The sequence below is a fragment of the Arachis hypogaea genome, chromosome 15 (assembly GCF_003086295.3).
Source record: "Arachis hypogaea cultivar Tifrunner chromosome 15, arahy.Tifrunner.gnm2.J5K5, whole genome shotgun sequence".
NCBI classification, from domain to species: Eukaryota; Viridiplantae; Streptophyta; class Magnoliopsida; order Fabales; family Fabaceae; genus Arachis; species Arachis hypogaea.
Genome location: NC_092050.1, coordinates 44,198,204 through 44,270,292, shown reverse-complemented (window position 1 = coordinate 44,270,292; position 72,089 = coordinate 44,198,204). Strand labels below are relative to the sequence as shown.

Sequence of the window (72,089 nt, the reverse complement as noted above, 5' to 3'; positions counted from 1 at the left end):
GTGAAGAACTCCATCAAAGCTTGAAGATATTAAAATTGAAGAATGGAGCTTATTGGAGACTCAAGCATTGGTGGATGTTCAAGGATAGCTTCAAGCACAAGCCACCTTGAGAGGAGCTCTCCATAAGTCCAACTTAAGGACAATAAACAAAAGTGCTAGGTGGGAGATAACCCACCATGGTAATATCTTTTCATTTTCTCTTTTGTAAATATTGATATAATTAGTCTAATTTCATGTTTTGTTGAGTTTGTTGAGTATATTTGGTATTTTAGTATGTCAAACAAGGTCTCATGGTGTTTTGGTAGTTGTTTGGAGGTTTGGAATGCTTGGTTTGGTGTACAAACTTGGAAAAATTTTGAGAAATAGAGCACCAACCCGCGCGTGTGCGCACCTGGCGCGTATGCGCGCCTCAACTATTTTCAACCATCCACGCGGACGCGCCATGTACGCGCACGCGTGGATGCAAAAATTCCACTCCCAGCCAAAAACCAGAGAGTTATGCCCAGTTTGTGCCTATTTTGTGCCTGCAACCCACGCGTGCGCGCACCTGGCGCGTTGATGCCAGGGCATTTCGGCCAGTTTCATTGACCTTTTCTTTACTGTTTTAGGGTAGTTTCATGCATTCTCTTAGGAAATAAGCATCTTTTGGGTAGAATTTCACTAACATCTTGATTCAAGCAAACATTGTGAATTTTATAGGATTTCATGAGAATTATGCATGAATTTAATGACAAATTGGATGATGCATGACTCATAACTTGAATTAGAGCTTTGATGCACTTTATTTGCTTGATTTCAGGACAAAGAAAGCAAGGAAAAGCCACGTTAGTAGCCACGTTAGTCTAACTAACGTGACCACTAACGTGGAATGGGAGCTAGCTTGTAATGTTAATGAGAAAAGTGATCGCCAATAATGTCTTCGAAGCCATCATAGCCTACGTTAATTACCATGTTAACTACATTAACGTGGTAGTTAACGTGGAGGAAAAGGAAGCTCCAAGCGTTAGTGGTAAAAGTGAGTGCCACTAATGCTCCAAAAGGGCAATTGGCCACGTTAAGAGCCACGTTAACTCAGTTAACGTGAACTCTAACGTGGAAGAGGAAGACAATGCCAACGTTAGTGATACTCACCTTTGTCACTAACGTTGGACTAAACCCATATTGGCTATGTTAAGAGCCACGTTAACTTTGTTAACGTGAACTCTAACGTGGAAGGAGCAAGGAATCGCCAACGTTAGTGACACTCACCTTTGTCACAAATGTTGGACTAAGCCACTATGAGCCACGTTAGTTACCACGTTAATTACATTAACGTGGAAGCTAACATGGAGGAAAGGGATGATGAGCCAACGTTAGTGACACTCACCTTTGTCACTAACGTTGGAGATGGCAATCAACACCACGTTAGTGGTCACGTTAATGTAATTAAAGTGAGGCACTAACGTGGGAAAGGGGCATTTTGGAGCGTTAGTGAAAAACGTAGGTATTACTAACGCTCTCGAAGATTTGGCAAGCCTACGTTAAAGGTCACGTTAACTATACTAACGTGAACTCTAACGTAGGGAGAAAGGGGTACTCTCAACGTTATTCAGAAAGGTAAACCCCAGTAACATTTGTGAAGGGCCAAGAGGCAACGTTAGTGGTCACGTTAGTTCCACTAACGTTGAAGTTAACGTGGTCCTTTTTGGGTTAGGAACGTTAGTGAAAAAGGTGATTGTCACTAACGTTCTCGACCCCACATTTTCACTTAACGTTAACACCACTAACGCCCTAAGCTAAAGTCCATGCCTACTGCACACTTTCTCTGTAAGTGAAGCTGAGCCCACTAAAGATGATAACTGCTTCAACTCAAGATCCAAAGGCCCATATCCAAGATTTGAAGAGCCAACTAGAAGATCAGAAGAGTAGTATAAATAGGAGTAGTTTTGAACTAGAGAGGAGCTTTTGGGATTGGGAGAAATACTCTCTGTATAATTTTACTTTCTCTGCAACTTCTAGTTTTACTTTTTTTACAATGCATTCTCCATCTTTGTTTTCCATTCCTAGAGCCATGAACAACTAAACCCCTTTCATTGGGTTGGGGAGCTCTGTTGTAATTTGATGGATCAATAATAGTTTTCATTATTCTTCCTCTTTCTTTTCTCTTGATTTTACTAGAAAGCTTTCAATCTTCATCCAATTGGGTAGTTATATTGGAAAAGAAGTTATTCATACTTGGATCTCTTCGGAACCTTGGAAGAGGAATGAAGAGATCATGCTAGAAATGCTTTCTCATGTTGGACCAAATTGGGGTTTGGATGGATATAGTGACATATAATCCTATCAATATTTTGAGTTGGAAATACATGTGGTATAATCAGTGACCATACTTCATCTCTTCTCATGAGCAATTAGACCAAGAAATTAGCTATTGATCAAGATTTAAGAGATTGAATTACCAAGGAATTGGAATTCAATCACTTAAGATTGCCAAGGAGATCAATGAATGCATTGATTGAGGAAGAGATGAAAATGAACTTGATCCGGAGAATGCAACATCTCCTAAACCAAATGACTTCCCCATTTCTGATCTTACCCATTCTCTTTAATTTATACAATTTACTTTCATGCTAAATTCCCCATTCCCCATTTAAGATTCTGCAATTTACTTTCCGTCATTTATATTCAGCTCTTTATTCCCAGCATTTACATTTTCTGCTATTTACTTTCCGCCATTTAATTTCCTGCAACTCTCACATCAAATTCTGCTTACCTCAACTAGAACATTCCTCTAATTAAAGTTGATTGACCAGTCAATCCCTGTGGGATTCGACCTCACTCTATTGTGAGCTTTTACTTGACGACAATTTGGTATACTTGCCGAGGGAGATTTGTTAAGAGACAAGTTTCCGTGCATCATGCGTACGCGTCCTTTGGCCAACTGCGCATCGGCGCGAAAGCGTGCATGACGCGTTCGCGCCGGTAAAAAAAAAAAACACACACACACACACACAAGTTTTCTTTTCTTCTATTTTCCTTTATTGCATTTGCTTGTTTTCATTCCGTGCATTTTAATTTTGTTTTCATAACTTGTTCTTATTTTCTTTTCTAAGCTTCTTATTTTAATAATAGTGTTAAATATTCTTACTCAATTGTTGAGAATTTCTTGATTAATCTTGGTGCTTCTTGACTTGTTTGATATTGTTGGGTGATGAAACTTTTAAATCAATGCTTAATCTTGTATGACTCTTATATTCTTTGTGCATTGATATGAACTTGCATGTCTTTCATGACCCACTTTTTCTATTTGAACTTGATGCTTTTGAGTGCTCTTCATGCTTTCACTTTACTCTTGCATCAAGTGTTAGTTAATATGCCTTGGCTTATATTGCCTTCTCACTCATATGTTGTAGCTACCATATAGTTGAGAACCTTACTCTTAGTTGGCATTAGCCCCCGCCTATGTTTTAATTGCTTTAATGTTTTTGTTATAGGCTTAATTTTCTTTCTCTTTCTCTCCTTTGAGGTTGGCCACCAAGAGGGAAAGGATTGGAAAGGCTTCAAATGTGGCAACAAACAAGTTCACCCGCATAACCTTTTGAAGGAACTCATCAATTGTAGAAACCCATCCACATTGCTCTTCTTCGCATGCACCGAGGATGGTGCAAATTTCTAAGTGTGGGGAGGTCGTCCGACCGATCTCCATGGGTAACCATTTTCTTTTCCAACACCAATTTTTCAAATTTTGTCCTTGTTAGTTAGTTGTTGCATTTCATGATAGGTTGCATGCTAGTTAGAATTTATATATATTTTACCACTTCTTTTTATGTTAAGACTACTTGGTTAGGGTGATGATTTCTTTTCCAAGAAACTGTTTTTAGCGCACCCTACCAATTTGAAAATTTTCTTGTTGAACTTGCTTGAAGAATTTATTTTGGAACATGGCTTTTGAGCTAAGAACACAAGCATGTGAGTTTTGAGCCCAATTGTGTGGTTACCTCATATAACCACTTATTTTCATTCTTGTGTGTATTATTCTCTTTCTATGATTGTAATCTTTGATTTCTTTGATTCTATATGTCCATTATTCCATGTATATATGCATTTATATGATTGAGACCATCATTTCATTTAGCTCACTTACCCAAATAGCCTACCTTTCATCAACCATTGTTAGCCACATTTGAGCCTATTTAATCCCTTTTATTCTTAATTTTAGTAATCACTACCCCTAAGTGAAAAACAATAAATATCCCTTAATTTGGATCTTTGATTAGCTTAGGCTAGTGAGGGTGTGTATCATTTGGGTATGGGAACCTTGGGACATTGGTTAAGGTTAAAGTGTAATTTTTATTTTTGTTAAAAATATTGGGAATTGGGTACATATTCATGCACTATATGTAAAACCATATGCATTGATACATTTGTATATACTTTAGAAAAAAAAGAAAATGATAAAGAAAAAAAAAATATATATATATATACAAAAAAATAGAAAAAGAAAAAAAGAGAAAAAGAAATAAAAAGGGGACAAAAATTCCCCAAAGTAAAGTTCAATAAAAATCAATGCATATGGAATGTGAATTTCAATGAATGCATGATTATGTGAAAAAGTGGGAATCATGGGTAGCTAGGTTGTGTATTAGAATTGTATAGGTTGTTATATGTGTTTGGTGAGAGCTTAGGCTAATCAAAGATACAAATTTCAAACTCACTTGACCATATGCTTCCCTACCTTTACCCTAGCCCCATTACAACCAATGAATAAGTCCTCATGATGGATGTATGCATGCATTGAATAATTGTTGATTGTTACAAGAACAACAAATCTTGAAAAGCATGATTAGAGGAGAATTGAGTGAATCGACCCTATACACTAGAGCGACTAGAGCGGATACACTTCCGGTGAGGGTTCGATGCTCAATTCCTTGTTCCCGGCTTTCATGAGCTTTTCTTCTTACAAGTCTATTTGAACTTCATTTTGATATTTGAATTGGTAGAATTTGTGAGTTGTCATATGACCTTTTCCCTAATTGCTTATATATGTTCTTGGAGATTGAGTTACTTTTAACCAAGTAGGTAGAATCATTTTTCATTTAGTTGCATTCATATAGATAGGTGCATATAGTTTATTTGCATTGAATAAATGTTCATACCCCTTTTCTTGTCCTTCTTTATTCTTAGCATGAGGACATGCTTGGTTTAAGTGTGGGGAGATTTGATAAACTCCGATTTTGTGGTTTGTCTTGTGCTTAATTTGGGGGATTTTATCAACTTTTCTCACATTTATTCAATGAAATAGCATGGTTTTGCAATTCTCCCTTGATTTGTGCTTAAAAGTGAAAACATGCTTTTTAGGCCCTAAAATTAGTGATTTTAATTCACTTTAATTCCATTCGATGCCTTGGTATGTTTGTTGAGTAATTTCAGGTTCATAAGGCAAGTATTGGATGGAAGAAGTGAGGAGAAAAGCATGCAAAGTGGGAGAACTCATGAAGAAATGAAGGAACCGTAAAGCTGTCAAGCCTGACCTCTTCGCACTCAAACGACCATAACTTGAGCTACAGAGGTCTAAATGAGGCGGTTCCAGTTGCGTTAGAAAGCTAACATCCGGGGCTTCGAAATGATATAAAATTTGCCAAATGTTGCCTGACGCATAGGGGCGCGCACGCGCCATGTACGCGCGCGCGCCGATGGAGCATGTGGGTCCACTAAAGAGAAATTGTGGCCAGCGATTTCTAGCTCATTTTGGGCCCAATCCAACTCATTTCTGATGCTATTGAACCCAAGGATTGAAGGGAGAATGAACCAAGTAGTCATAGTTTAGTTTCCATCATGTTTTAGGCTAGAATTCTAGAGAGAGAAGCTCTCCCTTCTCTCTAGAATTTAGGGTAGTTTAGGTCTAATTTTCTTAGATCCAACTTTCAATTCTTGTTTTGATTTAGTTTTCCTTCTTAATTTCTTGTATTACATCTTTGCTCTTTTAGTTTTACTTGTTCATTTCCTTCATTTTGTTACTTTTATGCTTATGAACTCTTGTTGGATCTTAATTTTCTTTAATGAAAAATTATGTTTTCATGTCTCTTTTATGTTGATTTTGATTGTTATTATTGATTTCTTGTTCATAATAGTTATGGATTTTTTTAATTCTTGCATTTTATGATGTTTAATTTTCTTGCACACTAGGTATTTGTTAAAATGTTTCTTCTAGTTTTTGAGTAGTTTTCTTGAATCTTGGCCTAGGCTAAGGGAATTGAGTGACCTTGAGTCATTGGGTCTCATTGAATTGGTGATTTGAGAACCCTTGGTGATCAATTTGATACTCATTGACGCCAACCCACTACTAATCTAATTAGTAGGTAGGTTGGGACTTATGGGTTGATGTGATCAAGCCTATTTGATGTACTTCAAGCCTAGGAGTAGATATTACGTACTTAAGGCTTTTGGAAGTAGACTTAATAGGTTGGCCTCTCATAATTATCAATATATGGTTTGTAGACAAGGATGGTGATCTCAATTACCTATGTCTAGCCAAGAGTTCTTTTCCTTTATTTTACTAGTTCTTATTATTTTCTTTAATTGCTTTTATATTTTCTTGTCAATCATCAAAATCAAACCTCCCCTTTTTGCACCTTCATAGCCAATAATTGAGCACTTCATTGCAATTCCTTGTGAGACGACCCAGAGTTCAAATACTTTGGTTAATTCTTATTTGGAATTTGTTATTGGTGACAAAACCATATTTTAATTTGATGTGAGAGTTGTTTGTTAGTTTGGAGCTATGCTTACAACGAAGTAAATCCCTTTCTTTAGGAAGAAAATCTAGACCGACGACAGTTTTTGTATCAAAGATGCTGAAACTGGAAGATGAACCGAGGTTGAGTTGCTCTGCATGAAACTCTACCATATACAGAAGATACATGGCATAAGGAAGAAGAAGATGAAGAGTGCAATTGGCAGTGTTGCAGTGGCCATTGTAAGATAAAATATTTGCAAGAAAATTATCTAAGAAGAAAGGTCACATTGTATCTTAGACTCAAGAGGTAAAAAATTATTCTCCGTATTGTATTTTTTTATTATTGTTTAATAATAGTTCTTTGTATACTTATGAATCCATTTCCATTTGAATATTGTCTTATGCTTGGTTAAGTGAGTTTTAGAAAGATGATATACTGAGAGTACAGATTGGTATCCATAGAACTGAAAAGTACTAATTCTTCCTCTCCTGGGTTTATCTAGTGAATTTACAAGATTTTCATGCTAGCTAAGATTTTCCATGTGTGAAAATATTGAGTGTTGAATTTGTTGTTAATTTACAGCCGAACTGTATCAACTTTATTCTGAATATTTCCTTCTTGCAGTTGTTGATTCATTAGAGAGAATAAGGGAGGAAAGCAAAAAAGCATACTAATTTTTGATGTAGTGCCTTTGAAAGAGGCTCAAATTATACCGGAGTGTACAAGCTGAAATAGATACAATTGCTTGGTCTAAGTAGATATTAAACAGAGCATAGTTATGTTATTCATGAATTATTTTTACCATGTTTAGTCTAGATTGTGGATCATAAATCTGATGTATTTAGAAATTTTCAATATTTTAAATTCTATATTTCTATGTAGACATTGTGAATGTTTTGGTATTTGTTTGAAAAATTAATATATGCTTGATTCTTTTTAAATTTTGTGGAAATATAATTATTTAAGAAAATTAAGTTCTAATAGTGGTAAATGTGAAATTAGTAAAAATTTATAATTAAAAAATCAGGAACAACGACTGATTTAGTGACCAATTGATATTTTTAGTTCAGGAATTAGCGACCAATTTAGCGACCGATTTTAGATGTTCAAATCAGGCCTTGGCGACTGATTTCTTGGGACTGATTTAGCAACTTAATATTTGGTCGCCATTTAGCGACTGATACTCTTTGGTGAAGGTTTGGTGGCCTTGTTAAAAAATCGGTCGCTAATGGTTAGTGACCGAAGTTAGTCGCTATTTTCTAATTAGTGACCAAGGTTTTAGCGACCACCAAAATCGGTCGCTAAATCGGTCACTATTCCGGTAATTTCCTGTAGTGCCAGTCTTATGTTCAAATTTTGCATCTAAATCTGGATAATGAACTTCTAATGGTTGCAAAGTGATGTTGGAAGCTCCCACTTCCTTAAGAGTGATCCTCTGTGGTGCCTCTATGTTTCCGTCACCTAAGTCACTCACAGAAACTTCAGAACTTCCAACAGAAGAATATTAAGGTTCCCTCGTCAAATGAAGAATGAGAATCACGGTTAGAGGGCGATGGTGAACCGGGTTGCTCATCAAGAGAATCTGATTCACTATGGGAAAATGCTAACCGGCGCCAAGCTTGCCTAATATAAGTTAAAGTTCTTTCTATATCAGGGTCAAGCGGGGCTAAGCTCAGGTTTGGAAGCGACCGTGTCATTCAACTGAGGAATCCTGAAAATCATGCAATTATTAAAAGTTAAAATAAGAGTAATTAAAGAAATGAATTAACAACTAGAAACTAACAATAACTACCAAAACAATAATGCTAACTACCAACAAGTGTTAAATAAATAAGCAAGAAGTAACTATTCACAATATTCACATATTTACAACAACTAAAATTATGACACACAATTGTATAATCCCTGGCAACGGTGCCAAAAACTTGATGTGTGTTGGATGTCAATTAGGAATTTTGCCTGTTTGAAAGGATGGATCATTATAAATATAGTTCTAAACCAATAAACGACACGAATCGCAGTTTAAAAAAATATGTCACAAAGTTACAAAATAATTAATTGGAAGTGTTAATCCAGGGTCGTTCTCCGTTGGGTTAGCAACTAAATGTACATCATTGGTTGTGAACTCAGGGATTTTCACGCATAAAAATGGAAATTAAAGATATTATAAGTTAAATGAACTAAGAACAATTAGATGACCAAGATTATACTTAATAAACAAGCAAAACAATTACCTAAGCAAGCATGAATGGAAAGTAATGACTAAACTACCACTATATTAAAAAACAATTAAATCAAACTATGGAAGATTGAAGCAATGAGATAATGAGAAATGTAATTCAAATGCATAAAAAGGGCCTTGACTAGGGATTGAGAGTTAAGTAATCTTATCCTTGTCATAACCACAACCATGACAATTACAATGAGTTAATTCCACTTAGTTAACCCTTAAACAATGGAAAAAGTCAAGTAGGCATAATTGGTCTTAATCTACAAATCCTAGCTAACTTACTAATTAGACATAGTAAAAAGCTAGCATTAGTGGAAACAAGATCAACTAACAACCTGGACATTAATAACTCTAAGATCCTAGTTCCTCAATCCCCAAGCCAAGGGATGAAAATCTACTCCATATTCAACATGAGCATTTCAACAAACACTTGGTAGGCACGGAGATAAAACATAGTAAATTGCAAAATTAAATAAAAACTATAGCCAAACAATGCTAACAATTCAATCAAGCATATATAATCCTCAAAACATCAAATTCATTAACATGAAATTCAAGAATTCACAATTGCATATACTAACAAAGTAACCTTAATTAGAAGAAAATCTAAGTAAGTATAGTGTAAAGGATGAGAAAATTAAGAACAACTTACAACAGAGACAAGCTAAATTCCAAAATTAAAGTGTAAATTGCATAAACCCTGATAAATCCTGGAAAGAAGTGAGAGTTTCTCTCTCTAGAAAAAACTATGAAAACCTAGCCTAAAATTTGAAAAATGATGATTTGATAATGTATGGTATGTGGTCACGGTGAATGGCAAATAATAACTCACGGTGAGTGAATGTCGATCCCACGAGGAATAACGGATTAAGCAAACAATAGTCAGTTGATTATTCTAGTCAGACAATCAAAATTAAGTGTTTCAATAGCAAATAACATAAAAGTAGAGAATTAAACAAGATCAAACTAAAATTGATTAAGAAGATAATATGATAAAGATAGTTGAGGTGTGAAAGATATTTAAATTTCTATATTAACATTCAATGTCAACTACCTTGATCATGCAAAGATTTAGTTTATGGCAAACCCTAGGTGATTAAATTCCTATTCCTAGGTAATTCAATTTTCTCTAACCCAACCAACTGTCAATTCCTTGATCAATCAATTGTGATAGAAGGTTAAGTTCAAAATCTGATTTATAAGTCACACAAACCCTAAGAACCCAAAAATGATGCGGTTATATATTACGTACCACATTAAACCCAGATAATTAAAGAGTTGTGAGAAAGTGGTTTCAAGATGTAATTCTAATGATATAACTTTTCCAATATTCAATAGAATTCAAGTAGATTAGAGTTATTTTCCAATAATCACAAATCCATAGGATGAAGAATGAAACTAATTCTTAAACACAAATAAATGCATTAATCAAGAGTAGAAGAACAAATAATATTAATCTGTCAAAATAAATAGAGCTCCTAACCTTAACAATGGAGGTTTGGTTGCCCATAGTGCAGAAAATTGAAATCCTAATCTAATGTGTAAAACCTAAAACTAATGAATGAGAGAACGGAAGGGACAGAGTTGTCCCTCATGTCCGTGGACTAGGATTCCTTAAAAACCTCTAAAACTAAACCTAGAATTCAAATTCAAACTAAATCAGAACAAAATCAGATCTAATTAAATCAAATCTTTTCTTAATGACTCTTTGACTAACTAGTGATCTTCCTTGTAATTTAAGCTTGGTGTCTTTGAATCTTCATTAATTACGAAGATTTCTCGGGTCCAGGGCTGTTGTTGGCGTTCAGTGCCACTTTGGTGGTGTTTGGCACCACTTTTTATGCAACTCTGCACTCCTTGCTGCCTGTCTGAGCTAAATGCTGGAGGAGTGGCGTTTAGTGCCGGGAGTCCAGAGAAGAATTGATGCTGGGTGCAGTTTAGCGCTAAATGTCAATGTCGCGGCATTTAGCACCATGATGCCAGAGAAAACGTATAAAGTATTATATATCATTGAAAAGCTCTGGAAGTGGGCTTTCTAGTGCCACTAAAACCGTATAATTTGGACTTCTATAGCTCATGTTATGTACATTGCAGTGTGAGGAGGTCAGGGTTGACAACATCCACAAATTCTCTTTGTATTTTTCTTCAATTCTTGGTTCCTCCTTGTTCTTTTGCTTATCTTTTCCTACCATTTTCCTACAAGAATCATGAAACAAAGAAAATCAAAGTACTAATAGAATAGCCTTAAAAATCATATAACTACCAAGCAAGAGTCATAACTTGCCTATAAGAATTGCCCAAGAAAAGTGCTTAAGATGCTCATGCATCAATATCTTTCCCCTTGAGTGAGCTTCTTCTTTTGGCTTCAGAACATCCAAAGTTGGGCCAAAGAGCCCCCGAAATACGTACACTTGCCACTTTTCCCACTTGTGCATACGCACAAGCGTGTGCATGCGCATGCTAGCTGATTGTTCACACATGTGCGTATGTGCCATTGTGTGCGTATGCATGCTTCCAAATATTCTCTTCCTTTGTTTCTTCATAAATTCTCCCACTTTGCATGCTTTTCCTCTACTTCTTCAAAGCCATCCTTGCCTATTGATCCTGAAATCACTCATAAATATATCAAGGCATGAAATGGAATAAAAATAGAGTTAATTTGATCATTTAGAGCATAAAAAGCATTTTTTTAACAATTAGGTACAACTGAGAGAGAATTCACAAAAGCATTCTATTTAAATGAATAAATGTAAGTTTACGTGATGAAATTCACTTATTTCAAGACAAAAATCATCATTAAATGTGGATTCATCATGCGTCCATTGAATATTTGTTGATTTATAGAAAAAGAACAAGTTTTAGAGAGCAAAGTTGCAAGAGAATTGAGTGATTAAACTTATAACTAGAGAGATAAGAAAGTAAACACATCCGGTGAGGGTTCAATCGCTGAACTCTATGTTCCAACTATCATATGACCTTGCAAGCTTGTAATTCTCTTTTAGAACTCAATTGAATAATAAGATTGAATTGCTTGATGTTGCATCTTTGCCATTGTGCGTTATTGCATCTTAGAAAATGATTTAATTCGGTGCGGAATTTCTAACCACAACTTATCGGCAAGTGCACTAGTGCACTTCTACGTAAAACCCACACTATTTTGTACAATAGCAGTAGTACCAGTAAGTGCACTAGGTCGTCCAAGTAATACCTGAGCGAGTCAAGGTTGATCCCATGAAGATTGTGGCTTAAAGCAAGCTTATGGTTGTCTTGCAGATATTAGTCATGCGGAAACAGAAGGAGTTGGATACATAAATATTTATGGGATTATTTGGAATAACGATAGGAATAAGTGATAGGATTAGATTGAGAGTTGGAGTTGCTTTGTCATTCTGAATTAACTCTGGTACTACCATCTTCTTTGCTTGTGAATGATTTTCTTCTATGGCAGGCTGTAAGTGATGAAAGCCACGCCAATGGTCTTTGATCTCCTCTGCTACAGAATGAAAGCCAGGGCCCTTGCTATTCAATCTAATGGAGGATGAAGCCCATAGCAATCCATTCTCTTGGTGATCCTACTCAAAGCTCCACAGACAAGGTAGAATCTTTTGGATCAAAGAATACTGCTTCTGGCATCTAGCCTATACCACGGAGACCTTAATCTTCCCAGAGATCGGCTGAACTGGTGTCTTAAGAAGTCCCCAACGAAATCGTAGATTAACCATCTAAGAGATGTAAATCCATAGCTATTGGCTCGTGCTTTTCGGCCAAGTATTCACACGAACCCAAGTAGACGCGGGTGTTTGTCAAGCACGTTCATCTTAATGTGATGAACAGAGCCAATTTGTCAGATCGTCCTATTCATCACGATGAATATCAGGATATACATCTTAGAGATAGATTAGACACGGATCGAAGAAGAAGAAATAGTACTTTTATTAATTCATAGGACTCAGCTGGGCTCCTCCCCTCAACCTAGGAGGTTTAGAAACTCATACTGAAATAAAAACACAAAGATGAAGATAATGGCAGACCTCCCTCCAAGAGGTGGAGGAAGGTTGAAGAAGGTCCGAAGACCCCCGGAGATGGTTGTTCTTAAATTACATAAGTTTAATCCCTTAAATAGATGACTAGTAGGGTAAAATAGTCTAATTAGTGGTAAAATCTACTTCTGGGGCCCACTTGGTGAGTATTTGGGCTGAGCTTTGATGAGGTCCATGTGCATTGAGGTCTCTTGGGCGTGGATTGCCAGCTAGGGGGTCCTTTCTGGGCCTTTGGATGCTAGGCTCTGCTATTTGGGCGTTGGATGCTTGGAAGGGTGCAAGAAGCTAATGTTAAACGCCAGTTTTGTGCCTTCTAATCCGAAGAAAAGTATGGATTATTATATATTGCTGGAAAGATATGAAAGTCAGCTTTCCATAGCCGTTGATAGTGCTCCATTTAGACTTCTGTAGCTCCAAAAAAGCGCTTCCGAATGCAAGTAGGTCAGATGTGGACAGCATTTGCAGTACTTCCTCTGTCTCTAGATCAGACTTCTGCTCCAGCTCCTCAATTTCAGCTAGAAAATACTTGAAATTTTCCAAAAACACAAAAACTCATAGTAGAATCCAAAAATGTGATTTTAACACTAAAACCTATAAAAACTTAAAAAAAATAAATAAAACACACTAAAAACTATATGAAAGTGATGCCAAAAAGTGTATAAAATATCCGCTCATCACAACACCAAACTTAAACCGTTGCTTGTCCCCAAGCAACTAAAAACATAGTAGGATAAAAAGAAAATTAAGATACAATAAATTTCTAAGTTTCAAATGAAGCTTAGTTAAAATCAGATGAGCGGGACTTAGTAGCTTTTGGCTTCTGAAAAGTTTTGGCATCTCACTATCCATTGAAACTCAAAGATGTTGGCATCCTTGGGAACTTAGAATCCAGATGATATTATTGACACTCTTAGTATTTTTATTCTTGAACACAGCTTTTTGAGTCTTGGCCGTGACCCTAAGCACTCTGTTTTCCAATATTATCACCGGATACATTCATGCCATAGACACTTTAACTGGGTGAACCTTTTCAGATTATGACTCAGCTTTGCTAGAGTCCCCATATAGAGGTGTCCAAAGTTCTTAAGCACACTCTTTTGCTTTGGACCATGACTTTAACCGCTCAGTCTCAAGCTTTTTACTTGACACCTTCACGCCATAAGCACATGGTTAGGGACAGCTTGGTTTAGCCACTTAGGCCAGGATTTTATTCCTTTGGGCCCTCCTATCCACTGATGCTCAAAGCCTTTTGGTTTAAAGGGTTACTGGCATTTTCAATCTGCCCTCCTTTTCCTACATTTTTGGGTAGTAATGGATTTTTCTGCTTTTTTTTTTGCCATTTTTCTTTCTTTTTTCCATGCATATAATTTTTTTTTCTTTTTCCACATGCTTTTTCTTTTGCTTTTTGCTGCTTTTTCTTGGTTCAAGAATCAATTTTTAGATTTTTCAGATTATCAATAATATTTTTCCTTTTTCCTTATTCTTTTAAGAGCCAACATTCATAAAATTTTAACTTCAAATATGCACTGTTTATTTCATACATTCAGAAAACAAAAGCAAATGACACCACATCAAACTAATTAAACTAATCTTATTTTAACTTAAAATTCATGCGTCTCTCAATTCTTTTCAAAAAAAATTTATTTAAGCAAGGTGAGAGATATATGGAACATTTTACAACCTTTTAAGACATCAAATGTAAATGATCATGCAACTAGGACAAGAAAACAAATAAACAGACAGACAAAAAATAGAAAAATAACAGGAAAGGAGTAAAAGAGAACGAATCCACCTGGATGATGGTGGCTAATGCTCCTCCTAGAGGATCCCATGTAGTGCTTGATCTCTTCTATGTCACTCCTTTGTCTCTGTTGAGGCGGCTTCACAAGTTCTTGTGCATGCTTCCTAGTTTGCTCCATCCTCTTCTTCTATACTTAAGAGTGGTAGAAGTCACAAAGCAAAGCTTTGGCAACACCAAACTTAAGAGTTTCGCTCGTCCTCGAGCAAATATGATCAATGGGGAAGAAGGTGGGGTAGGTGGAGCTTCTGTGGGACCTCTTGGTCCTAAGAGGCTAGGGAATTCCAAATTCCTTGCTTCTCTGCATTGGCGTTTGAATGCCCAGGGGCTGCTCCCTGGTGTTCAACTTTAACACTCCACTTCGAGTGTTCTATTTTCACTGCTGTGAAATCTGTCTCTTGACTGATGCACATGATCATGAATCTGACAACTGAAAGTAAAAACAAAAAGAAACTAAATGGTTGAGTATAGTTGGGTTGCCTCCTAACATGCGCTCTTTTAAAGTCACTAGCTTGACTTTTAGCTCCTTATGGAGGTGTAAGGGCTCTGATTTTTGCCCCTGACAGTGAATTTTCTTCCTGTCCTCTCATGAATGAGCTCTACATGCTCTAGAGATAGGACACGGTTCACTGTATGTGGTAGGATTGGATTTTTAGTGAAGACAACTCTCATGCTAGGTGAATGGCCTTCAGTTGGGACTTTCTTGTCCTTCCAGCCTTTAGGTACTTTCTCTTTAGTACCATTGTGCTTAAAGCTTGTTGAGGGCTGCCCAACACCAAATTTAGAATTGATATCTGGGGGCTCTGCAGAGCTCTGCACAGAAAGAGAGAGTTGGCACACTAGGTGTTGCACTGTTATCTCTCTTTTAGAGGGAGAATTGGGGTGAGGCATCTTAAATAAGATGTGGTCCTCCCCTAACTTGAGGGTTAGTGATGCACAAAAACTTGTCTCTCAACAATTTCCCTCGGCAAGTATACCGAATTGTCGTCAAGTAAAAACTCACAATAGAGTGAGGTCGAATCCCACAGGGATTGATTGGTCAATCAACTTTAATTAGAGGAATGTTTTAGTTGAGCTAAGCAAAATTTGATGTGAGAATCGCAAGAAATTAAATGGCGGAAAGTAAATAACAGAAAATGTAAATATTGGAAATAAAGAGCTGAATGTAAATGGCGGAAGGTAAATTGCAGAATCTTAAATGGGGAATGGGGAATTTAGCATGAAAGTAAATTGCAGAAATTAAAGAGAATGGGTAAGATCAGAAATAGGGGATTCATTGGGCTTAGGAGATGTTGCATTCTCCGGATCTAGTTCATTTTTATCTCTTCCTCAATCAATGCATTCATTGATCTCCTTGGCAATCTTAAGTGATTGAATTCCAATTCCTTGGTAATTCAATCTCTCAAATCTTGATCAATAGCCAATTCCTAGGTCTAATTGCTCATGAGAAGAGATGAAGTATGGTCACTGATTGTACCACATGTATTTCCAAATCAAAGTATTGGGAGAATTATATGTCACCATATCCGCCCAACCCCCAATTTGCTCCAACATGAGAAAGCATTTCTAGCATGATCTCTTCATTTCTCTTCCAAGGTTCCGAAGAGATCCAAGTATGAATAGCTTCTTTTCCAAGACAACTACCCAATTGGATGAAGATTGAAAGCTTTCTAGTAAAATCAAGAGAAAAGAAAGAAGAAGAATGATGAAAACTATTATTGATCCATCAAATTACAACAGAGCTCCCTAACCCAATGAAAGGATTTAGTTGTTTATGGCTCTGGGAATGGAAAACAAAGATGGAGAATATATTCTGAAAGTAAAACTAGAAGTTACAGAGAAAGTAAAATTATACAGAGAGTAGTCCTCTCAATCCCAAAAGCTTCTCTCTAGTTCAAACTACTCCTATATATACTACTCTTCTGATCTTCCAGTTGGCTCTTCAAGTCTTGGATATGGGCCTTTGGATCTTGAGTTGAAGCAGTTTGGAATCTTCAGTGGGCTAAGCTTTTCTTGCAGAAAAAGTGTGAAGTAGGCATGGACTTTGGCTAGGACGTTAGTGGCGTTAACGTTAAGTAAAAATGTGGGTTCGAGAACGTTAGTGACGATCACCTTTTGCACTAACGTTCCTAGCCGAAGATGAGTTACGTTAACTTCAACGTTAGTGGCACTAACGTGACCACTAACATTGCCTCTTGGTCCATCGTGAGCGTTATTGGCGTTTACCTTTGCCAATAACGTTGCCCTTAGCCCCTTTTTCTCACGTTAGAGTCCACGCTAGTATAACTAACGTGGCTCTTAACGTGGACATGCCTTAGTGTTGAGAGCGTTAGTGACACTTACCTTTGTCACTAACGTTCCAAACGCCCCTTCCCACGTTAGTGCCCCACGTTAATTGTCTTAACGTGGCCACTAACGTGGTGGTGATTGCCAACTCCAACGTTAGTGACAAAGGTGAGTGTTACTAACGTTGGCTCATCAATTCTTTCCTCCACGTTAGCTTCCACGTTAATGCACTTAACGTGGTAACTAACGTGGCTCAAAGTGGCTTAGTCCAATGTTAGTGACAAAGGTGAGTGTCACTAACATTGGCGATTCCTTGCTCCTTCCATGTTAGAGTTCACGTTAACCAAGTTAACGTGGCTCTTAACGTAGCCAATATGGGCTTAGTCCAACGTTAGTGACAAAGGTGAGTGTCACTAACGTTGGCATTATCTTTCTCTTCCGCGTTAGAGTTCACGTTAATTGAGTTAACGTGACTCTTAATGTGGCCAATTGCCCTCTTGGAGCGTTAGTGGCACTTACTTTTACCACTAACGCTTGGAGCTTCTTTTTCTTCCACGTTAACTACCACGTTAATGTAGCTAACGTGGTAATTAACGTGGGCTATGACGGCTTCGAGGACGTTATTGGCGATCACTTTTCTCATTAACGTTGCAAGCTAGCTCCCATTCCACGTTAGTGGTCACGTTAGTTAGACTAACGTGGCTACTAACGTGGCTTTTCCTTGCTTCCTTTGTCCTGAAATCAAGCAAATAGAGTACATCAAAGCTCTAATCCAAGTTATGAGTCATGCATCATCCAATTTGTCATTAAATTCATGCATAATTCTCATTAAATCATATCAAATTCACAATATTTGCTTGAATCAAGATGTAAGTGTAATTCTACCCAAAACTTGCTTATTTCCTAAGAAAATGCATGAAACTACCCCAAAGCAGTAAAGAAAAGGTCAGTGAAACTGGCCAAAATGCCCTGGCATCACAACACCAAACTTAAAGCTTGCTTGTCCCTAAGCAAGTACTGGAACAAGAGAATGATGAATGAAATGACAAGAGAAATGAATCATTATTATGGAAGTCATGTCCTTGGTTTTATGGGGTTTCATGCATAGCAACTTAGGTTCATTCCTTTACTGGCTTTCAGACCTTTATCATGCCCGGGAATACTCACTTGATTGCACCCTTTGAGTCTTTTATTTATTGATCCCTTTGTCTTTTCAAGGTTTATTGCATCCTTAGGCTAAGTGCTCTGTGAGGGTGCGACTCTTTAAAATAAGCTTTCAGCCAACACTCCCGAACTAGTTGGTTCAAGGTGCTAGGTGTTGAGACACCCCTAAGGACTTACTCCCTCAAGTCTCTCTCCCCCATACATGCACACCACAGGCACATGGTTTGTTATTTTCTTTCCTTGAGGCCTTGGTGTCCAGCACCTCTTTGGGTTACTAAATGTTCTGTAGCAAGGTTGCTCTTGATAGTGGATTTTTAGTTGATAATCCCGGGTTAGTTAACCCAAGTTACCAAGTGATGAAGTAATCCTAAGAACTTATTCATCCAAGCAGATCCTTGGTACAAGAGCACCACAGACACATCCCTCAAGATTCAAGCCCTTGGTTCCTAGCCTTATTCTTTATTACTTTTCTTTCTTTTTCAACTCTTATTGTTCTTTTCCTTTTTCTTATTAGGATCTTATTATTTAGCTAGTCTCATGGGGTGTGTTTCAAGCATATGATTCAGGACAGATAGTTGCCTTCCTACCTTGTTAGTGAACCAACTTAGCTAAGTGATTACTACACCACAAATTTAAGGACCCACTTCACAACTTGAACATCACTCTGGTCTTTTCATAACATCTCTTTTTATTTGGCTTAAAAGACAAGCATACAAGTGAGCAAGGTGAAAATGAAGACAGGTTACTTAGAACAGCACACATATGACCTAAGCAATGAAAATACTAAAGACAGCATTGAAAATTCCTAAGCTACTATGGAAGCATGTTCTATCTCATACATGATTTTCCTTATTTAAAACTTGAAAAAGATGGGATAATGAGGGAACTCCACCACTTTTTACTCATGGGATTGCTCATGCTCTCCCTCTTGTTTGTCCTCTTTGTGTTTTTCTTGAGTGCTTGAACTCCCACTTCCCTTTCCTTTTCCAATCAACTTTTTCCAGAAGCCAGCATCTTCCATCTTCTTTTTCAATGTTTCCTTCTGCTGTTTCACCTTCCTTTCCTCTTGTTCTGTTAGCTCTTTTTGGACTTCATCATACCTAGGGATTGCAGAGTGTAGATTATGCATATGACCAGACATATAGTTCAACTTGGCTTGAGTGTTTATGTTGAACTCCTCCCTATGTAGTTGCCGTCCTTCATTCAGTACGCTGAACTCATTGAATTCCTTCGTCTGAGCTAGCTGTCGTTGGTTGAGTTCTTGAAGGCATTTGTCTTGACGCTCTTGCCTTTCAGTCACTTGATTGATGGCTTGAGTGAGCTGGGAGTAGTGTTTCATTTGCTGTTTCTGCCACTCCCCTTGTTGATTCATCCAATTAGAAAGCAGTTCTTCTTGACGATCGATCCTTTGGGCTTGAATGTGCAGTTGTTGTTCTTGTCCCTCCATATAACTCCTTGCTAGCTCCTCAATGGCTCCGTGAATGTGATTCAAGTTGATGTTGGTTGGACCATAGTACTCTTCTTACTGGTATTCTTCTTGATGAGATTCTTCTCGGTGAGGTCCCTCTTGTGCTATTCTTTTCCCTATTTGAGGTCTTCTTTGTTGTTGGGCGGGTGCCACATAAGTTATTCGCTGTAGCGTGACTGACCTTCCAGGGTTCACCTAACTTGGATTGCTGTCCTCGAAGACTACCTTGGCTTTCGTGAATAGTCTAAGGATGGTGCTGGGGTACCAAAGTCTAGCACCTGGATCATTCAGCTATAATCTCGTACACATTGATGCCTCCACCCTTTATTAAGCAATGTACCATAGTAGCTCGAGTAGTGTTAACCTCAGAATTGTTCGTGGCTGGGAGGATAGATCTCCTCACGAGCTCAAACCATCCTTTGGCTTCCGGGATGAGGTCTCCTCTCCTGATGAATCGGGGTCTCCTATCCGAATACCTTTCCCAGTCAGATCCTATAACACACATGTCGTTCACAATTTCTTGAAGTTCATCATTGTTGGGGCCATTACTTATTCTCACATGATAACTGGGCTCATCAAAATGTGGCGATTTCAGCTGAAGAGTCCTTGTTATGGCATTGGGGCTGAAGTCCACCTCTGTTCCTCTCACGTAACTTTTGAAGGTGGGGGCCTTGGTTTTGTCTTCTCTGACCACATTTGCATAGAACTCTTTGATGAGGTTTGCATTTATCCTTGCTTCTGGGTTCGTGAGCCTTAGCCAACCCCTTTGTTCAATCTTCTCTCGAATCTGTGGGCACTCATCCTCATTAAACTGGAATGTTAACTCAGGCAATATCTTTTTTAGCTTTATCTGTTCAAATTCGAGTTCATGGAATGCAGTTTTGAATCTCCCTTCATCGAAAGGGGTGCTCTCTACCGGTTCCTTCCTCTTTTGCCTCTTGGAGCTTGATGATGCCATAAGTGACTTTTGAGATGTGAAGGTGTAAAGGGTGTGGATAATGAACTTCGGCTGGTTAAGATGGGTTAAAAGGAGTTGGGTGCTGAAAATGGGATGTGTAAGGGATGGAAATTGGAATGTGAAAGGAGTATGGAATAAGAGTCTCTTATATAGAGAAATGGTGGGTAGATGAAAGGTGTGGATTGATGGAGTGGGTGTGTGATGAACGGATGGGGTTTATCATGGGATGAGCACAAGGATCATCAACTTTATGAAGGGGGGTTGGTTCAGTTTCCAAGTGTGTTCTTCTTCCAATGTTGCATGGCAACATTTCCCAATGCATCCCCCTTGAAAATACGTGTATAGTACTCTCCTTTTGTGGTGGCCAAATCCTCCTTCTTCAATTGTCCCATCAATTCTCCTACAAATAAAGGGATGTGATTAATGAATTTCTCGAAAGTGGTGGCAAAATTTAAAAGAAAAGAAGAGTAACTACTTTTTTTTTGTTAACTGACTAAGTGCTATTCATAAGTACAAACCAACTGACTAATTGATTGTCCATGTATGCAACATTGATGACACCAAACTTAGTTTGTGGCCATGTGGAGTAAAAGGAATTGTTCAAGGTTCTAAGAGTGACATGATATGAATTGCATTCATGTTCTCTTAGTGTGCCTTGAACACCAAACTTGTTCTTCACTATGTGTTGCAAACAGGAAAGATTCGGTCAAGTGTACATCAAAGTTGATTTGGACTTCATGAACTTTGAATTATTAACTACTTTTAAAAGCATATAAAACGTGGGTTGCCTCCCATGAAGCACTTCTTTAGCGTCGCTAGCTTGACGTTCTGCCCTTTGTCAGGGTGGTTGGTAATGCTTCAGATCTTCCCCTCTTGCAGTAAACCTATCTCCATTGGCTTCATCAAGGAGCTCTACATGTTCTAGGGAGAGAATTTTGTTGATGGTGAAAACCTTAGATAGCTGAGATGGGATGGTGGGGAGATGAGGTGGGATATCCATGAAGTAAGCTGAGATCACTTTATCCCCTGGAGAGAAATCCTCTGTAGGGATCTTCTTGTTCCTCCATCTCCTTGGTGCCTTCTTCTTTGTTTCTTTTGTTGTTGCCCTGCTCTTTGTGGTCTTTTTTCCTAGGGAGATTTTGTTGCTGGTCTCATATGATTCTGGTGGTTTAAGTTCCTCCTGATCTTCCTTGGGCTGTGACAGCTGCTGATTATCTTGTTCATCAACCAAAGGAATTCCATGTGCTTCAATACTTGTTTCTTCCACTAGTGCTTTGTCGTGCTCTTTCCTTGGTTCCTTGCTTTCCTGATCTATTTCTTGTGAGGGTTTGAAGACATTGAATGCGAGTTGTTCGTCATGTATCCTCAATATTAGCTCTCCTCACTCCACATCTATGAGCGCTCTGGCTGTAGCTAGGAATGGTCTTCCCAATATGATTGGGTGAAGGTGATTCTCTTCCATTTCCAATATGACAAAGTCTGTAGGAAAGAAGTAGTTCCCAACCTTTACCAACACGTTTTCTACCACTCCTACTGCTTGTTTTTGAGTTTTGTCAGCCAGCCTAATGACTACGTCTGTGGGCATTAGCTCATTGATCTGCAGCTTCTTCATAAGGGATAAAGGCATTAAGTTGATGCTTGCTCCCAGATCACAGAGTCCTTTGTCAAACATTGTTTCTCCTATGGCACAGGGGATGTGAAAACTCCCTGGGTCCTTCCTTTTTGTAGGCAACTCTGGTTGAATGAGAGCAGTACACTCCTTATTCATCATTATTGTTTGCCCTCTTTTGAGTGAGCTTTTCCTTGTCAGCAACTCTTTCATATACTTAATGTATGAGGGCATTTGTTGGAGGGCCTTGATGAATAGTATGTTTACATGGAAAGATGCAAACATGTCAAGAAACCTTGAGTATATTCTCTTTTCTACACCACCTTTGAGTTTTTGGGAAAAAGGTGCATAGAGTCTCAGCAGCTCCTTCTGTGAAATTTTGGTTTCTTGGTGATCCTCTTCCTGTTTCTCTACTGATGTATCTTCAGGTTGTTCTAATGGTTTGTTCGGCTCTTCCTCAGTCCCCTCATCACTTATAGTAACCATCTTGCAATCTTCCCATCTGACTTTCTTTGCTTCACCTCTCGGGTTTTTCTCTGTGTCACTTGGGAAGCTATCAGTAGGTTTGGAAATCTTTTCAGAGAGGTATCCCACTTGAAATTCTAGCCTCTGAATGGTGTCTCCCTGGTTTTTGAGATTAGCTCGCACCTCCTCTTTGAACACCTTGTTATCTTGAATTTCCTTACATATGCCTTCAAGTAGAGTTTCAATCCTTGATAGTCTTTCTTCCGATGATGGTGAGTTGAGATTGGAGGGATGAGAAGGGCCATTTTGCCTTTGGTATGGATGTTGAGGTGTGTTGTTAAGTGGGTGTTGATATGATCTCTGTGTGGAATGTTGGTGAGCCGCATGGTTGTTGGGGTCGTAACGTCTCTGATCTTTGCCTTGGTCTTGTTGGTTTCCCCACCCAAAGTTTGGGTGGTTCCTCCAACCAGGATTATACATTTTGGAGTATGGGTCATGGTTCTGCCTAGGTGAATTTCCAATGTAGTTGGCTTGCTCCTGACTACCCTCTGCCTCTTCATTCACTCCTTCTTGAGTTGCTGCTGAAGTGGTGATTGCTGCTACTTGATTCCTCTCCATCTTCTTGGTAAGGTCAGCCAACTGCTTGGTAATCATCTTGTTTTGAGCTAGCAGTGCATCCACATTGTTCAGCTCCATCACTCCTCTAGTGTTGCCTCTTTCAGAAGCGTAGAAGTAGTCATTCTCAGCTACAGTCTCAATGACATCTATGGCTTCTTCAATGGTCTTCTTCTTGTTCATAGATCCCCCGGATGAGTGGTCTACTGCCTTCTTTGATTCATAAGAAATACCTTCATAGAAAATGTGTAACTGCACCCATTCATTGAACATATCTGGCGGGCACCTTCTTGTCAGATCCTTAAAGCTCTCCCATGCTTCGTAGAGAGTCTCTGGTACGCGGAATCGTGATTACACTTTAATTATGTAAAATTCATTGCTCTTTCTTTCCCTGGAAATGGCGCCAAAAATATGATGCCAAGACCATGGTTCACAACTCCGTGTAACTAACCAGCAAGTGCACTGGGTCGTCCAAGTAATACCTTACGTGAGTAAGGGTCGAATCCCATGGAGATTGTTGGTATGAAGCAAGCTATGGTCACCTTGCAAATCTCAGTTAGGCAGATATAAATTGATAATGGTGTTTTCGAATAATAATTAATAGAATAGGGATAGAAATACTTATGTAATTCATTGGTGAGAATTTCAGATAAGCGAATGGAGATGCTTTCGTTCCTCTAAACCTCTGCTTTTCTGCTATCTTCATCCAATCAGTCTTACTCCTTTCCATGGCTAGCTTTATGTGATACATCACCACTGTCAATGGCTACTATCGGTCATCTCTCGGGAAAATGATCCAATGCCCTATCACGGCACGGCTAATCGTCTGGAGGCATCACCCTTGTCAATGGCTTCATCTTATCCTCTCAGTGAAAATGGTCAACGCACCCTATCACGGCACGGCTATTCATCTGTCAGTTCTCGATCATGCTGGAATAGGATTTACTATCCTTTTGCGTCTGTCACTAACGCCCCGCAATCGTGAGTTTGGAGCTCGTCACAGTCATTCATTCATTGAATCCTACTCGGAATACCACAGACAAGGTTTAGACCTTCCGGATTCTCTTGAATGCCACCATCATTCTAGCTTACACCACGAAGATTCTGGTTAGGAGATCTAAGAGATACTCATTCAGTCTAAGGTAGAACGGAAGTGGTTGTCAGGCACGCGTTCATAGGGAATGATGATGATTGTCACGTTCATCACATTCAGATTGATGTACGAATGAATATCTTAGAAGAGAAACAAGATGAATTGAATAGAAAACAGTAGTACTTTGCATTAATCCTTGAGAAACAGCAGAGCTCCACACCTTAATCTATGGAGTGTAGAAACTCTACCGTTAAAATTACATAAGTGAAAGGTCCAGGCATGGCCGAGATGGCCAGCCCCCAAAACGTGATCAATAGATCAAAAGATAATCCAAAGATGTCAAATACAATAGTGAAATGTCCTATTTATAATAAACTAGCTACTAGGGTTTACAGAAGTAAGTAATTGATGCATAAATCCACTTCCGGGGCCCACTTGGTGTGTGCTTGGGCTGAGCTTGAGTGTTGCACGTCTAGAGGTCCTTTCTGGAGTTGAACGCCAGCTTTTGTGCCAGTTTGGGCGTTCAACTCTGGTTTTGGCTCCTTTTCTGGCGCTGGACGCCAGATTTGGGCAGAAAGCTGGCGTTGAACGCCAGTTTACGTCGTCTATTCTTGGCCAAAGTATGGACTATTATATATTGATGGAAAGCCCTGGATGTCTACTTTCCAACTCAATTGGAAGCGCGCCATTTCGAGTTCTGTAGCTCCAGAAAATCTACTTTGAGTGCAGGGAGGTCAGAATCCAACAGCATCAGCAGTCCTTCTTCAACCTCTGAATCTGATTTTTGCTCAAGTCTCTCAATTTCAGCCAGAAAATACCTGAAATCACAGAAAAACACACAAACTCATAGTAAAGTCCAGAAATGTGAATTTAACATAAAAACTAATGAAAACATCCCTAAAAGTAACTAGATCCTACTAAAAACATACTAAAAACAATGCCAAAAAGCGTATAAATTATCCGCTCATCACAACACCAAACTTAAATTGTTGCTTGTCCCCAAGCAACTGAAAATCAAATAGGATAAAAAGAAGAGAATATACTATAAATTCCAAACTATCAATGAAACATAGCTTTAATCATATGAGCGGGACTTGTAGCTTTTTGCCTCTTGAATAGTTTTGGCATCTCACTTTATCCATTGAGGTTCAGAATGATTGGCATCTATAGGAACTCAGAGTTCAGATAGTGTTATTGACTCTCCTAGTTCAGTATGATGATTCTTGAACACAGCTATTTTATGAGTATAGGCCGTGGCCCTAAGCACTTTGTTTTCCAGTATTACCACCGGATACATAAATGTCACAGACACATAATTGGGTGAACCTTTTCAGATTGTGACTCAGCTTTGCTAAAGTCCCCAATTAGAGGTGTCCAGGGTTCTTAAGCACACTCTTCTTTTGCTTTGGACCTTGACTTTAACCGCTCAGTCTCAAGTTTTCACTTGACACCTACACGCCACAAGCACATGGTTAGGGACAGCTTGGTTTAGCCGCTTAGACCAGGATTTTATTCCTTTAGGCCCTCCTATCCACTGATGCTCAAAGCCTTGGGATCCTTTTTATTTTCCCTTGCCTTTTGGTTTTAAGGGTTATTGGCTTTTTCTGCTTGCTTTTTCTTTTTTTTTCTATTATTTTCGCCTATTATATTTTTTTTTTCTGCAAGCTTTGTTCTTTGCTGCTTTTTCTTGCTTCAAGAATCATTTTTATGATTTTCAGATTATCAAATAACATGTCTCCTAGTCATCATTCTTTCAAGAGCCAACATATTTAACATTCTTAAACAACAACTTCAAAAGACATATGCACTGTTTAAGCATACATTTGAAACTCATGTACTTCTTGTTCTTTTGAATTAAAACATTTTTCATTTAAGAGAGGTGATGGATTCATAGGACATTCATAACTTTAAGACATAGTTACTAACTACTAATGATCATGTAATGAAGACACAAACATAGATAAGCACATAACATAGAAAACGAAAAACAGAAGAAACAAGAACAAGGAATGAATCCACCTTAGTGATGGTGGCGTTTCCTTCTTGAGGAACCAATGATGTCCTTGAGCTCTTCTATGTCTCTTTCTTGTCTTTGTTGCTCCTCCCTCATTGCTTTTTGATCTTCTCTTATTTCATGAAGGATGATGGAGTGCTCTTGATGTTCCACCCTTAGTTGTCCCATATTGGAACTCAATTCTCCTAGGGAGGTGTTGATTTGCTCCCAATAGTTTTGTGGAGGAAAATGCATTTGAGGCATTTCCGGGATCTCATGGTGATGAGCTTCATACGCCTCTTGAGCTCCATGAATGGGCTCTCTTGCTTGCTCCATCTTTTTCTTAGTGATGGGCTTGTCCTCTTTGATGAGGATATCTCCCTCTATGTCAATCCCAGCCGAATTGCATAGGTGGCAGATGAGGTGAGGAAAGGCTAACCTTGCCATAGTGGAGGACTTGTCAGCCACCTTGTAGAGTTCTTGAGGTATAATCTCATGAACTTCCACCTCTTCTCCAATCATGATGCTATGGATCATGATGGCCCGGTCTATAGTAACTTCAGACCGGTTGCTAGTGGGAATGATTGAGCATTGAATGAACTCCAACCATCCTCTAGCCACAGGCTTGAGGTCCAATCTTCTTAGTTGAACCGATTTGCCTCTGGAGTCAATCTTCCATTGAGCTCCTTCTACACATATGTCCATAAGGACTTGGTCCAACTGTTGATTAAAGTTAACCCTTCTAGTGTAGGGGCGTTCATCTCCTTGCATCATGGGCAAGTTAAATGCCAACCTCACATTTTCCGGACTAAAATCCAAGTATTTCCCCCGAACCATTGTAACATAGTTCTTTGGATCCGGGTTCTTACTTTGATCATGGTTCTTGGTGATCCATGCATTGGCATAGAACTCTTGAACCATTAGGATGCCGACTTGTTGGATGGGATTTGTTAGAACTTCCCAACCTCTTCTTTGAATTTCATGTCGGATCTCCGGATACTCATTTCTTTTGAGTTTGAAAGGGACCTCGGGGATCACCTTCTTCTTGGCCATAACATCATAGAAGTGGTCTTGATGGGCTTTGGAGATGAACCTTTCCATCTCCCATGACTCGGAGGTGGAAGCTTTTGTCTTCCCCTTCCCCTTTCTAGAGGATTCTCAGGTCTTAGGTGCCATCAATGGTAATGGAAAAACAAAAAGCTTATGCTTTTACCACACCAAACTTAGAATATTGCTCGTCCTCGAGCAAAAAAAAGAAGAATAGAAGAAGAAGAAGAAGAAATGGAGGAGAGGGAGAGTGGGAAGTGTTTCGGCCAAGAGGGGTGTAGAGGGGTGTGTTATGTGAATTTGATGAAGAATGGAGGGCTTTATATAGGGAAGGGAGGGGGGTTAAGGTTCGGCCATATGGGTGGGTTTGGGTGGGAAATTGGTTTTGAATTTTGACGGTAGGTGGAGTTTATGAGGTAGGTTTACGGGGAAGAGTGGATGGATGTGAGTGGTGAAGAGGTGATGGGGAAGAGAGTTTGAGGTGATTGGTGAAAGGTTTTTTTTTTTTTTAGGGAAGAGTGTTTATGGGGTTGTGTGAAAGAGAGTGGTGAGAAGAAGTGAGTGGAGGTAGGTGGGGATCCTGTGGTGTTCAAGGATTTACATCCCTGCACCCATTAGGCATGTAAAAATGCCTTTGCACACAACTCTGGGCGTTCAGCGCCAGGTTGGTGGCCATTTTGGGCGTTCAACGCCCATTTGTGTGCCAATTCTGGCGTTGAACGCCAGAACCATGCCTGTTCTGGCGTTCAGCGCCCAGAAGCTGCCCATTTTGGGCGTTCAGCGCCAGAACCATGCTCTGTTCTGGCGCTGAACGCCAGACAGATGCTCCTCCAGGGTGTGATTTTTCTTCTGCTGTTTTTGATTCTGTTTTCAATTTTTCTTTTTATTTTGTGACTCCACATGATCATGAACCTATAAAGACATGAAAAACAATGAAAATAAAAATTAGATAAATAAACATTGGGTTGCCTCCCAACAAGCGCTTCTTTAATGTCAATAGCTTGACAGTGGGCTCTCATGGTGCCTTACAGATGTTCAGAGCATTGTTGAAACTCTCCAACACCAAACTTAGAGTTTGGATATGGGAGTTCAACACCAAACTTAGAGTTTGGTTGTGGCCTCCCAACACCAAACTTAGAGTTTGACTGTGGGGGCTTGGGTTGACTCTGCTTTGAGAGAAGCTTTTCATGCTTCTTCTCCATGGTTGCAGAGGGAGATCCTTGAGTTTTAAACACAAGGGAGTCCTCATTCCTTTGGAGGACTAATTCTCCTCTGTCAACATCAATCACAGCTCTTGCTGTGGCCAGGAAAGGTCTTCCTAGGATAATGGATTCATCCTCTTCCTTTCCAGTATCCAGGACTATGAAATCAGCAGGGATGTAAAGGCCCTCAACCTTTACTAACACGTCCTTTACTTGTCCATAAGCCTGTTTTCTTGAATTGTCTGCCATCTCTAATGAGATTTTAGCAGCTTGCACCCCATAGATTCCCAGTTTCTCTATTACAGAGAGGGGCATGAGGTTTATTCCTGAACCAAGGTCACACAGAGCGTTAAAAATCATGGTGCCTATGGTACAAGATATTATGAACTTTCCAGGATCCTGTTTCTTCTGAGGTAATGTCAGTTGATCCAGATCACTTAGTTCATTGATGAACAAGGGAGGTTCAACTTCCCAAGTATCAATGCCAAATAATTTGGCATTCAGCTTCATGATTGCACCAAGAAACTTGGCAGTTTGCTCTTCAGTAACATCCTCATTCTCTTCAGAAGAGGAATACTCATCAGAGCTCATGAAGGGCATAAGGAGGTTCAATGGAATCTCTATGGTCTCTAGATGAGCCTCAGAGTCCTTTGGTTCCTCAGAGGGAAGCGCCTTATTGATCACTGGATGTCCCAGGAGGTCTTCCTCCTTGGGATTCATGTCCTCTCCTTCCCTTACAGGTTCGGCCATTTTGGTTATGTCAATGGCCTTGTACTCTCCTTTTGGATTCTTTTCTGTATTGCTTGGGAGAGTACTAGGAGGGATTTCAGTGATCCTTTTACTCAGCTGGCCCACTTGTGCTTCCAGATTTCTAATGGAAGATCTTGTTTCATTCATGAAACTTACAGTGGCCTTAGATAGATCAGAGACTAGGTTTGTTAAATTAGGAGTATTTTATTCGGAGTTCTCTGTCTGTTGCTGAGTGGATGATGGAAAAGGTTTATTATTGTTAAACCTGTTTCTTCCACCATTATTAAAGCCTTGTTGAGACTTTTGATCCTTCCATGAGAAATTGGGGTGATTTCTCCATGATGAGTTATAGGTGTTTCCATAAGGTTCACCAAAGTAATTTACCTCTGCTATTGCAGGGTTCTCAGGATCATAAGCTTCTTCTGCATAAGAAGCCTCTTGAGTACTATTGGATGCAGCTTGCATTCCATGCAGACTCTGAGAGATCATATTGACTTGCTGAATCAATATTTTATTCTGAGCCAATATGGCATTCAGAGTATCAACTTCAAGAACTCCCTTCTTCATAGGCGTCCCATTACTCACAGGATTCCTTTCAGAAGTGTACATGAACTGGTTATTAGCAACCATGTCAATGAGTTCTTGAGCTTCTGCAGGCGTTTTCTTTAGGTGAATGGATCCACCTGCAGAAGTGTCCAGTGACATTTTTGATAGCTCAGATAAACCATCATAGAATATATCCAGGATGGTCCATTCTGAAAGCATGTCAGAAGGACACTTTTTGGTCAACTGTTTGTATCTTTCCCAAGCTTCATAGAGGGATTCACCTTCTTTCTGTCTGAAGGTTTGAACATCAGCTCTAAGCTTGCTCAGCTTTTGAAGAGGAAAGTACTTGGCTAAGAAAGCCGTGACCAGCTTATCCCAAGAGTTCAGGCTGTCTTTGGGTTGAGAATCCAACCATAATCTAGCTCTGTCTCTTACAGCAAAAGGGAAAAGCATGAGCCTGTAGACTTCAGGATCTACTCCATTAGTCTTAACAGTATCACATATCTACAAGAATTCAGTTAAGAACTGAAAAGGATCTTCAGATGGAAGTCTATGAAACTTGCAGTTCTGCTGCATCAGAGAAACTAATTGAGGTTTCAGCTCAAAGTTGTTTGCTCCAATGGCGGGAATGGAGATCCTTCTTCCATGTAAATTGGAATTAGGTGCAGTAAAGTCACCAAACATCTTCCTTACATTATTATTATTTTCGGTTGCCATCTCCTCTTCCTGTTCAAAAATTTCTGAAAGGTTATCTCTGGATTGTTGTATTTTAGCTTCTCTTAGTTTCCTTTTCAGAGTCCTTTCAGGTTCTGGATCTACTTCCACAAGAATGTTCTTATCCTTGCTCCTGCTCATATGACAAAGAAGAGGGCACAGAAAAATAATAATAATAATAGAGATCCTTTATACCACAGTATATGGATCCCTGTGTGAGTGGAAGAAAAGAGGGAGATAAAGAATGTAATGTAATGGAAGAAACACAACTGTGAGGAGGGTAGAGATGTGAGATGAGATGTTAGTAGATGAATAAATAAATAGAATAAGATGGGAGAGGGAGAATTTTCGAAAATAATTTTTGAAAAAGGGTTAGTGATTTTCGAGAATGGTTTTTGAAAAATGTTAATATTTTTCGAAAATTTTTAAAATCAAAAATAAAAATAAGAATAATTAGTTAATTAAAAAGAAATTTTTGAAAAAGAGGGAAGATATTTTCGAAAATTAGAGAGAGAGTTAGTTAGGTAGTTGAAACAAATTTTGAAAAGATAAGAAGTTAGGAGGTTACAAAAGATATTTTGAAACCAACTTTTTGAAAAAGGTAAGATAAGAAGATATTTTAGAAATTAGTTTTGAAAAAGACTTGATTTTTAAAATCTCAATTAATGACTTGATTCATAAGAAATCACAAGATATGATTCTAGAACTTAAAGTTTGAATCTTTCTTAACAAGCAAGTAACAAACTTCAAATTTTTGAATCAAAACATTAATTGATTATGTTATTTTCGAAAATTTGATATAAAAATAAGAAAAAGATTTTTGAAAAATTATTTTTGGAATTTTCGAAAATAACTAAGAATTTTGAAAAAGATTTGATTTTTGAAAAAGATAAGATTTTCAAATTGAAAATTTGATTTGACTCATAAGAAACAACTTGATTTCAAAAATTTTTGAAAAAGTCAAATCTAATTTTCGAATTTGATGAGAGAAAAAGGGAAAGATATTTTTTTTTTATTTTTGAAATTTTTATGATGAGAGAGAAAAACAGGAAAAATGATGCAATACATGAAATTTTTAGATCAAAACATGTGATGCATGCAAGAATGCTATGAATGTCAAGATGAACACCAAGAACACTATGAAGATCATGATGAACATCAAGAACACATTTTTGAAAAATTTTTAATGCAAAGAAAACATGCAAGACACCAAACTTATAATTCTTTAATGCTTACGCACTAAGAATTCAAGAATGCATATGAAAAACACCATACAACACAAAACAAAAAATCATCAAGATCAAACAAGAAGACTTACCAAGAACAACTTGAAGATCATAAAGAACACTACGAATGCATGAAATTTTCGAAAAATGCAAGATGCACATGCAAATGACACCAAACTTATGACATGACTCATGACTCAAACAAGAAACACAAAAAATGTTTTTGATTTTTATGATTTTCTAATTTTTTTGGATTTTTTTTTCGAAAATTATATGAAAAAGAAAAAATAAGGATTCCAAAATTTTTAACATGAATTCCAGGAATCTTGCATTCTTAGTCTAAAGCTTCAGTCCAGGAATTAGACATGGCTCACTAGCCAGCCAAACTTTCAATGAAAGCTCCGGTCCAAAACACTAGACATGGCCAATGGCCAGCCAAGCTTCAGCAGGTGAATCAGGAACAGCAGCAGGTGGATTAGCAACAACTAGCTTGCTCTTGATAACAAATTGCTACCTCAGTCCAAATAAATTTAGACATGGCTTTACAGCCAGCCAGGCTTCACATGCATCATGAAACACTAGAATTCATTCTTAAAAATTTTGAATAAAATTTTTGAAAACATTTTTATATTATTTTTTTTTTCGAAAACAAAGGAGAAAATTTTGAAATATTTTTGAAAAATTTTTTGAAAAGAAAACAAAAAGAAAATTACCTAATCTGAGCAACAAGATGAACCGTCAGTTGTCCAAACTCGAACAATCCCCGGCAACGGCGCCAAAAACTTGGTGCGCAGAAATTGTGATCACACTTTGATTATGTAAAATTCATCGCTCTTTCTTTCCCTGGTAATGGCATCAAAAACATGATGCCAATACCACGGTTCACAACTTCGCACAACTAACCAGCAAGTGCACTGGGTCGTCCAAGTAATACCTTACGTGAGTAAGGGTCGAATCCCACGGAGATTGTTGGTATGAAGCAAGCTATGGTCACCTTGCAAATCTCAGTTAGGCAGATATAAATTGATAATGGTGTTTTCGAATAATAATTAATAGAATAGGGTTAGAAATACTTATGTAATTCATTGGTGAAAATTTCAGATAAGCGAATGGTGATGCTTTCGTTCCTCTGAACCTTTGCTTTCCTGCTATCTTCATCCAATCAGTCTTACTCCTTTCCATGGCTGGCTTTATGTGATACATCACCACTGTCAATGGCTACTTTCGGTCATCTCTCGGGAAAATGATCCAATGCCCTGTCACGGCACGGCTAATCGTCTGGAGGCATCACCCTTGTCAATGGCTTCATCTTATCCTCTCAGTGAAAATGGTCAACGCACCCTGTCACGGCACGGCTATTCATCTGTCGGTTCTCGATCATGCTGGAATAGGATTTACTATCCTTTTGCGTCTGTCACTAACGCCCCGCAATCGCGAGTTTGGAGCTCGTCACAGTCATTCATTCGTTGAATCCTACTCGGAATACCACAAACAAGGTTTAGACCTTCCGGATTCTCTTGAATGCCGCCATCATTCTAGCTTACACCACGAAGATTCTGGTTAGGAGATCTAAGAGATACTCATTCAGTCTAAGGTAGAACGGAAGTGGTTGTCAGGCACGCGTTCATAGGGAATGATGATAATTGTCACGTTCATCACATTCAGATTGAAGTACGAATGGATATCTTAGAAGCGAAACAAGATGAATTGAATAGAAAACAGTAGTACTTTGCATTAATCCTTGAGAAACAACAGAGCTCCACACCTTAATCTATGGAGTGTAGAAACTCTACCGTTAAAATTACATAAGTGAAAGGTCCAGGCATGGCCGAGATGGCCAGCCCCCAAAACGTGATCAATAGATCAAAAGATAATCCAAAGATGTCAAATACAATAGTGAAATGTCCTATTTATAATAAACTAGCTACTAGGGTTTACAGAAGTAAGTAATTGATGCATAAATCCACTTCCGGGGCCCACTTGGTGTGTGCTTGGGATGAGCTTGAGTGTTGCACGTGTAGAGGTCCTTTCTGGAGTTGAACGCCAGCTTTTGTGCCAGTTTGGGCGTTCAACTCTGGTTTTGGCTCCTTTTCTGGCGCTGGACGCCAGATTTAGGCAGAAAGCTGGCGTTGAACGCAAGTTTACGTCGTTTATTCTTGGCCAAAGTATGGACTATTATATATTTCTGGAAAGCCCTGGATGTCTACTTTCCAACGCAATTGGAAGCGCGCCATTTCGAGTTCTGTAGCTCCAGAAAATCCACTTTGAGTGCAGGGAGGTCAGAATCCAACAGCATCACCAGTCCTTCTTCAACCTCTGAATCTGATTTTTGCTCAAGTCCCTCAATTTCAGCCAGAAAATACCTGAAATCACTAAAAAACACACAAACTCATAGTAAAGTCCAGAAATGTGAATTTAACATAAAAACTAATAAAAACATCCCTAAAAGTAACTAGATTCTACTAAAAACAATGCCAAAAAGCGTATAAATTATCCGCTCATCAGTCTCACCATCTTGTTGCCTGAAAGTTTGAACCTCAGCTCTCAACCTGTTAATTCTTTGAGGAGGATAGAATCTTGCCAAGAATTTGTTCACCACATCTTCCCAGGTTGTTAAGCTTTCCTTCAGGAAGGATTCCAGCCATTTAGATGCCTTGTCCTTGAGTGAGAAGGGGAATAAAAGTAGTCTGTAGGTGTCAGGATGAACACCATTAAACTTCACAGTGTCACATATCCTCAGGAAGGTGGTTAGATGCTGATTGGGATCTTCTTGAACACTTCCTCCGAATGAACAGTTGTTCTGAACAAGGGTGATGAGCTGTGGCTTTAGTTCAAAGTTGTTGGCATGTATGGTTGGCTTTTGGATGCTACTTCCATAGTTTCCTGGGTTTGGATTGATGTAAGATCCCATAACTCTTCTCTGTTGCCCAGCATGATGCACTGGGCCTTCTCTGCCATGGTTGTGAGCCTCTTCTTCATGATGGTTCTCCATATTCTCATCTATGTCTGGTTCAAAATACTCCTCTTCTTCCTCCGTACCAACTACTCTCTTTCCTCTTGCTTCCCTCCTTAATCTAAGGAAGGTCCTTTCAGGTTCAGAATCAAAGGAAGTTGAAGCACTGCTTCTTTTACCTGTCAGACAACCCATAAATCACAAGCAAGAAAGATAGATGTAGACAGTATTCTTTGCAAAAATGCTGTTAGTATGAGTAATGCAATATATCAAACAGTTAGTGGGTCAGTGAACTAAATAGTAAACAACTAAGAAAGGGGTAGGGGGAAAGGAAGAAAACAGCTAAACTGAAAGTGAATTACTCAAATGAAATCAAACAAAATAAAAAAAATGCTCAATCTAGTTATCCACCAATTTAATCATTGTTGATACAAAATCAATCCCTGATAACGGCACCATAAACTTGATGGATAGAAACTTGTCTCTCAACAATTTCCCTCGGCAAGTATACCGAATTGTCGTCAAGTGAAAACTCACAATAGAGTGAGGTCGAATCCCACAGGAATTGATTGGTCAATCAACTTTAATTAGAGGAATGTTCTTGTTGAGCTAAGCAGAATTTGATGTGAGAATTGCAAGAAATTAAATGGCGGAAAGTAAACAACAGAAAATATAAATACTAGAAATAAAGAGCTGAATGTAAATGGTGGAAGGTAAATTGCAGAATCTTCAATGGGGAATGGGCAATTTAGCATGAAAGTAAATTGCAGAAATTAAAGAGAATGGGTAAGATCAGAAATAGGGGATTCATTGGGCTTAGGAGATGTTGCATTCTCCGGATCAAGTTCATTTTCATCTCTTCCTCAATTAATGCATTCATTGATCTCCTTGGCAATTTTAAGTGATTGAATTCCAATTCCTTGGTAATTCAATCTCTCAAATCTTGATCAATAGCCAATTCCTTGGTCTAATTGCTCAAGAGAAGAGATGAAGTATGTCACTGATTGTACCACATGTATTTCCAAATCAAAGTATTGGGAGAATTATATGTCACCATATCCGCCCAACCCCCAATTTGCTCCAACATGAGAAAGCATTTCTAGCATGATCTCTTCATTTCTCTTCCAAGGTTCCGAAGAGATCCAAGTATGAATAGCTTCTTTTCCAAGACAACTACCCAATTGGATGAAGATTGAAAGCTTTCTAGTAAAATCAAGAGAAAAGAAAGAAGAAGAATGATGAAAACTATTATTGATCCATCAAATTACAACAGAGCTCCCTAACCCAATGAAAGGGTTTAGTTGTTCATGGCTCTGGGAATAGAAAACAAAGATGGAGAATGCATTCTGAAAGTAAAACTAGAAGTTACAGAGAAAGTAAAATTATACAGAGAGTAGTCCTCTCAATCCCAAAAGCTTCTCTCTAGTTCAAAACTACTCCTATATATACTACTCTTCTGATCTTCCAGTTGGCTCTTCAAGTCTTGGATATGGGCCTTTGGATCTTGAGTTAAAGCAGTTTGGAATCTTCAGCGGGGTCAGCTTTTCTTGCAGAGAAAGTGTGAAGTAGGCATGGACTTTGGCTAGGACGTTAGTGGTGTTAACGTTAAGTGAAAATGTGGGTTCGAGAACGTTAGTGACGATCACCTTTTGTACTAACGTTCCTAGCCGAAGATGAGTTACATTAACTTCAACGTTAGTGGCACTAATGTGACCACTAACGTTGCCTCTTGGTCCATCGCGAGCGTTATTGGCGTTTACCTTTGCCAATAACGTTGCCCTTAGCCCCTTTTTCTCACGTTAGAGTCCACGCTAGTATAACTAACGTGGCTCTTAACGTGGGCATGCCTTAGCCTCGAGAGCGTTAGTGACACTTACCTTTGTCACTAACGCTCCAAACGCCCCTTCCCACGTTAGTGCCCCATGTTAATTGTCTTAACGTGGCCACTAATGTGGTGGTGATTGCCAACTCCAACGTTAGTGACAAAGGTGAGTGTCACTAACGTTGGCTCATCAATTCTTTCCTCCACGTTAGCTTCCATGTTAATATACTTAACATGGTAACTAACGTGGCTCATAGTGGCTTAGTCCAACGTTAGTGACAAAGGTGAGTGTCACTAACGTTGGTGATTCCTTGCTCCTTCTACGTTAGAGTTCACGTTAACCAAGTTAACGTGGCTCTTAATGTAGCCAATATGGGCTTAGTCCAATGTTAGTGACAAAGGTGAGTGTCACTAACGTTAGCATTATCTTCCTCTTCCACGTTAGAGTTCACGTTAACTGAGTTAACGTGACTCTTAACGTGGCCAATTGCCCTTTTGGAGCATTAGTGGCACTTACTTTTACCACTAACGCTTGGAGCTTCTTTTTCTTCCACGTTAACTACCACGTTAATGTGGTAATTAACGTGGGCTATGACAGCTTCGAGGACGTTATTGGTGATCACTTTTCTCATTAACGTTGCAAGCTAGCTCCCATTCCACGTTAGTGGTCATGTTAGTTAGACTAACGTGGCTACTAACGTGGCTTTTCCTTGCTTCCTTTGTCCTGAAATCAAGCAAATAGAGTGCATCAAAGCTCTAATCCAAGTTATCATGCATCATCCAATTTGTCATTAAATTCATGCATAATTCTCATGAAATCATATAAAATTCACAATGTTTGCTTGAATCAAGATGTAAATGTAATTCTACCCAAAACTTGCTTATTTCCTAAGAAAATGCATGAAACTACCCTAAAATAGTAAAGAAAAGGTCAGTGAAACTGGCCAAAATGGCCTGGCATCAGTTAGTTCTCCCTAAGCCACATCAATGATAGCATTAGCTGTGGCTAGGAATGGTCCTCCAAGGATGACACAGTCATCCTCATCCTTTCCTATGTCCAAGACTATGAAGTTTGCAAGGATGTAGTGGTTTTCAACTTTGACCAAGACATCCTCTACTAAGCGATATGGCTTCTTCATGGTCTTGTCTGGCATCTCTAAAGAGATGTGTGCAGCTTGTACCTTAAGTATGCCCAGCTTCTCCATTACTGAGAGTGGCATGAGGTTAATGCTTGACCCTAGGTCACATAGAGCCTTTTCAGAGATCATAGTGCCTATGGTGCAAGGAATCAGAAAGCGTCCAGGGTCTGGAAGCTTTTGAGGTAGCTCTTGTTGAACCAAAGCATGGAGTTATTTGGTAAGCAGTGGAGGTTCTTCCACCAGAGGTTTTGTACCAAATAGTTTGGCATTCAGCTTCATTAGAGCTCCTAGGAAACGAGCAACTTGCTCTTCCCTAGTGTCTTCATCCTCACTTGAGGATGAGTAGTCATCAGAACTTATGCACTGCAGAAGTGCATTCAAAGGAACCTCAATTATCTTTATGGTTTCCTTTGGTTGTGGGCTAGAGGGTTCTTGAGTGGGCTTTAAGCACTCAAAGGGTGTGCTATGACTGGTGTTCAACGCCAGTCCCTCTAGCATTCTGGGCGTTGAACGCCCAGTAAAGGCTTCTTCAATGGCGTTCAATGCCTTCCCATTCTCCTCCAATTCGGCCTCAACCTCCATGGTTATGGCCTTGCACTCTTCTCTAGGATTAACCTCAGTATTACTAGGGAGAGTGTCAGGAGGGATCTCAGGGATCCTCTTGCTCAGTTGACCAACCTATACCTCCAAGTTTCTAATGGAGGACCTTGTTTCATTAATAAAACTGTGGGTGGTCTTAGTGATGCTGGAGACGAGAATGGCTAAGTCAGAAAGGAACTACTTATAAGTCTCCATATTCCCTTGAGAAGATGGAAATGGTGGTCTATTGTTGAACCTATTCTGGTTCCTACTACCTTGATTGAAACCTTGATGAGGTTTCTGTTGATCCTTCCATGAGAGGATAGGATGATTCCTCCATGAAGGGTTGTAAGTATTTCCATAGGCTTCTCCCATGTAATTCACCTCCTCCATGGTGGGTCGATCAGGATCATAGGCTTCTTCAAAAGAAGCTTCTTGAGTACTGCCAGCTGCAGTTTGCATCCAAGTGAGATGTTGAGAGATCATGTTGAACTGTTAGGTCAAGATCTTATTCTGAGCCAAGATGGCATTCAGGGTCTCAACTTCATGAACTCCTTTCTTTTGAGAGGCTCCATGATTTACAGGATTCCTCTCAGAGGTGTACATAAATTGGTTATTTGCAACCATCTCAATGAGTTTTTTAGCTTCTGCAGGCGTTTTCTTCAAGTGGAGAGATCCACCTGCAGAGCTATCCAAGGAAATCTTGGGTATCTCAGACAAGCCATCATAGAACACGCCTATGAGGGACCATTCTGAGAGCATATCAAGAGGACATTTCCTGATCAGCTGCTTGTATCTTTCCCAGGCTTCATAAGGGGATTCACCTTCTCTTTATCTGAAGGTTTGAACTTCCACTCTAATCTTGCTCATCCTTTCAGGAGGAAAGAACTTAGCCAGAAAAGCATTTACAAGCCTTTTCCAAGAGTCAAGACCCTATCTAGGCTGGGCATCCAACCAGAACTTAGCGCTGTCTCTTAGAGCAAAGGGGAAAAGCATCAGCTTGTAGACTTCCAGATTAACTCTATTAGTGTTCACAGTATCACAGATCTGTAAAAATTCTACTAAGAACAGATGTGGATCTTCCAGTAGAAGTCAATGGAATTTGCAGTTCAGTTGCAGAAGAGAGACTAACTGAGGCTTAAGCTCAAAATTATTAGCTCCAATGGCAGGTACAACAATGCTTCTACCATAAAAGTTAGAGGTAGGCATGGTGAAATCACCAAGGACCTTTCTAGGCTCCTCTTGTGGTTTGGCCATATCCTCTGTTTCTTGTTCAAAACTTTCTGAAAGGTTTCTTCTGGAGTGTTGTGCTTTAGTTAGTTGTAAATGCCTCTTTAGAGTTTTCTCAGGTTCAGGATCAGGAGTCAAGAGGGGTTCTTTATCCCTGTTCCTGGTCATAATAAACAAGAAAAGAAAAAGAAAGAAAAGAAAGAGACTTCCAATAGGCATGAAGCTCCTCCTTAAAGTCAGAAGTAGAGGAAGAAGAAGAAGATAAAAATTAAAAATAAAAATAAATAAAATAAGTATAGGCTAAATACCTTGGATATAGTAGATAAGAGTAAAGAGAGAAAGGAAATCACAAGAAAGCTTTCTGTGCCAATTGGCAAGAAGCTCCAAGTGAGATGTGAAGAAGATAGAGAATGCAGATAAAGAATTTGAGCTAAAGCTATTAGAGTTGAGTGAAAAGAGATTAGAAAAGAAGAGGTATAAATAGAAAAAGTAAATTAAAATATTTTTATTTTTATTTATTTATTTAATTAATTTTCAAAAAATTAGATTAATTTTAAAAAGATTTGAATTTTAATTGTTAAATTTTTGAAAATAGAAGAGAGAGAAGAGAGGGAATTTTCAAAAATAGAGAGAGAAAAGAGTTAGTTAGGTGGTTTTGAAAAAGAAAAGAGAGAAGAAGAGAGTTAGTTTTCAAAAATTAAGAAGAGATAGTTAGTTAGGTGGTTTTGAAAAAGATGAGAGAGAAGATGAGAGAGGATTTTCAAAAATTAATGAAAGTAGACAGTTAGTTAGGTGGTTTTGAAAAAGAAGAGAGAGAAGATAAGATATTAATTAAGAAAAGATAAAAATAAAAAAAATGAAAATAAAAGATAAGATAAGAAAAGATTTAAATTTTAAAAATAAAATAGAAGATAAGATAAGAAAAGTTTTAAAATTAAAATTTGCAATTAGAAAAAGATAATATTTTTGAAAATTAATTTTGAAAAAGATATGATTTAAAAATTAGAAATTAGAAAAGATAATATAAGAAGCAAAAAGATAAGATTAGAAAATTGATTTTGAAAAAGATATGATTTTAAAATTTGAATTTTGAAAAAGATAAGATAAGAAATTTGAATTTTGAATAAGATATGAAAAAGAGAAGATTTTTGAAAAAGATAAGATTTTTTTTTTGAAAAAGATATGATTTTCACTTTTGAAAATTTTGATTTTTGAAAACTTTACAACTAAGATAAGATAAGATAAAATTTTAAAAATTAAAATTTGAATTTTATAGCTAATTTTCGAAAATAATTGGTTAAAATTAGTTAGAAAATATATTTTTTGATTTTTTTGAATTTTATGATGAAAGAGAAAAACATAAAAAAGACACAACACTTAAAATTTTTAGATCTAGAGCCCCTAATTTTCGAAAATTTTGAGGAAAACACCAAAGGGACACCAAACTTAAAAATTTTAAGATCAAGACACATACAAGACTCAAGAACACTTTAAAGATGAACAAGAACATGAAGAACAAAAATTTAAAGACTCAAAGAATACAAGAACATAAAAATAACACTAAACTTAAAATTTTTAGAAAACTAAGACAAGATTTTCGAAAATTGCAAGAAAATAAACAAGAAAACACCAAAATTAAAGACTTGACACAAGATTTAACCAAAGAAAAATATTTTTGAAAAATTTTTAAAAAGAAAGACTCAAAGAAACACAACTTACCAAGAACATGAACATAATGTTTTGACCAATTGGGCTACAAATTTAACAGTGTTTTTGAAAAACCTTTTTGAAATTTTCGAAAATTTAAAGAAGAAAAAATAAAATTAAAAGGCTCAAAGACTCAAACCAAGAACACAAAACTTAAACAAAGAAAAGAAAAATATTTTTGAAAAAGATTTTTTTAGAAGTTTTCAAAAATTTGAAGAAGAAGAAAATAAAAATAAAAAAAAAAGACTCAACAAAACAAAGTAAAAATAAAAGAAATTTACCTTATCTAAGGAGTAAGACAATCTGGCAGTTTGTTCAAACTCAACACTCCCCAGCAACGGCGTCAAAAACTTGGTGCGCTTGTACGCAAAACTCACACTATTTCGTACAACAACAGTAGTACCAGCAAGTGCACTGGGTCATCCAAGTAATACCTGAGTGAGTCAGGGTTGATCCCACGAGGATTGTGGCTTGAAGCAAGCTTATGGTTGTCTTACAGGTCTTAGTCAGGTGGAATCAGAAGGAGTTGGATACATAAATATTTATGGGATTATTTGGAATAAGGATAGGAATAAGTGATAGGATTAGATTGAGAGTTGGAGTTGCTTTGTCTTTCTGAAGTAACTCTGGTACTATCATCTTCTTTGCTTGTGAATGATCTTCTTCAATGGCAGGCTGTAAGTGATCAAAGCCACGCCAATGGTCTTTGATCTCCTCTGCTACAGAATGAACGCTAGGGCCCCTGCTATTCAATCCAATGGAGGCTGAAGTGCATAGCAATCCATTCTCTTGGCGATCCTACTCAAAACTCCACAGACAAGGTAGAATCTTTCGGATCAGAGAACGCTACTTCTTGGATCTAGCCTATACCACGGAGACCTTAATCTCCCTGGAGATCGGCTGAACTGGTGTCTCGAGAAGTCCCCAACGAAATCGTGGATTAACCGTCTGAGAGATGTAAATCCATAGCTGTTAGCTCGTGCTTTCCGGCCAAGTATTCACACGAACCCAAGTAGACGCGGGTGTTTGTCAGGCACGTTCGTCTTAATGTAATGAATAGAGCCAAGTTGTCAGATCGTCCTGTTCATCACGATGAAGATTAGGATATACATCTTAGAGATAGATCAGACACGGATCGAAGAAGAAGAAATAGTACTTTTATTAATTCATAGGACTCAGCTGGGCTCGTCCCCTCAACCTAGGATGATTAGAAAATCATATTGAAATAAAAACACAAAGATAAAGATAATGGCAAACCTCCCTCCAGGAGGTGGAGGAGGGTTGAAGAAGGTCCGAAGACCCCCAGAGATGGTTGTTCTTAAATTACATAAGTTTAATCCCTTAAATAGATGACTAGTAGGGTAAAACAGTCTAATTAATGCTAAAATCTACTTCTGGAGCCCACTTGGTGAGTATTTGGGCTAAGCTTTGAGGAGGTCCACGTGCATTGAGGTCTCTTGGGCGTGGATTGCCAGCTAGGGGGTCCTTTCTGGGCCGTTGGATGCTGGGCTCTGCTCTTTGGGCGCTGGATGCTTGGAAAGGTGCAGGAAGTTGGCATTGGATGCCAGTTTTGGGCCTTCTAATCCAAAGCAAAGTATAGACTATTATATATTGCTAGAAAGCTCTGGAAGTCAGCTTTCCATAGCTTTTAAGATCGCTCCATTCGGATTCTTTAGCTCCAGAAAAGGTCTTCCGAATGCTAGCAGGTCAGATCTAGACAGCATCTGCAGTGCTTCCTCTGTCTCTAAATCAGACTTCTACTCTAGCTCCTCAATTTCAATCAGAAAATACTTGAAATTGTCCAAAAATACAAAAACACATAGTAGAATCCAAAATTGTGATTTTAACACTAAAACCTATAAAAACTTCATAAAAACTAAATAAAACACACTAAAAACTATATGAAATTGATGCCAAAAAGCGTATAAAATATCCGCTCATCATGCATCGGGTCGTACCAAGTTATAAACTCAGATGAGTGAGTATCGAACCCACGAGGATTAATGTGTTAAGCAAATAATGGTCAATTGATTATTCTAGTCAGACAATTAAAATGTTGTGTTTCAATAGTAAATATCATGAAAATAGATAAATAAATAAAAGCAAACTAAAATTGGTTAAGAAAATAATATGATAAAAATAGTTAAGGTGTCAGAGATATTTAAATTGCAGGATTAACAATTATTGCTATCTACTTAGATAATGCAAAGATTGAGTTTATGGCAAACCCTAGATGATTGAATTCTATTCCTAGGCAATTCAATCTCCTCTAACCCAACTAACCGTCAATTCCTTGATTAATCAATTGTATTAGAAGGTTAAGTTCAAATTCTGATTTATAAGCCACATAAATCCTAAGAACCCAAAGATGATGCAATTATATGTCATGTATCCCATTAAATTCAGACAATTAAAGAGTTGTGAGAAAGTGTTTCAAGCTTTAATTCTAATGATGTAACTTTTTCAAGATTCAAAAGAATTCAATTTAGATCAGAGTTATATTCCAATACAAACTAATCCGAAGGATGAAGAACGAAACCAATTCTTAAACATAAATCGATGCATTAATCAAGAGTAGAGGAACAAATAATTATTAATTCATCAAAGTAAACAGAGCTCCTAACCTTAACAATGGAGGTTTAGTTGCCCATAGTACAGAAAATTAAAATTCTCATAGTGCAGAAAATTAAAATCCTAACCTAATGTGTAAAACCTAAAACTAATGAATGAGAGAACGGAAGGGGGAGAAGCCCCTTAGTGCATTGCTTCCTTCCCTTTTATAAAGCGAAATCTTTTATTCCTAGCATACAAATGTATCTCCCCTTTCTTAGCAATCAAATATTATCATTAATAATGATTTTATGGGTGGGGTTGTTAGTCTGGCGTTTAGCGCCACTTTGGTGGCGTTTGGCGCCCCTTTTGATGCAATTCACGCACTCCTTGCTGCCCGTCTGGCATTTAGCACCAGTTTCTAGCGTTTGGCACTAGGAGTCCCATGAAGATAGTGATGCTGGGCGTGGTTTGGCACTAAACGCCAATGTCGTGGCATTTAGTGCCATGATGCCAGAGAGCAAGTGGTGCACGAATTGTAAATCACACTTTTCACAACTCGTACCACTAACCAGCAAGTGCACTGGGTCGTCCAAGTAATACCTTACGTGAGTAAGGGTCAAATCCCACGGAGATTGTTGGCTTGAAGCAATCTATGGTTATCTTATAATTCTTAGTCAGGATATCAATTATAATTATCAGTTTGGATTGCGAAAAATAAAAGAGCATGAATTAAATATTTGTTATGCAGTAATGGAGAATATGTTGGAGTTTTGGAGATGCTTTGTCTTCTGAATCTTTGCTTTCCCCATGTCTTCTTCTTCACGCACGCAAGGTTCCTCCTATGGCAAGCTGTGTGTTGGTGGATCACCGTTGTCAATGGCTACCATCCGTCCTCTCAGTGAAAATGGTCCAAGTGCGCTGTCACCGCACGGCTAATCATCTGTCGGTTCTCACTCATGCTGGAATAGGATCCATTGATCCTTTTGTGTCTGTCACTACACCCAACCCTTGTGAGTTTGAAGCTCATCACAGTCATTCAATCCCTGAATCCTACTTGGAATACCACAGACAAGGTTTAGACTTTCCAGATTCTCAAGAATGCTGCCAATGGATTCTAGCTTATACCATGAAGATTCTAATTAAGGAATCCAAGAGATACTCATTCAATCAAAGGTAGAACGGAGGTGGTTGTCAGTCACGCGTTCATAGGTTGAGAATGGTGATGAATGTCATGGATCATCACATCCATCATATTGAAGTGCAAATGAACATCTTAGATAGAAACAAACGTGTTTGAATAGAAAATAGAAATAATTGCATTAATTCATCGAGACACAGCAGAGCTCCTCACCCCCAACAATGGAGTTTAGAGACTCATGCCATCAAAGAGTACAAAGTTCAGATCTAAAAATGTCATGAGGTGCAAAATAAATCTCTAAAAGTTGTTTAAATACTAAACTAGTAACCTAGGTTTACAGAAAATGAGTAAACTAAGATAGATAGTGCAGAAATCCACTTCTGGGGCCCACTTGGTGTGTGCTGGGGCTGAGGCTTGAGCTTTACACGTGCCTGGGCTGTTTCTAGAGTTAAACGTCAGGTTGTAACCTGTTTCTGGCGTTTAACTCCAACTTGTAACCTGTTTCTGGCGTTTAACGCCAGATTGCAACATGGAACTGGCGTTGAATGCCAGTTTACGTCATCTATCCTTGAGCAAAGTATGGACTATTATATATTTCTAGAAAGCCCTGGATGTATACTTTCCAACGCAATTGAGAGCGCGCTAATTGAAATCCTGTGGCTCCAAAAAATCCATTCCGAGTGCAGGGAGGTCAGAATCCAACAGCATCAGCAGTCCTTTTTTAGCTTGAATCAGATTTTTGCTCAGCTCCCTCAATTTTAGCCAGAAATTACCTAAAATCATAGAAAAACACACAAACTCATAGTAAAGTCTAGAAATGTGATTTTTATTTAAAAACTAATAAAAATATAATAAAAAGTGACTAAAATATATTAAAAACTACCTAAAAACAATGCCAAAAATCGTATAAATTATCCGCTCATCACAACACCAAACTTAAATTGTTGCTTGTCCCCAAGCAACTAAAAGCAAAGTAGGATAAAAAGAAGAGAATATACAATGAATTCCAAAAATATCTATGAAGATCAGTCTTAATTAGATGAGCGGGGCTATTAGCTTTTTGCTTCTGAACAGTTTTGGCATCTCACTTTATCCTTTGAAGTTCAGAATGATTGGTATCTATAGGAACTCAGAATTCAGATAGTGTTATTGATTCTCCTAGTTCAGTATGTTGATTCTTGAACACAGCTACTTTATGAGTCTTGGCCGTGGCCCTAAGCACTCTGTTTTCTAGTATTACCACCGGATACATACATGCCACAGACACATAACTGGGTGAACCTTTTCAGATTGTGACTCAGCTTTGCTAAAGTCCCCAATTAGAGGTGTCTAGGGTTCTTAAGCACACTCTGTTTTTGCTTTGGACCTCGACTTTTACCGCTCAGTCTCAAGTTTTCACTTGACACCTTCACGCCACAAGCACATGGTTAGGGACATCTTGGTTTAGCCGCTTAGGCCAGGATTTTATTCCTTTAGGCCCTCCTATCCACTGATGCTCAAAGCCTTGGATCCTTTTTATTACCCTTGCCTTTTGGTTTTAAGGGCTATTGGCTTTTTGCTCTTGCCTTTTGGTTTAAAGAGCTTTTGGCTTTTTCTGCTTGCTTTTTTTTTTCTTGCTCTCTTCTTTTTTTTTTCGCATTTGTTTTTCTGCAAGCTTTGTTCTTCACTGCCTTTTCTTGCTTCAAGAATCATTTTTATGATTTTTTAGATTATCAAATAACATTTCTCCTTTTTCATCATTCTTTCAAGAGCCAACAATTTTAACATTCATAAACAACAAATTCAAAAGACATATGCACTGTTCAAGCATTCATTTGGAAAACAAAAAGTATTGCCACCACATCAAAATAATTAAACTATTTTAAAATTCGAAATTTAAGTATTGCCACCACATTCATATCTTTAAGACATAGAGACTTAGATACTAGTGATCATGTAATAAGACCCAAACATAAATAAACATAAAGCATAGTAAACGAAAAATAGAGAAATAAGAACAAGGAGATTAAGGAACGGGTCCACCTTAGTGAGGGTGGCGTCTTCCTCTTCTTGAAGAACCAATGGTGCTCTTGAGCTCCTCTATGTCTCTTCCTTGTCTTTGTTGCTCCTTCCTCATAGCTCTTTGATCTCCAGTCAAATGCTCTACCACTGAACTATGGACCCTTGAGATGAACCTCTCCATCTCTCATGACTCGGGGGTGGAAGCAACTGCCTTCATTTTCCTCTTTCTAGAGGTTTCTCCAGCCTTAGGTGCCATAAATGGTTATGGAAAAACAAAAAGCAACGCTTTTTTTTCACACCAAACTTAAAAGGTTTGCTCGTCCTCGAGCAAAAGAAGATAGAAGGGAGTAGAAGGAGAAGTGGAGGAGAAGGAGGTGTGTGAATGGGTGGGTATGGGAGGGGAATGGTTTGAATTGGAATGGTGAGGTAGGTGGGAATCTTGTGGGGTCCACAGATCCTGAGGGGTCAAGGACTTAGCATCCCTGCTTCATTGAGGCATGCAAAACGCCCTTAGTGTGCAATCCTGGCGTTTAACGCCAGACTACTGCTTGTTTCTGGCGTTAAATGCCAGCTTTTCCCCTTTTATGGCGTTGAACGCCAACTTGGTGCTTGTTTCTGGCGTTTAACGCCAGCTTGATGCTTTTTTCTGGCGTTAAACGCCAGTAAGCTCTTCCTCTAAGGTGAGCTGGTTTAATGCTGTTTTTGACTTTGCTTTGATTTTTGTGACTCCACATGATCATCATCCTAAAGAAAACATAAAATAAAAATGGAAAACAGAAAATTAACATAGATAAGTAAAAATTGGGTTGCCTCCCAATAAGCGCTTCTTTATTGTCAATAGCTTGACAGTGAGCTCTCATGGAGCCTCACAGATAATCAGAGCAGGGTTGGGGCCTCTTAACACCAAACTTAGAGTTTGGTTGTGGCCTCCCAACACCAAACTTAGAGTTTGAATGTGGGGGTTTTGTTTGACTCCGTATTGAGAGAAGCTTTTCATGCTTCCTCTCCATGGTTACAGAAGGAGAACCTTGTGTCTTATAGTTTGCAATGTCTGCAAACCACAGAGCTTCCTGAATAGCAAACAATTGCTCATCTGGAAAGGTTTCAGAGATCTCAGTAGGAGGGAGGGATGCTCCTGCTACTGGTTCTATCCGGGACAGGTGATCAGCCACTTGATTCTCTGTCCCTTTTCTGTCTCTTATTTCTATATCAAACTCTTGCAGAAGCAGCACCCATCTTATGAGCCTGGGCTTTGAATCCTGCTTTGTGAGTAGATATTTAAGAGCAGCATGGTCAGTGTACACAATCACTTTTGATCCTACTAAGTATGATCTAAACTTGTCAATGGCATAAACCACTGCAAGCAGCTCTTTTTCTGTGGTTGTGTAATTTTTCTGGGCATCATTTAAAACACGGCTAGCATAATAAATGACATGCAGAAGCTTGTTATGCCTCTGTCCCAATACTGCACCAATGGCATGGTCACTGGCATCACACATTAGTTCCAAAGGTAATGTCCAATCTGGTGCAGAAATAACTGGTGCTGTGACCAGCTTAGCTTTCACGGTTTCAAACGCCTGCAGACACTCTGTGTCAAACACAAATGGCGTGTCAGCAGCTAGCAGATTGCTCAGAGGTTTTGCAATTTTTGAAAAATCCTTTATAAACCTCCTATAGAATCCTGCATGCACCAGAATGCTTCTGATTGCCTTAACATTGGTGGGTGGTGGTAATTTTTCAATTACCTCTACCTTAGCTTGATCCACCTCTATTCCCTTGTTCGAAATTTTATGCCCAAGGACAATTCCTTCAGTCACCATAAAGTGACATTTTTCCCAATTTAAAACCAGGTTAGTCTCTTGGAATCTTTTCAAAACAAGTGCTAGATGGTTAAGACAGGAGCTAAATGAGTCTCTAAATACTGAGAAGTCATCCATGAAGACTTCCAGAAATTTCTCTACCATATCAGAGAAGATAGAGAGCATGCACCTCTGAAAGGTTGCAGGTGCATTGCACAGACCAAAATGCATTCTTCTGTATGCAAATACTCTAGATGGACATGTTAATGCTGTTTTCTCTTGGTCCTGAGGATCTACTGCAATTTGGTTGTAACCTGAATAGCCACCCAAAAAGCAGTAGTATTCATGACCTGCTAGTCTTTCTAGCATCTGGTCTATGAATGGTAAAGGGAAGTGATCCTTCCTGGTGGCTGTATTAAGCCTTCTATAGTCAATACATGTAACACCCTAACTACCAAAGCTCACGCTTTCGGCTGCGCGATTCTGATAGCTCGGACATTACGACGACTTTTATACTATTTAATACTAAAATATGAGCCAGTTTAAAACTTTAAAATGCAATACCGCTCTAAGAATACTTTTGCTATACAACGTACATCCATACATTCAATACACTTACAACAACTCATAAAGAGTACATCCATATATATACACATATATAAATAATATTACAAGCATTACCCAATACAATTCCTATCCCTCTTACAGAACATATCAAGATAAAGGCGAGGGTATAAATAATAGTCTAAAGCAATACAGAGCATTTCAACAACTAAATAAAATCTTCTTAACTTCTGTGCCCATATCCTGAAAGGGGAAAAATGTAGGGGGGTGAGAACATCATCCTCGAAAGGGTTCTCAGTAGAGGGTTTTTGGGAATTACTGTAATAGGATACGTGAAGATAAACCGTACCAGTGATTAATAACTGTCTTATGCCTCTTTTTAAAAACAACGGTTTACAATAAAAGTAAAGTCGGAAATCTTTTCTGAAAGAGGAACCATTCAATTCTCAAAAACTCAAAAGCCTTTCAAAACGGTTTATCTATGCTGAAACAAAATAGCCTTTCATATTTTATTCCAAACCAGAAACACGAAACCGAAATCAACCATCGGTTCATCTCATTCCAACCACGGCCCTAGGCCCAAACAATCCAGCCATCAACCAATCACCACAGTCCAACAGAGTCCCAGTAGCAAACAAAAATAGGATGATGCAAGCACAAACAAACAGTTATTGCAAGTAGGACAATTAGCAATTAATCACATAGGCAAACCAAGTATAATATGCACACCCAAACAATGTCACATAGATGCATATGATGCATGCCTGTCCCTAGTGGCTGATGATATCATCTGTCGGTTATATAGCCAACCCAACACGTCCTAGTAGCTAACCATGGACAGAAACACCCATCGCAGAGCAAGTAGGTTTGAGCTACAACCCCATTGCTACTACACGCTCAACCCAGAGCCAGTGGAATAACCACTACTGCGGCTACTACCCAGGCAGGTATTTAAAAGCTCAACCTGGAGTGAGTGGAATCACCACTACTACCGCTACTACCCAGGCGTCACAGTCTCTAACATGGAGCAAGTGGGACGAACCACAACCCTTGCTACTACCCAGGTATCTCAAGCATATATTCATTCAGTCCCAGCCATGGATCAACATCCATCTCAGCCATCCGGCTTAAATTCATAATTCATAGTCAGCCATACGGCCCATAACTCATTCGGCAATCAGCCATAAATCAATATCATACACAGCCATTCCAACTCACGGTTCAATCCAGAACCAACCAATATTCATAATTATACACAGCCATTCTCGGCATTCTCTTTCCAAAACTTCCAAAACCATGGCAAGTTAAGGATTTATTTCAAAGTATTCAAAATCACCCATACAACAATGGGATTTTATAACAAAAGTTCTCGGCAGAGTCCCAAGTCTTTAGGGAAGGTCAACCTATATCAATTCCTTAAAATTCATTGAAACTCTTAAAATCATGGATTCTCGGTTCAAGTAAATAAAACTGAATTTATTATGAAACCGACCATACAAAATCACAAGTTCCAACCCGGTCAAAAAATCAACTCATTTGAAAAGGAACCGGTTCATTTGAATCAAACCACTTTCAAGTTTCTTTTTGGAACCCATTTTTCTAACTCTTCCAAAATGCCTCAAACTTAATTACTCAATCAAAAGTCTAGATTCCTTTGAAATCACTAAAAGCTCTTTTTTTATATTGAAATCAATATTAGAGCATCATTCTTTCCTTCAGTGATTCAAACGGTAAAAGTAGTTCATTTCTAAATAAGTCAAACTCAAGGCATAAAGTTCACTAAATAAATTAAGCTTGAAAATATAAATATTCTCTTAATAAATCAAATAATACAACTTCTCAAATCCAATCCTTTTTAAATAACTTTTTAAACAAGACTAGGATTTTGTAGAAATTTCGGCAGCACCTCCCCTAAAACTTAGACTTTTGCCACCCGGTTCGGGTCCCAACTAAACCGTTTCTCATTCCTTTTCAACAGCTCAAAACCAGAAATCAATTCAAAGCAAGCTAAATCCAACAGTTGCCTCAGTGGCATATCTCAAGAAAACCATTTCAAAGTCAACTCAATATCAACCGATTTAACTCATTTCCAAAGCTTTAAAGAAACGGTTCAGTAACAAATCATTTGTCCAAGATCAAGTCAATTAAAGTAAACCAGGCTGAATTCAAAAGTGCATTCGACTTTTCACATCATCAAATAATTGACTCAAATCAAATCAATCCTCAACGGATTAAACTCAGATTTCAAATCTTTAAAGAATCACTTCAAAATATTACATTTCACAAAGCTGCACAACAATTCAGCCAAACAAACATCCATAACTATTCGAGTCAATCAAATAATACATAAGGCAGATACAATCACTAAATACACTATATCTCACATCAGTATCCATATGTAATAATTCCAATAATAAACTATAGCTTTCGGAAAGCGCCCCTACCTCAAAACGCAAACCATAACCCAAACGTCTCACAGAGTCCTTTCCGCCTCAGCCCGAACTGACGGCAACCAAAACCTCAACTCCCAGTCACTTTCGCAATAACCATAGCAACACTAATCGCAACATACAATAATCAGCACTCGATTCCCACGTTATCAAAACTCATATTCATTAATCGAACACAACAGAATACTAACGCGAGATTTTCCGAAACATAAATACTTACTGAACTAGCGAAACGAAGCAACTGCGATTTTGAGCCGGCCTCGGCAACAGCTCCGGCGGCAGCTAGAAGCTCCGTGGATCAACTATAAAAACCGCGCAGCATTAAAACCTTCTCGAAATCCAAAAAGGCAGAAACCTCAAATGAAACCCTTACCGGCAACTTTTCCGGCGACGACAGAAGTAGCCAGAAGCTCCGGCGGTGGTTCCGGCGGCCTCAGAACTCCGGCGACGGTAGCAGAAGCTCCAGCTAAGCACCGCGGAGCAGCAGGTCGGTAGTGACAGAGGCAGACGGCAGTGACGGGAACCATGTCAGCCTCGGACCTCTCCCTTTCTTCACGCATGCCAGTCTTCTCTCTCCTGGCAGAACCCCTTTGACGGTGACGGCGGAACGGCAGCGGTCAGTGACGCGACAGCGGCGACTGGATGCAACTCCTCCAGCCCGCGTCTTCCTCTCTCCCAGTGGCACTCAGTCTCAGCCTTCCTCTCTGACGCGACGCGACGCGGCGGCGACCGGCGTAGGTTGTTACCCCATGGGTGACGGCGGTAAGGCACGAGCTTCCTCTCTCCTCCGACGCGAAACTCTCTCTCTCTCTCCTCCCTCTATCCTTCGCGCGGTTCTGGAGGCAGTGTCACGAGTCGGCAGCGACGTGGTTAGGTCGCGATAACAAGGCACGGTGGCGGCGATGCAACCCCATCAGTGGTGATGCGAGCTCCCTCCTCCTCTTCTCCGCCGCGACTCAGTCTCCCTTTCCCTCTCTGCTTCGTTCTTCTGGCTCGGTCCCCCTTTTCTTTCCATTTCCATTCTTTTCTTTTGATTTAGGGAACTGGGTGGGTGTGCTTAGGATATGGCTGCGCAGCAAGGATAGTGAAGAAGGGGTTTGGAGGCTGCGCAGCACTGAAGGGAGAATGGAGGAAGGGTATGCCAAAATTAGGGTAATAGGGTTAGTTTTGTGATTTCAAATAAAGGTAGGGATAATATGGTAATTGAAATCCAATTTAAATCCAACACTAATTATATATAGAAAATACTATTTGCTCACCAATTTCACAAATTATTTTCAATAAAATGCCCAAATCTAAAAATTAGAAATAATATAATTAATTTCTCTATTTTCCAAAATAGCAGCATTAATATTTAAAATATTAATTATTTAATCAAAATCATATAAAAATCCTTATTATTTCACAAATACCGATTTTATAATTCAAATATGGAAAATAATCCAATAATTGTAAAATTGGATAATAATAATAACTTATCTCAAATTCAATAAATCAAAACTTGCCTTAATTATCTTTAATAAAATAATTTCTGAAATTAAGGCTATAAATAACTATATGATTTGAGACCTGATCATAATAAGACTTTTCAAAAGTTCTGGGTCTTACATTCTACCCACCTTATAAAAATTTTTGCCCTCGAAAATTGATACAAAATTAAAGAAATTTCATAACAGTTCATCCTGGAACACATTTCAAGAAGAGGCAAAAATAGCACAACATGTAAACACATATATACGGTTTTCAAATACTTTGATTGTCATATGCATAAGGATGCAAAGGTTGGAGTATGGTTGCAAAGCAAACATTACAAGACAGGCTCAATGCAAAAAGGTGACATGGTTCAACATGTGGTAGAAGAGCAAGGCATCGAAGGCTATAAATCAGGATGGAGTTAAAACGACGTGCTTAACATCCGCACACTATTCTCATATCAACCTCAAGGCTTCAACTTTCCAAATCCGTCAAGCGATTAAAAATTCCCATATCCGATCATAAGCCTAACAACCGCGAACCCGTTCGCAAGGAACAAAACACCCACAACTCGTAACGTTGCACACCTACCGTTTCAACTTCCGTATGCACATACCACGTCTTAAAGAACTAACGCATCACGTTACTACATCTACAGATCACACGTGATATCAAAAATAATTCTCGAGTCTACTCAGACGAATACAAGATCTTAGAAAGGAGAGACAATTGTCAAGGACAATACTCATAGATTTGAAAGAATATATCCAATTCCAGATAAACAAGGATACTCAAGCAATGAAGTTTGCTAGACACAATTCAATTGACAACTTCAAAGATAACCCTTGAATCAAAGAAATCCAACAGGACCAATAAGAAGAAAATTCAGCGCATTATTTTGAAACAAACTCAAGCTGAGTCGAGGAAGCATGAGGTTTACAGAAGAGAATATTTCAAACCCAAGACAAAGCTCACAGATCTCAAGAGCACGATTAAAAATACTCCCGAATACATTGTTCGTAAAAGAATAAAAAATTTACGGAAAAATCACTTCGTAGTTTAGAAGGAAGTCAAGTAATAAACATTCTTCAAGGGAGTTACAAAAGCATAAACGTGATTTTGCTGTAATACAACTTCATGTTGAAGCAGATCATGTAGAATTTTAAAAACAAACTGTACACAGGTTTGGCTAAGAGCAAAAATATTTCCTCAAATATTTTAGAAAGATAATTAGATGCAAAACTTAACCAAAAGTAGTTCATAAAAACTCGGAAGTAATCAAATGCTTGTTCAAAATTCTCAAAATTTCATATTCAAACAAGCGTGTATAACATTTATAGCAAGTACGAAAGAGGAAGTTAAACTCTTTTTAGAAAAGAAACTCCGAAGTAAAAATTTGCTTACAATTTGGTAAAGGAAATAAGTAGTGCGTTACAAACGAACCGATTTCCACTAAACAAGGAAGCTTTCCAAAACCTCATTTAAAATAGCGCATGCCACTTTAAAACAACTTTGTCAAAGTTGAACGATGGTTTCCATTACAATCAAGCAGTTGAAAAATAAATTTAGTTTAGAACTGCTTTAAAGAGAATTCAAAACTTCTTTAAAAAGTTCAAAAAAAGACTCCAAAAGTGTTCTTGAAATCACTATCTCAGAAGGATATTCAAGGAGATTAGAATGTACTTAAAAGGAGTCAAGCCATACCAGAAAGGATCTTAAATCAAGATAGTTCAAACAAGATCCACTAGGCATGAGGCATCAAACAAGCTTTCAATTGATTCAAAAGAATACGAAAGTCATAGGAAAATACAACCCAATCATTAGTAATTTCCCAAGGATAAATCTTTGACTAAAAACTCTTGTAAAGACAATGAGAGAATAAACGATGCACTATTTTGAAACGAATCAAACTAACTCACATAAGAATGAGATTCACAAGGTTGGAAAAACCAAGATCAATAGTAATGCTCACAAGATGTAAGAGATCAGTTAAAAACAAGGTCAAGCATGACATTCATAGAGATGGAAAGCTTAAGAGAGAAAGAGTTTGCTCATAAGAAGAAAGTCATAAGTCCAACATTTTCAAAAGAACAACAATGGCATAAGCCATGTAGTATGCTAAATCAAACTCAAATCAAAATGAATTAAATAAAGTTTATCAAACGAAACTCAACCGAGACAAAAGTGGTAAATCCTTTCTTTTCAAAATTTTGAAAAATATCCAAATACATAATCAAATGAAGATGTGCACTGGAGCTATAGTAGAATTACTAGAAAGTCAATTTACTTTTAAAGTAAGTGCAGTTCCGTAAACCAGTAAAAGTACAGACGAGGCATTAGAAAGAAATAGTTGTTAAACTGTATAAGTAATCTCAAAGTTTCATATATAGAAAAGTATATATCTAATCAACAACAATTTACAAAATCTCAAAATTGGCTGTGATCACTGTCAAGTAAGAGAAAAACTGAATCAACAATTTCTCAAAGAATGGACTCGAAACCCGGAGTTAAAAGGCAAAGCGCATTAAGACAAGTTCAAAGTTATATCAAAGAATACCTGAATCAAGAAGAACTCAAACAAAGGAAGATAGACGCAACAAGGATTCCAAACAAGCATATGCAATTAAAATCAAACAAGAATGCATATGAATAGAAGAATAGAGTTGAAAAATCAAACTACTTTTCAAAAGGATTAGCAAACAAGAACTTCAAATTAGGACATGAAAGAACAGGTCGACTCGAACAGAATTCAAGACACACAACTGAATAGCCTCGAGAAATAATTTCCAACGTTCCCAAAACCCACGATTCGCTTTACTCAAAACTCGCATATCATCTATGACAACCCATTAGTGCTCTCATATATACAATTCACTAGTATTAAGCCGGCCAAACTTAATACCAAGAATTATGCAATGCAAGACTAACAGCATTAATCAATAGATCGTCATGTGCATAAAGCTCTAATTCTCGTCATTCGACAAGACCTATTACATGACAAACGCTCAGAGTATGCAATTGAAGCATAGTCGGTCCATTCCTCAGGCTCTACAGGAAAGACCGCTCTGATACCATAATGTAACACCCTAACTACAAAAGCTCACGCTTCCGGCTGCGCGACTCTGATAGCTCGGACATTATGACGACTTTTATACTATTTAATACTAAAATATGAGCCTGTTTAAAACTTTAAAATACAATACCGCTCCAAGAATACTTTTGCTATACAACGTACATCCATACATTCAATACACTTACAACAACTCATAAAGAGTACATCCATATATATACACATATATAAATAATATTACAAGCATTACCCAATACAATTCCTATCCCTCTTACAGAACATATCAAGATAAAGGCGAGGGTATAAATAATAGTCTAAAGCAATACAGAGCATTTCAACAACTAAATAAAATCTTTGTAACTTCTGTGCCCATATCCTGAAAGGGGAAAATGTAGGGGGGTGAGAACATCATCCTCGAAAGGGTTCTCAGTAGAGGGTTTTTGGGAATTACTGTAATAGGATACGTGAAGATAAACCGTACCAGTGATTAATAACCGTCTTATGCCTCTTTTCAAAAACAACGGTTTACAATAAAAGTAAAGTCGGAAATCTTTTCTGAAAGAGGAACCATTCAATTCTCAAAAACTCAAAAGCCTTTCAAAACAGTTTATCTATGCTGAAACAAAATAACCTTTCATATTTTATTCCAAACCAGAAACACGAAACCAAAATCAACCATCGGTTCACCTCATTCCAACCACGGCCCTAGGCCCAAACAATCCAACCATCAACCAATCACCACAGTCCAACAGAGTCCCAGTAGCAAACACAAATAGGAAGATGCAAGCACAAACAAACAGTTATTGCAAGTAAGAAAATTAGCAATTAGTCACATAGGCAAACCAAGTATAATATGCACACCCAAACAATGTCACATAGATGCATATGATGCATGTCTGTCCCTAGTGGCTGATGATATCATCTGTCGGTTATATAGCCAACCCGACACGTCATGGTAGCTAACCATGGACAGAAACACCCATCGCGGAGCAAGTAGATTTTGAGCCACAACCCCATTGCTACTACCTGCTTAACCCAGAGCCAGTGGAATAACCACTACTGCGGCTACTACCCAGGCGGGTGTTTAAAAGCTCAACCTGGAGTGAGTGGAATCACCACTACTACCGCTACTACCCAGGCGTCACAGTCTCTAACATGGAGCAAGTGGGACGAACCACAACCCTTGCTACTACCCAGGTATCTCAAGCATATATTCATTCAGTCCCAGCCATAGATCAACATCCATCTCAGCCATCCGGCTTAAATTCATAATTCATAGTCAGCCATACGGCCCATAACTCATTCGGCAATCAGCCATAAATCAATATCATACACAGCCATTCCGGCTCACGGTTCAATCCAGAACCAGCAAATATTCATAATCATACACAGCCATTCTCGGCATTCTCTTTCCAAAACTTCCAAAACTATGGCAAGTTAAGGATTTATTTCAAAGTATTCAAAATCACCCATACAACAAAGGGATTTTATAACAAAAGTTCTCGGCAGAGTCCCAAGTCTTTAGGGAAGGTCAACCTATATCAATTCCTTAAAATTCATTGAAACTCTTAAAATCGTGGATTCTCGGTTCAAGTAAATAAAACTGAATTTATTATGAAACCGACTATACAAAATTACAAGTTCCAACCCGGTCAAAAAATCAACTCATTTGAAAAGGAACCGGTTCATTTGAATCAAACCACTTTCAGGTTTCTTTTTGGAACCCCTTTTTCTAACTCTTCCAAAATGCCTCAAACTTAATTACCCAATCAAAAGTCTAGATTCCTTTGAAATCACTAAAAGCTCCTTTTTTATATTGAAATCAATATTAGAGCATCATTCTTTCCTTCAATGATTCAAACGGTAAAAATAGTTCATTTCTAAATAAGTCAAACTCAAGGCATAAAGTTCACTAAATAAATTAAGCTTAAAAATATAAATATTCTCTTAATAAATAAAATAATACAACTTCTCAAATCCAATCCTTTTTAAATAACTTTTTAAAAAAGACTAGGATTTTGTAGAAATTTCGGCAGCACCTCCCCTAAAACATGGACTTTTGCCACCCGGTTCGGGTCCCAACTAAACCGTTTCTCATTCCTTTTCAACAGCTCAAAACCAGAAATCAATTCAAAGCAAGCTAAATCCAACAGTCGCCTCAGTGTCATATCTCAAGAAAACCATTTCAAAGTCAACTCAATATCAACCGATTTAACTCATTTCCAAAGCTTTAAAGAAACGGTTCAGTAACAAATCATTTGTCCAAGATCAAGTCAATTAAAGTAAACCAGGCTGAATTCAAAAGTGCATTCGACTTTTTACATCATTAAATAATTGACTCAAATCAAATCAATCCTCAACGGATTAAACTCAGATTTCAAATCTTTAAAGAATCACTTCAAAATATTACATTTCACAAAGCCGCACAACAATTCAGCCAAACAAACATCCATAATCATTCGAGTCAATCAAATAATACATAAGGCAGATACAATCACTAAATACACAATATCTCACATCAGTATCCATATGTAATAATTCCAATAATAAACTATAGTTTTCGGAAAGCGCCCCTACCTCAAAACACAAACCATAACCCAAACGTCTCACAGAGTCCTTTCCGCCTCAGCGCCAACTGACGGCAACCAAAACCTCAGCTCCCAGTCACTTTGGCAATAACCATAGCAACACTAATCGCAACATAAAACAATCAGGACTCGATTCCCACGTTATCAAAACTCATATTCATTAATCGAACACAACAGAATACTAACGCAAGGTTTTCCGAAACATAAATACTTACTGAACTAGTGAAACGAAGCAGCTGCAATTTCGAGCCGGCCCCGGCAACAGCTCTGGCGGCAGCCAGAAGCTCCGGGGATCAACTATAAAAACCGCGCAGCATTAAAACCTTCTCGAAATCCAAAAAGGCAGAAACCTCAAATGAAACCCTTACCGGCAACATTTTCGGCGACGACAGAAGTAGCCAGAAGCTCCGGCGGTGGTTCCGGTGGCCTCAGAACTCCGGCGACGGTAGCAAAAGCTCTAGCTAAGCACCGCGGAGCAGCAAGTCGGTAGTGAAGAGGCAAACGACAGTGACGGGAACCATCTCAGCCTCAGACCTCTCCCCTTCTTCACGCACGCCAGTCTTCTCTCTCCTGGCAGAACCCCTTTGACGGCGACGGTGGAACGGCAGCGGTCAGTGGCGCAACAGCGGTGCTCAGTCTCAGCCTTCCTCTACGGCGCAGGTTGTGACCCCATGGGTGACGGCGGTGAGGCACGAGCTCGCTCTCTCCTGCGACGCGAAACTCTCTCTCTCTCTCCTCCTTCTATCCTTCGCGCGGTTCTAGAGGTAGCGTCACGGGTCGGCAGCGACGTGGTTAGGTCGCGATAACAAGGCGCGGTGGCGGCGATGCAACCCCATCAGTGGTGATGCGAGCTCCCTCCTCCTCACCTCCGCCGCGACTCAGTCTCGCTTTCCCTCTCTGCTTCGTTCTTCTGGCTCGGTCCCCCTTTTCTTTCCATTTCCATTCTTTTCCTTTGATTCAGGGAACCGGGTGGGTGTGCTTAGGATATGGCTGCGCAGCAAGGATAGTGAAGAAGGGGTTTGGAGGCTGCGCAGCACTGAAGGGAGAATGGAGGGATGGTATGCCAAAATTAGGGTAATAGGGTTAGTTTTGTGATTTCAAATAAAGGTAGGGATAATATGCTAATTGAAACCCAATTTAAATCCAACACTAATTATATATAGAAAATACTATTTGCTCACCAATTTCACAAATTATTTTCAATAAAATGCCCAAATCTAAAAATTAGAAATAATATAATTAATTTCTCTATTTTTCAAAATAACAGCATTAATATTTAAAATATTAATTATTTAATCAAAATCATATAAAAATCCTTATTATTTCACAACTACCGATTTTATAATTCAAATATGGAAAATAATCCAATAATTGTAAAATTGGATAATAATCATAACTTATCTCAAATTCAATAAATCAAAACTTGCCATAATTATCTTTAATAAAATAATTTCTGAAATTAAGGCTATAAATAACTATATGATTTGAGACTTGATCATAATAAGACTTTTCAAAAGTTCTGGGTCTTACAATACACATACGCCACCCTGTAACTATTCTTATAGGAACCAGTTCATTTTTTTCATTATGAACCATTGTCATACCTCCCTTCTTAGGGACAACATGGACTGGGCTCCCCCAGGGGCTATCAGAAATAGGATAAATAATCCCAGCCTCTAGTAACTTAGTGACCTCTTTCTGCACCACCTCCTTCATGGCGGAATTTAGCCGCCTCTGTGGTTGAACCACTGGCTTAGCATCATCCTCCAATAGGATCTTGTGTATTCATATGGCTGGGCTAATGCCCTTAAGATCACTTATGGACCACCCAAGAGCTGTCTTGTGTGTCCTTAGCACCTAAATTAGTGCTTTATCTTCCTGTGGCTCTAAAGGAGAGCTTATGACTACAGGAAAAGTGTTACCTTCTCCCAGAAATGCATATTTTAGGGATGGTGGTAGTGGTTTGAGCTCGGGTTTAGGAAGTTTTTCCTCTTCCTGAGGAGTTTTCAGAGATTCTTTTATTTCCTCTGGTTCCTCCAGATCAGGCTGAACATCTTTAAAAATGTCCTCTAGCTCTGATTCGAGACTCTCAGTCATATTGACCTCTTCCACCAGGGAGTCAATAATATCAACGCTCAGGCAGTCTTCTGATGTGTCTGGATGTTGCATAGCTTTGACAACATTCAACTTAAACTCATCCTCATTGACTCTCAGGGTTATCTCCCCTTTTTGGATGTCAATGAGGGTTCATCCAGTTGCTAGGAATGGTCTTCCTAGAATGAGAGTTGCACTCTTGTGCTCCTTTATTTCCAGCACTACAAAATCAGTAGGGAAGGCAAATGGCCCAACCTTGACAATCATGTCCTCAATTATGCCTGATGGGTATTTAGTGGAGCCATCAGCAAGTTGAAGACAGATCCGGGTTGGTTTGACTTCTTCAGTTAAACCAAGCTTTCTGATAGTGGATGCAGGTATTAGGTTGATGCTTGCCCCAAGATCACATAAAGCTGTCTTGGTGCAATCACCCTCTAATATGCATGGTATCATAAAGCTTCTGGGATCTTTAAGCTTTTCTGGGAAGCTTTTCAGAATGACTGCACTGCATTCCTCAATGAGGAGAACTCTTTCAGTTTCTCTCCAATCCTTCTTATGACTCAAGATCTCTTTCATGAACTTGGCATAAGAGGGTATTTCCTCAAGTGCCTCTGCAAACAGAATCTTTATTTCAAGAGTCTTGAGGTAGTCTGCAAAGCGAGCAAATTGCTTATCCTGCTCCTCTTGGCGGAGTTTTTGAGGATAAGGTATCTTGGCTTTGTATTCCTCAACCTTGGTTGCTGCAGGTTTATTTCCTACAGAAGTGGTTGGAGAAGCCTTTTTAGAGGGGTTGTTATCAGCACTTGTGTGTGTCTGATCCCTCACTAGCGTTTGAATGCCAGGGTTGGAAGCTTGATTGGCATTGGACGCGAACTTCCTACCTGTTTCTGGCGTTTGAATGCCAGAACTGAGCTTCCATTGGGCGTTTGACGCCAGCTCCTTGCCTGTTCCTGGCATTTGAACGCCAGAACTGCGCGTGGGTTGGGCGTTTAACGCCAACCTTGCATCCTTTTCTTGCGTTTGAACGCCAGAGTTGTTCCTCTCTGGGCCCTTACTGTCCTCAGAGGGATTTTGAATAATATTTTTCTCATCCTCTGTCAGTTGTTCTTTTCTTGGCTTTCTGCTGCTCTGAAGTGAGGTATTTAATGTTTTCCCACTTCTTAATTGAACTGCTCTGTACTCTTCTGTTATTTGCTTTGATAACTGTTGTTTTGTCTGATTCAATTGTACCTCTATATTTTTATTAGCATTTTAAGTGTCTTGTAGCATCTCCTTGAATTCTGCTAGCTGTTTTGTTAGAAAGCACAATTGTTGATTGATTTTAGCAACTTGTTCTGGAGGACCAAGTTCAGTAGACACTGCTTTGGCTTCTTCTTTTATGGAGGACCCATTACTTATGTACAGATGTTGGTTTCTAGCAACTATATCAATAAGCTCTTGAGCCTCTTCAATAGTTTTCCTCATGTGTATAGATCCACCAGCTGAGTGGTCTAGGGGCATCTGAGCTCCTTCTGTAAGCCCATAGTAGAAGATGTCTAATTGCACCCACTCCGAAAATATTTCAGAGGGACATTTCCTTAGCATCCCTCTGTACCTCTCCCAGGCATTATAAAGGGATTCATCATCCTCTTGTTTAAAGCCTTGGATGTCCAGCCTTAGCTGTGTCATCCTTTTTGGAGGGAAATATTGATTCAGGAATTTGTCTGATAACGGTTTCCATGTCCTTATACTTGCTGTGGGTTGGTTATTTAACCACCTTTTAGCTCGATCTTTTACAGCAAACGGAAACAGTAACAGTCTGTATATATCCTGATCTACCTCCTTGTCACGTACTGTGTCAGCAATTTGCAAGAATTGTGCCAGAAACTCAGTAGGTTCTTCCTGTGGAAGACCGAAATACTGGCAGTTTTGCTGCACCATGACAATGAGCTGAGGATTCAGCTAAAAACTGCCTGCTTTGATGGGAGGTATACAGATACTACTCCCTTATGCAGCAGTAGTGGGATTAGCATATGATCCCAGAGTCCTTCTGGACTGTTCATTTCCACTTAGATCCATGATGGAGAAAGGGAGATGATGCGGATTGCAAATAAAATATTTTTTTTGAAAACCGAAATTAAAATAAAATAAAATAAAATAAATGAAAAATTGACTATAATTTTGAAAATTAGAAGAAAAAGAAATAAAAGAAATAAAAGAAAATTGAAAACTAAATTAATTAATTAAAAAGATTTGAAAAAGATGTGGGTGAGGATTTTCGAAAAATTGAAGACAGAGAAATTGGTTAGGAAGTTTTGAAAAAGATATGTTTTAAAATTAAAGATACTTGTAAGAAAATAAATAAAAAATAAAAAAAAAGAAAAGATATGAAAAAGATTTGATTTTAAGATTTGAGATTAGAAAAGATAAGATAAGCTAGGTAAGAGAGGATAAGGAATTTAAACTAAAAAGTTTTGAAATTTAAAATTTGAATTTTTGGAAGTTGAAATTTGAAATTTGAAATAAGATAAGATAAAATTTTGAAAAAGATATGATTTTTTTAAAAAAAAATTTATATTTTGAAATTTTTAAAATTAAGATAAGATAAAATAGAAATTTTAAAATAAAAATCTGAATTTTTTTTGAAAAAGTTTTCGAAATATTTGCTCAAAAATAGTTAGAGAAGATATTTTTTTTTATTTTTGAATTTTATGATGAAAAAGAAAAACACACAAAAGACACACAACTTAAAATTTTTAGATCTAATGCTCCTTGTTTTCGAAAATTTTGGAGGGCCAAGGAACACCAAACTTAAAAATTTTAAGATCAAAACACAAGGAAGACTCAAGAACACTTTGAAGACTCACAAGAACAACAAGAACATGAAGAAAGAACACCAAACTTAAAATTTTTAGAAAACCAAAATAAAATTTTTGAAAACTAAAGAAATATTAACAAGAAAACACCAAACTTAAAGTTTGGCACAAGATTTACTTAAAGAAAAATTATTTTTGAAAAAGTTTTAAAAAGGAGATAGCCAATTGCCAAGAATATAAGCACAATACTCTAGCCAATTGAGCTATAAATTTAACGTGTTTTAATAAGGTATTTAAGAAATAAAAATTTTTTGAAAACTAAAAATTTGAAAAAGCACACGAAAAACAAGAAACGACACAAAACAAGACAAACCAAAGATCACACAAGCAAAATAAACAAGAACAACTTGAAGATTAAGAAAGAACAATGAACACAAATTCGAAAATTTAAAAGAAAATAAAAACATGGAATTGACACCAAACTTAAAATATGAAACTAAACTCAAATAGAAAAACTCAATTATCAGTTTATAAAATTTTTGAAAAATTTAAAAAGATAAAATAAGGATTTAAAAAAAAGAAATTTCAACCAAAAAGAATAATAGAAGACTCTAAACCAAGAATAAAAATTTTTCCTAATCTAAGCAACAAAATAAACCGTCATTAGTCCAAACTCGAACAATCCCCGGCAACGGCGCCAAAAACTTGGTGCACGAATTGTAAATCACACTTTTCACAACTTGTACCACTAACCAGCAAGTGCACTGGGTCGTCCAAGTAATACCTTACGTGAGTAAGGGTCGAATCCCACGGAGATTGTTAGCTTGAAGCAATCTATGGTTATCTTGTAATTCTTAGTCAGGATATCAATTATAATTATCAGTTTGGATTGCGAAAAATAAAAGAGCATGAATTAAATACTTGTTATGCAGTAATGGAGAATATGTTGGAGTTTTGGAGATGCTTTGTCTTCTGAATCTCTGCTTTCCCCCTGTCTTCTTCTTCACGCACGCAAGGTTTCTCCTATGGCAAGATGTGTGTTGGTGGATCACTGTTGTCAATGGCTACCATCCGTCCTCTCAGTGAAAATGGTCCAGGTGCGCTGTCATCGCACGGCTAATCATCTGTCGGTTCTCACTCATGCTGGAATAGGATCCATTGATCCTTTTGCGTTTGTCACTACGCCCGACCCTTGTGAGTTTGAAGCTCGTCACAGTATTCAATCCCTGAATCCTACTTGGAATACCACAGACAAGGTTTAGACTTTCCGGATTCTCAAGAATGCTGCCAATGGATTCTAGCTTATACCACGAAGATTCTGATTAAGGAATCCAAGAGATACTCATTCAATCGAAGGTAGAATGAAGGTGGTTGTCAGTCATGCGTTCATAGGTTGAGAATGGTGATAAATGTCATGGATCATCACATCCATCATATTGAAGTGCGAATGAACATCTTAGATAGAAACAAGCGTGTTTGAATAGAAAACAGAAATAATTGCATTAATTCATCGAGACACAGCAGAGCTCCTCATCCCCAACAATGGAGTTTAGAGACTCATGCCGTCAAAGAATACAAAGTTCAGATCTAAAAATGTCATGAGGTGCAAAATAAATCTCTAAAAGTTGTTTAAATACTAAACTAGTAACCTAGGTTTACAGAAAATGAGTAAACTAAGATAGATAGTGCAGAAATCCACTTCTGGGGCCCACTTGGTTTGTGATGGGGCTGAGACTTGAGCTTTACACGTTCCTGGGCTGTTTCTAGAGTTAAACGCCAGGTTGTAACCTGTTTCTGGCGTTTAACTCCAACTTGTAACCTGTTTCTGGCGTTTAACGCCAGAATGCAACATGGAACTGGCATTGAACGCCAATTTACGTCGTCTATCCTTGAGCAAAGTATGGACTATTATATATTGATGGAAAGCCCTAGATGTCTACTTTCCAACGCAATTGAGAGCGCACCAATTGGAATCCTGTAGCTCCAAAAAATCCATTCCGAGTGTAGGGAGGTCAGAATCCAATATCATCAGTAGTCCTTTTTCAGCCTGAATCAGATTTTTGCTCAGCTCCCTCAATTTCAGCCAGAAATTACCTGAAATCACAGAAAATCACACAAACTCAAAGTAAAGTCCAAAAATGTGATTTTTATTTAAAAACTAATAAAAATATAATAAAAAGTGACTAAAACATATTAAAAACTACATAAAAATAATGCCAAAAAACGTATAAATTATCCGCTCATCAGCAAGCATGCAGTATTATATATTATTGGACATCTCTGAAAGTTAGCTTTCTAATGACGCTAGAACTGCGTGATTTGGACCTATGTAGCTCAACTTATGCTTGTTAGCCATTTCACTTATGTACAATTCAACATAATTGGTTATAAGCTTTCAAGGCCTCTGTCCAGATTAGATTATAGAATCCTTTCTTGAATCATCACCTTGAAGCAAGCTTATTTACTTTCCTTCCAAAGTTTATTTTCATTAGGTGCTTTGCACCTTGATCCAAGCCGTGACTCTAAACATTTTGTCTCAAGCTTTGCTCGACATAGAAACACACAAGCACTTGATTAGGGAGCTCTTTGAGCTTACCATGTCCTTTTAACATTTTCCATCATTGGTGCTTAGAGCCTTCGCTTTCTCTTCTTTTGGGGGGGGGGATGCTTTGCACCTTGAGCCTAGCTATGACTCTAAATGCTTTGTTTTCAAGCTTTACTTGATACATAAGCACCACAAGCACTTGATTTGGATCCTTAGTTAGTGATACTCAAAGCCTTTGGCTTCTCTTTCAACCCCCCCCCTTTTAACATGTTGTTCCTTCAAGGCTTCATCAAGTGTAAAGATCCCATAATAGTCCTCTAGTCTAAGGCCTCAAGGAATTTGTCTTAGCTTGTGTTAAACATTCTTAGTTAGTTTGGCCTTCTGAACTCACATTGTCATGCTCTCTATGATCAATCCCTTTTTCTCTCTTTTTTGTTTTTTTGGCACATGATCTTTGACCACATTTAAGATCAAGCACAATTATAATTGTGGGTTGTGATGGACAAGTAATGATATGCACTTGACTAAAAAGACTCGTAAATTCATTATATAGGATAGAACAAGATAACATATGCATATAATTAAAAAGGAAGGAAGCAAATAGAAATCAACAACCTTAGTTCTCATTGTCAGTATCTTCATCATCTTCCTCTTCAACATCCTTTTAGGCTATGTAGAGCATAGCCTCCAACACCAAACTTAGAATGGTTGCTTGTCCTAAAAAAAACAAAGAAAAACAGTTGTGATAGAAATAGGAATAATCATGATTGTCTAGTGAAAATAAGCAAGCAAAGTGGAAACTCATTCAAATAAAACAAGCAAAAATTAAAAACAAAATGAAAGGCAAGACAAATAAAACAAAATAAACATGTTGCTAATGTATTGGCCTGGGGGGTGGACCTTGCATGGGTTAAGTATGGCAACACCAAATATGGTATGAGAACACTGATAAACCACTATTTTATGGTATATTTTGGATTGAATTGAGTGGATTTTGTCAACTATTCTCACACTTATTCATGTAATTAAATTGCATATTTTTAAGTTTCCTTCCTAATTTTGTGCTATGACTGAAAACATGCTTCGTAGATAAATTACTAATTTTTAATCCTCTTTTATTACCATTTGATGACGTGATATGTGCGTTAAGTGATCTCAGGTTTATAGGGCAGGAATGGCTTAGAAGATGGAAAGGAAGCATGCAAAAGTAGAAGGAACACAAAGAATTAAAGATTTGAGAAGATGGTGTCGATGCGTACGCATGGCTAAAGCGTGCGCGTTGTAACAACCCTGGTTTTCGAGTACGCGAGATCTTTTCTGAAAGTACGGAGAACTCCGGAAGATCAGTAAGGGGAAAACCTTTGATATATCATCAAGTATCTCAATCCTCATTGTCATTATGTTATCTTTAAGCTAGAACCTTTTCCGAGGCAAGCTCGACAATGCGGTCACGAAGAACCTAGTTTTTAAACCGTATCGGTTAGGAGTTTTGATTCGGTTTTTCGTAAATAGTCTCAGTTTGAGAAACCAGACTCGATTTATGAGAGAAGAGAGATAATAGCATGATATTATCATTATATTAGTATTAGAAGCTTCTTGAATAATATTATAAAGTTACCTGGTCAGTTTTAGTTAAAAATAGAAAATCGGTTTAACTGGGTTCACAGTTTACTGGTGCAGCTTAGCACCAGCACTCTCTGATGACTTTAGCAATGCTAAGGCCTCATTATACATGTTTTACTCTCATAATAAATATGTTATTAGTGTCATTTATGCTAGTATCTCAGAAAATAATTTTTAGAGATGTTTTCACAAGTGTTCCGATACATTTAGGTTTAGTAGTTATACACCTGAGATATTTTAATATTATTTTAACCCACCTCCAAGCCAACCAATCACAACTCACCCTACACCCCCAAAACCCCCAAGGCTGGCTCATTTTCACTTTGTGGCCGAAAATAAGAAGAGAGAAAAAGAGAGAAAAGTTCTTAGTTCCAAATCTTCAAAGCTTGATTTCGGCTGAACTAAAACTCAAATCAAATTTCCAATCCAACCAAAATGATCCTCTCTTCTTTCTCTACATGATCATATGACTTATCAAGGCTGGAATCAAGTTGAGTTGGCTGCACCATCTCTCTTTTGATTCGGTTTCAAGGAAACATGCTTAAATATGTGTTTTCTTGATGTTCTTCCTTAGGAATCATGCTTAACTTGACTTAAGGGCCAAGAAACATGACTTTCCAGCAAGTCTAAGGTTAGAAATCACCTCCTAACGTGCTGAGGGAGATTTGGTTAGTTGAGGGTTTTTGGATTTAAAGATGTTCTTGATGTGATTTAGGAGGAAAAAGTACTAAAGGACCACCTGAAAGTCTAACTGAATTAGGAGTAGCAAAACCAGGTAGGGTGTCACGAAATTAATCTTGATTATTTTGTGTTTGAGTTGTGTGAATGTTGTATGACTTGGCTGTGCTAAAAATTTTTTGCATATATGATTGATTCTTGGTGAAAATTTGGTGAAATTTTGATGAAATTTGATGAAATTTAAGCTTTGAGTTCATGTTCTTGGAGCAGCTGGAAAAACGAAACCCTAGGCCTAAATTGAGGTTCAATTTGTGTTAAAATCATGTGGAAAAGATCGGGTTTTAGTGGCTGCTAATTTATTATGAATTATAGTAAAAATCGGTTGCTGAAAAGACTGAAAAACGGGTAAAAACAGAGAAAGAATCTGAAGAATTTATGAAGAACATGAAGAACACATTGAGTGTGATAAAGAACAATGAAGAACAGGATTTAGATCCTTAAAAGGGCAAGGAAGTACAATTTTTGGTGTTTAGGGGGTTATTTGGTAATTTTTAAAAGTTAGGATGGTTAAAGTAGAAATATTAAAAGTTACGGGTGGTAAAAAGTAAATTTTAAAGGTTAAAAGTAAAAGATAAGGTAATTTTCGAAAAAATAATAATAAAATAATAAATAATAATAAAATATTAAATAATAATATTTAATTAAAAATAATATTTTAATAAAAATAATAAAATAATGCAGAAAAGGCAGTTTTCTGTAAAAGCTTTAGAAAGACAACTTTAAGCGCAGAATCTCATAATTACCTTCATAAAACACTTAGGGAGTGGTAAGAACATATTAGTGAGGCAAAGATAAAAGAAAGATAAGAAGTTGAAGAAAAGATAAAAATCGAAGTTAAAGTCTGTAAAGTATTAATGACAGAAAAACAGATAGAGACTAGCGAACGAACTAGGGCAACATAGTTAGTCCTTGAATTGCGAATACGGTTAGGTATTATATGAAAAGTTAAACTGTTTCACTATAGACTTAATTAACCTATACTTGGGGCAGGCTAACTAATCATACCGAAATTTACATAAGCTTTAAATACATACGTTAAACAGAGAAAGCAGAATAAAGTAAAGAAGTGCAGAGAAAAGAATAAACAGAGCAGAATAAAGAGACAAAGAGAAAAGAGTAATATGATAAAGAGCAGAGGACCTACTGAGAGGTCATTTATTGCATTAAGGCAACCCCAGAGATATCTATATGTTCATCTGCTGCATTGTGGCAGTCAGATAGATGATGGTGCGACCACTGAGAAACGCTTTCCTGCGGTACAGATCCATATTTTATTTCTGTAGTGGCAGAGGGGTTATTTCCTGTATACAGAAGGTGTGTCGGCATACATCCCTGCAGTGGCAGATGTGTTATTTCCTACGTGCAGTGGACCCTGTGGTGGCAGAGGGGTTATTTCCTGTACACAGGGGTATAGCCAACAGGAAAGCTGGTATGCGAAATTGTTACTCAGGTTGTGAATTGTTGTTCGAAATTGATTCCCTGGCAATGGCACCAAAAACGGATGCACAGAACCATGGTCTAAACATATCTTCACAACTTCGTATAACTGACCAGCAAGTGCACTGGGTCGTCCAAGTAATAAACCTTACGTGAGTAAGGGTCGATCCCACGGAGATTGTTGGTATAAAGCAAGCTATGGTCACCTTGTAGATCTCAGTCAGGCAGAAATAAAATAGTAATGGGGTTTTCGAAAATAAGTAATAAAAGAAGGATAGAAATACTTATGTAAATCATTGGTGAGAATTTCAGATAAGCGAATGGAGATGCAACCATTCCTCTGAACCTCTGCTTTCCTGCTATCTTCATTCAATTCGTCTTACTCCTTTCTATGGCTGGCTTTATGCAAGGGCATCACCGTTGTCAGTGGCTACATCCCCTCCTCTTGTGAAAATGGTCCAAGATGCCCTGTCACGGCACGGCTAATCATCTGAGGTTCCCGATCATGCTGGAATAGGATTCACCCTCCTTTTGCGTCTGTCACTACGCCCAGCACTCGCGAGTTTGAAGCTCGTCACAGTCATTCAATCATTGAATCCTACTCGGAATACCACAGACAAGGTTTAGACTTTTCGGATTCTCTTGAATGCCGCCATCATTCTAGCTTACACCACGAAGATTCCGATTAAGAGATCTAAGAGATACTCATTCAATCTAAGGTAGAACGGAAGTGGTTGTCAGGCACGCGTTCATAAGGAATGATGATGATTGTCACGTTCATCACATTCAGGTTGAAGTGCGAATGAATATCTTAGAAGTGAAATAAGATGAATTGAATAGAAAATAGTAATACTTTGCATTAATCTTTGAGGAACAGCAGAGCTCCACGCCTTAGTCTATCGAGTGCAGAAACTCTACCGTTTGAAAATACATAAGTGAAAGGTCTAGGCATGGCCGAATGGCCAGCCCCTCTGATCTAAGAACCAGGCGTCCAAAGATGATTCCAAAGATGTCTAATACAATAGTAAAAGGTCCTATTTATAATAAACTAGCTACTAGGGTTTACAGAAGTAAGTAATTGATGCATAAATCCACTTCCGGGGCCCACTTGGTGTGTGCTTGGGCTGAGCTTGAGTGTTGCACGTGTATACTTAGGCAAAGTATGGACTATTATATATTGCTGGAAAGCCCTGGATGTCTACTTTCCAACGCAATTGGAAGCGCGCCATTTTGAGTTCTGTAGATCCAGAAAATCCATTTTGAGTGCAGAGAGGTCAGAATCCAACAGCATCAGCAGTCCTTCTTCAACCTCTGAATCTGATTTTTGCTCAAGTCCCTCAATTTCAGCCAGAAAATACCTGAAATCACAGAAAAACACATAAACTCATAGTAAAGTCCAAAAATGTGAATTTAACATAAAAACTAATGAAAACATCCCTAAAAGTAACTAGATCCTACTAAAAACATACTAAAAACAATGCCAAAAAACGTATAAATTATCCGCTCATCACAACACCAAACTTAAATTGTTGCTTGTCCCCAAGCAACTGAAAATCAAATAGGATAAAAAGAAGATAATATACTATAAATTCCAAACTATCAATGAAACATAGCTTCAATCAGATGAGCAGGACTTGTAGCTTTTTGCCTCTTGAATAGTTTTGGCATCTCACTTTATCCATTGAGGTTCAGAATGATTGGCATCTATAGGAACTCAGAGTTCAGATAGTGTTATTGATTCTCCTAGTTCAGTATGATGATTCTTGAACACAGCTTCTTTATGAGTCTTGGCCGTGGCCCTAAGCACTTTGTTTTCCAGTATTACCACCGGATACATAAATGCCACAGACACATAATTGGGTGAACCTTTT

General features: G+C 38.2%; 2 non-coding genes across 2 annotated transcripts; both read left to right on the top strand.

The window, feature by feature from the left end:
• The first annotated feature begins 30,193 nt into the window (after positions 1 to 30,193).
• LOC112752466 (small nucleolar RNA R71) lies at positions 30,194 to 30,301 on the top strand. Its single transcript, XR_003176902.1, has one exon. It is a non-coding gene; the product is annotated as a small nucleolar RNA R71 (small nucleolar RNA).
• Positions 30,302 to 39,170: 8,869 nt separating this feature from the next.
• On the top strand, positions 39,171 to 39,277 carry LOC112753304 (small nucleolar RNA R71). Its single transcript, XR_003177697.1, has one exon. It is a non-coding gene; the product is annotated as a small nucleolar RNA R71 (small nucleolar RNA).
• The last annotated feature ends 32,812 nt before the right edge of the window (positions 39,278 to 72,089 follow it).